Source organism: Periplaneta americana, chromosome 2 (genome assembly GCF_040183065.1).
Source record: "Periplaneta americana isolate PAMFEO1 chromosome 2, P.americana_PAMFEO1_priV1, whole genome shotgun sequence".
Lineage (NCBI taxonomy): Eukaryota > Metazoa > Arthropoda > Insecta > Blattodea > Blattidae > Periplaneta > Periplaneta americana.
Genome location: NC_091118.1, coordinates 41158576 through 41230664, shown reverse-complemented (window position 1 = coordinate 41230664; position 72089 = coordinate 41158576). Strand labels below are relative to the sequence as shown.

The 72089-nt window shown below is 35.4% G+C and overlaps 3 protein-coding genes and 1 long non-coding RNA gene across 11 annotated transcripts in view; 3 read left to right on the top strand and 1 right to left on the bottom strand.

The window, feature by feature from the left end:
- The window catches only part of LOC138692931 (myosin-IIIb-like), a 519118-nt gene extending 483992 nt beyond the window's left edge, over positions 1-35126 (top strand). For 3 of the 7 annotated variants that reach the window (XM_069816353.1, XM_069816320.1, XM_069816326.1), the window contains 10 exons: positions 710-984; positions 3377-3542; positions 6198-6399; positions 7927-8082; positions 12564-12673; positions 14536-14724; positions 17654-17868; positions 19266-19343; positions 21763-22005; positions 26662-35126. In XM_069816353.1, coding sequence (XP_069672454.1) covers positions 710-984; positions 3377-3542; positions 6198-6399; positions 7927-8082; positions 12564-12673; positions 14536-14724; positions 17654-17868; positions 19266-19343; positions 21763-22005; positions 26662-27094 — 2067 coding nt within the window. In that variant the 3' untranslated portion in view covers positions 27095-35126. The remainder of the gene's footprint in view (positions 1-709; positions 985-3376; positions 3543-6197; positions 6400-7926; positions 8083-12563; positions 12674-14535; positions 14725-17653; positions 17869-19265; positions 19344-21762; positions 22006-26661) is intronic. The other 4 variants (XM_069816334.1, XM_069816360.1, XM_069816343.1 and 1 more) reach the window with 3 other exon arrangements.
- A 7416-nt stretch (positions 35127-42542) lies between these two features.
- Positions 42543-51821, top strand: LOC138692927 (coiled-coil domain-containing protein 86). Its single transcript, XM_069816288.1, has 3 exons — positions 42543-42861; positions 47835-48039; positions 51636-51821. The coding sequence occupies exons 1-3, from the start codon at positions 42668-42670 to the stop codon at positions 51720-51722; spliced, it is 486 nt and encodes a 161-aa protein (XP_069672389.1). The 5' UTR covers positions 42543-42667; the 3' UTR covers positions 51723-51821.
- Positions 51822-52239: 418 nt separating this feature from the next.
- On the top strand, positions 52240-70141 carry LOC138692930 (uncharacterized). Of its 2 annotated transcripts, XR_011330164.1 has the most exons (5): positions 52240-52508; positions 56298-56473; positions 57820-57934; positions 66192-66377; positions 69948-70141. It is a non-coding gene; the product is annotated as an uncharacterized lncRNA (long non-coding RNA). The 2 variants fall into 2 exon arrangements; XR_011330163.1 differs by lacking the exons at positions 52240-52508; positions 56298-56473; positions 57820-57934 and adding an exon at positions 60680-60779.
- Positions 55557-60661, bottom strand: LOC138692912 (uncharacterized). The gene is made up of 2 exons (XM_069816264.1): positions 59379-60661; positions 55557-55793 (listed from the first exon to the last, which is right to left on the bottom strand). The coding sequence occupies exon 1, from the start codon at positions 60533-60535 to the stop codon at positions 59615-59617; it is 921 nt and encodes a 306-aa protein (XP_069672365.1). The 5' UTR covers positions 60536-60661; the 3' UTR covers positions 55557-55793; positions 59379-59614.
- Positions 70142-72089: the final 1948 nt, after the last annotated feature.

Genomic DNA, 72089 nt, shown 5'->3' with positions numbered 1-72089 from the left:
AACCCCCAGAATGTGTAGAGGACCACACCTGCTGTTGGTCGACAGGTCTACTAGACCTAGTTGGGAGATCTTGTTGATCACCAGCTTTCTCTCCTTAAACCACTAGAGGACGATTTTAGTGCCATAGCAGGTCAGCACTAGGAACAGGAAAAGTAGAAAGGATAGGAAGGAAAGTGAAATGAACCCCTAGGCCTCGAATGCTCTAATACCAGCGGGGTCGAAGAAAGTAAGAGTTCAGTCAGAGGACTGGATAGGAAAGGATAAAGAGGTAATTAGGTATTGAATAGAGGAAAATTATACCAAATTCGGTCATTAACTCATCAAGCTGACTAATGCTAATTGATGAGTAGCCTCTCCCTTTAGTTCAGTTTTTCGTGAAATATTTTTTTTTTTATCCAATGCCACCAGGTTGACTTTCGACATTTCTGGTCTTCTCTCCTGGCTGTGGCTTAATTGTAACCCATTGAAATATATGCTTGTTTTAAATTTTACGTACTCCCTAAGAATTCTTCACGTATCTCCAGTTGATCTAGTAGTCCTACCAATAGACAACTCAGTAAAGGTCTCATTTGTCTTCATTGTGAAATTTGTTTAGTACTTTGAACTCTCATTTTAAGTAGGCCTTTAGCCAGTTGAGTAATGAGTTGGTTAAATGTGTTAATTGTACAAAACTCAGATAATGTAATGTTGTGTGACATTGCTATTGCAGGAACGTTACAGCAGTCGAGGTCTGGCGTCTCAATCACGTGCCCAGCAGACAGTGGCCACATACTTCCGCTACTCACTGATGGACCTGCTCCAGAAGATGGTCAGTGGCTCCCCCCAGTTTGTGCGCTGCATCAAGCCCAACGATTCCAGAGTTCCTAAGCTCTTCGATTCCAGTAAAGTAGTGAAACAGCTGCGGTATACGGGTGTCATGGAGACGATACGAATACGACAAAATGGCTTCTCTCATAGAATTCCTTTCGGAGAATTTTTGAAGCGGTAAGTATTGCCTTGTGGAAGATTAAGCTCCCTGGATAGTAACCCTTGTGAATGTACATGGACAATGAAAAGGTGTATTGCCGCGAAACCTTTTTTTTTGCAACATCACAGTAGTTCCTCTCTCTATATTTTCTACAATGAGTAAGTAAAAGAGGCATAAGGACTTATGAAATTGTAGCTGGGTCTGCAGAATGGAGAATCATGAGGCTGTAGGTAACTCTGCAGGATAACAATTTATCTTCTTCTTCTATCCCATTATGCCATTAGGAGTTGGGTTTACCTCAGTCCACCCAGACTCTCCAACGACTTCTATCTCTACACATTCTCTTCAATTCAATCATTGTTTTTCCTCTCTTATTTCAGTTCTTTCTATTGCACTTAATCCTAGATCTTCCTGTTCTTATTGTATTGTATTGTATTGTATTGTATTTATTAACATTCCATGGTATTCGTACATTGCTTCACAGCTAGAATATGTAACAAGTCAAAAAACGTAATACTATTATGAAGTCTTAATTTATAATCACAGTCTAGTTGAAATATATACAGACGAGGTTTACAATATAGTCTACTAGTACAACACAAAGTTTTAGTATCAATTTCATGAAGCATTGTTGTATGTCATGAATTCACCTACAGAATAGAAGGCGTGAGAAATTAGGTACTTGTTTAAATTGGCCCTAAATAATCTTATGTTCTGAGTTTCATTTTTTATATCGATAGGGAGGCTATTAAAAATTTTTACTGCCATATAACGCACTCTTTTTTGATAGCACGATAGACTTGCCGATGGAGTATGAAAGTCTTTTTTGACGCGTATTTATGCTATGAACTGTTGAATTAGTTACAAAGTTTTCACGATTACATACGAGGAAGATTATTAATGAAAAAATATACTGACAAGCCATGGGCATTATTTGTAGTTTTTTTTAAATAGTCCTATACGATTACCTGGATTTGGCACCTACTATTATTCTAATTACTCTTTTTTGTAGCAGGAATGTACTGTTACTATCTGTGGAATTTCCCCAGAATGTTATTCCAAAACTCATTACCAGGTGGAAGTATGCAAAGTATATTGTTTTTAAGGTATTGATATTTACTATCTTTTGCATAGATCTAATAGCAGAACAAGCTGAATTTAGTTTGGGGGTAATTTCTTTAATATGATTTTTCCAATTTAACACATTATCGATTTTTAAGCCAAGAAATTTGGTTGTTGTTGTTGTTTCTAATAGGGATCTATTATTAATTATTGCGCTCTATTACTCTCCCTCAGTTCGCATTTCCATTATCTGCTTAGGTTTCCTATCTTCTGACATATAGTAAGTATGCCCAAACCACTTCAGTTGTCGTTCCTCAGTATCTTCAATTAATTACTTCTTTTGATTTACCTCCTCTCTTCTACTCTCATTTCTAATTCGATCTCGTCTGGTCTTCCCAGTAATTCTTCTTAGGTATTTCATTTCTGCTGCTATCAATTTAACTTCGATATTTGTCATGCAATGGCAGTTTTCAGTTTCATATTGAGCTATAGGTAAGATACCGGTAACGATTTTATGAAATTACAAAAACATCTGACGTCAAAGTAGATAATATAAGAGCGAACACAATGAACCAATAGGATGAAGTGTCACCAGAACAGACGCTCATAAAGATAAATATAGAATAATAGTGAGAGATTTCCAACAGTTTCTGGAGATCTAACACCTTTCTTCTTCATATTGCTGTCAGAGTCTTGGGTTGCTTATGCAGTATAGAACACACTAGTCGTTCTGATTATGTCTGGTGATTACCATGTATATCTTTGAACTCAAATATTGCAGGTTCACACTTACTGTAAACAATGACAATGTATTTTAGGAAAAAAGATCCTAAATGCGGCTTCTATTGGATGAGGATATATTTCTGCAAAGATTTCACTGGCCTATCTCCTTGTCTGTGTAATAATGTCCGCCAACACACTTGCTTGAGGGAAAAATTGAAATTAGATAATATAATTTAGGCCAAAACCAATGAGCTACGGACTGGAAGGTCCGGGGTTCGATCCCAGGTGGTGACAGGATTTTTTCTCGTTGCCAAACTTTCAGAACGGCCCCGAGGTTCACTCAGCCTCCTATAAAATTGAGTACCGGGTCTTTCCCGGGGGTAAAAGGCGGTCAGAGCGTGGTGCCGACCACACCACCTCATTCTAGTGCCGAGGTCATGGAAAGCATGGGGCTCTACCTCCATGCCCCCCAAGTGCCTCCATGGCATGTTACGGGGATACCTTTACCTTACCTTTTTTACCAATGAAAATTAGCCAGTCAGTGGTTTACTTGTCAATCCTTAGCAGCCCTGTTGTATCAGAGTTTAGCACATCCATAACCCAAATTGTACATTTGCTGTACAGGTATTGTTTCTTGGCGTTTGGGTGGGATGAACGTGTTGTTGCATCACGGGACAACTGCCGTTTACTTCTAGTAAGACTGAAGATGGATGGATGGGCCCTTGGCAAGACCAAAGTGTTCCTCAAGTACTATCACGTTGAATACCTCTCAAAAATGTATGAAGAACAGGTGAGTCATATTATTGTTATCATCATGATCATGATCATTATTATTATTATTATTATTACTGTATTATTATTATCATTATTATTATTATTATTATTATTATTATTATTATTATTATTATTATTAAAGACGTGTATCTTATCGCAAGCCACCATAATTATTTCTTTTTTTTTCACATTTCTTCTTCTTTTATATTTCTAAATACCGGTAACATTAGCTCCCGACCAAAAAAAAAAAAAAAAATTGACTTGACTTGACTTCGACAATATTGGCTTGGGTAATGGAGGGTCATTCTAGTACCTATTTTTCGGCAATCAAACATGACATTTCAATAAACGAATAAGTTTTGATTTTTATAGATAGATAGATATTTATTAGCCTTAGGAAATACAATGATTTCATGGCATCGTCGGAGTGAATACATAATAAATATAGCTAATTTACTCACTTTTTCCAGTCAAGGAATTCCATAAAGTAAATATTTAGATTGAATTTTAATATTATTGATAATTTAATTTAGTCTTGAATAAAACGCAGTTAATATCAATAATATAACTTATATATAATAACTTTAAAAATCACATAAAAGAGAAACAAAAGACGAATTTATTAATTAAATTCGAGTCTAGTATAACATTGCATGAACTGTTTTCAAGCACGGTATTTTGTGGCTGTTTTCTGTTTTTGATATGGTGTCTTTCCTTCCATTTATTCCATTCAAATCATATTTTTCTTCCTAGGGGCAGGTCTTTCAGTGCAAACTCAGCATTCTCCAATCTTTCCTATTTTCTGCCTTCCTCTTAGTCTCCGCATTTGATCAGTATATCTTAATGTCGTCAATCATCCGATTTCTTCTTCTACCCCGAACTCTTCTCACATTCACCATTCCTTCTAGTGCATTCTTCAGTAGGCAGTTTCTTCTCAGCCAATGACCCAACAAATTCCTGTTTTCCTTTCTGTCATTTTCACCATCATTCTTTCTTCGCTTACTCTTTCTAGCACAGCTTCATTTCTTATTCTGTCTGTCCATTACACACGTTCCATTCTTATCCATATCTACATTTTAAATGCTTCTGGTCATTTCTCTTCACTTCGTCGTAATGTCCATGTTTCTGTACCATACAATTCCACTCTCCACACAAAACACTTCAATAGTCTCTTCTTTAGTTCCTTTTTCCAAAGGATCGGCCTCGATAGTGTAGTCAGTATAACGTTGGCCTTCTATGCTCGAGGTTGCGGGTTCGATCCCGGCCGAGGTCGATGGCATTTAAGTGTGTTTAAATGCGACAGGCTCATGTCAATAGATTTACTGGAATTTAAAAGAATTCCTGCGGGACAAAATTCTGGCACACCAGCGATACTGATATAACCTCTGCAGTTGGGAGCATCATTAAATAAACCATAATTTAAAAAAAGAAAATTCCAAAGATCCGCAGAAGATGCTCCTTTTTCTATTAAAAGCTTCCTTTGCCATTGCTATCTTCATTTTAACTTTCTAGTAGCAGTTTTTCTTCCATAAATAATGGAAATTTTAATGCTTTAATTTTTAACAAATTTTCTTATATTTATATGTAGAAACAGATATTTTCTTACATTGGTCATTATTTTTATTTGTCACTAGCCGTACCCGTGCGCTCCGTTGCACCCATTAGAAATAAATATAAAGTAATTACATAATTAAAATAGGACATTTGATCCAGGGAACATTTGTGTTTGATATAAGGATAAATCGTTTATTATGTTACTTAATTTAAGTTGTATTTGCATAATTAAAATGCGATCATTTTGATCCAGAGACCACTCATTTGGTCATAAAAATTGTTTTAGGAAATACAGGAAACGAATGTACAGAATAGCCTATCAAGTTTTCTGTGCATAAGAAGCTATTTTAATCTTACCTGTCCTCGATTCACTCAGAAGTTACTGTAATAACATTATAGCATTATGTCCATCTAGAGAAACTACACTTTCCAATGGTGAATTAATAATTAATTATACAAATCGGTTAATTTAGCTTAAGATATTACTTCATACAAACACAGAAACATTATCTGTAGGCTATCTTTCATAGCTTTCGATTGTTGCTGTCCAAGGCCCCTTATAGACGAAGTCATTTGTTTTTTAATTCATTACACAGCCTTAGATGGCAGTTATTTTAATTTTAAAACTCATTTATCTCATTAAATATCAGTCCTATCAAAATTTTTCAAGGAATAAAACTTATCGGAAATTATTTTTAAAGAAACTTTTGTTATGTAACATTTTTCACAAAAATCAATAATAAGCGAGATATTTCGATTTATTTAATTCAGGCCCCCTTATAACCCCCCTTTTAAATAATGTATTTTGAATGCCATATAGCCTAAAATCTAAGTTACAACGAACTTAATTTATATTCCAATTTTCATCGAAATCCGTTCAGCCATTATCGCGTGAAAAGGTAACAAACATACAGGCAGACAGACAGATAGACATACAAACAAAAATTTCAAAAAAGCGATTTTCGGTTTCAGGGAGATTAATTATATATGTAAGGACCAATTATTTTTGTCAAATCGAAAATTACCAGAAAAATTTCGGCTACAGATTTATTATTAGTATAGATAATTTGATTTAATTCTAGTGGAATACGTATATTGATTTAATATGGATGTTTAGGTTCGCAAGATCATATTGGTGCAGGCTTGTGTTCGTCGATGGTTGGCACGTGTTAAGTACCAGAGGGCCAAATGGCAAATGGCAAACAGTGCAGTGACTCTCCAACGATTTGTTAGAGGCTGGCTCACTCGAAAGCACTATCAGGAGCAGCGAAGACTGGCAGAACTGAAACGTCAGGAAGAAGAAGCCAAAGCGAAGAAAGGTGTGTATTAGAAACTGAACACTGAAACACATTTCTTAAGTTCATACTACCAAACACAAATACAGTTCAGTTAATAATAAAAAAAATACATTTTATCCTGGAACAGGACGCATTTCAAACCCAAATAAATGAAACTTTGTAATAAATCTCTGACAAATTACATTAGTAAACAAAGAATGTTGCAGACATATTTTTAAGAGATGGAATAGAAGTGTTCTTAAAATTCACGAACTGGAACGCTATTCTGCAGTCCATTTCAAGCCCTGATTCTTCTTCCTTAGATCCTATTATAAACTTATCTAACACTTGAGGTGTTGTTGTAGACAGATAGTTAAAGAACTTGGTAAACAATTTGTTATTGATTAACTTTTCAACTTTTCAAAGCCTAGGTTTTGGACAATGAAGAACATCACTTCGAAATTTGTCAGTCAGGTAGTTTCCTAAAAATTAAGACAGTAAAGAAATAATTGATTAAATGGCGATCTTACTCTCGTTAATTGTGTAAGAATGTGCGGCTTACAGCTGTTTCGGTGCTTCACACCATCCTCAGAGCCTACTAGATCTTGGTGTCATCTCGAACTTCCCTGCCTGTTGTGTGGGTGTGTTCGATTGTTGAAAATTGTTGAAGTGTGGTGTCAAATAGTGTGTGTGTTCTGAAATTGGTCTGTGTGTTGAGAATTTGATCAGGGTTTTTTTTAGTGTGTCTGTATACTTCATATTGTTCTAGTGTGTTGAGTTTTTGGTTTTTGGGTTGTATGTGTAGGATTTCCATGTCTGTATCTAGAACAATATGAAATATGCAGACACACTAAAACACACCCTGATCAAATTCTCAACACACAGATCAATTTCAGAACACACACACTATTTGACATCACACTTCAACACTTTTCAACAATCAAACGCAGCCACACAACAGGCAGTGAAGTTCGAGATGACGCTGAGATCCAGTAGGCTCTGAGGATGGTATGAAGCACCGAAACAGCTGTAAGCCGCACATGCTTACACAATTAACACGAATAAGATCGCCATTTAATCAATTATTTATATTCAAGTGTTAAAAGTAGTGTACGAAAGGTTCAACATGGAAAAGTAAAGAAATTGAAAAGTTAATCAGTGATATATAAGCGTTAAAAGTGTAGGTATATAAAACAATGAAACGATTTGTGTTAAGTAAGGGTCGATGTTATCCAGGCTAAAGGGCCATGGTCTGTTGGAGCTGTTGCTAACCATACATTTCGTCTGCTACTTCAGCAGACATCATCAGTGGTGTGGCACATGGGAGCGCAAAGATCTCCAACTGATGATGTCTGTTGGAGTAGCAGACGAAACGTATGATTAGCAACAGCTCCAACAGACCACGGCCCTTTAGCTCAGATAACATCGATCTCTATGACGCCGGTCATGAAAGCCTACATTCTAAAATTTGTGTTAACTTTAATGTGGTGATATTTCATATTAAAAGTTCACTCTTACCTTCTGGTAACATACCGTTATGAATTGAATTACACTTTTTATTTTTCTTAGCAGCTGCTGCTGCAGCAAACAAGGCAGGGGCAGGAGCGTGGCTGAAGGCTAAATTCCTGCGCCGAATGTCTTCGCAAGATATGGGAGAAGGAAAGGAGAACAACGCTCCCAAGAAGGACCTGGATGAAGAATCAGCTGCTGTCGTTATACAAAGTCGTAAGTTACCATATTGGCTTTGTAAATTGAAGTACAGTCAAACACAGGCCACAAGAATACCTCTTGATTGTGCCATTGTCATTACTTAGCTTTGTTTACCATTCTCGTGGCAATAGTTTATATAAGCTCTGTATGATAAAATAAAGGAAAGTCCAGGATAACAGAGAGGGTTTGGAATTGAACCGGTTACACCAGCTGCTTGTCTGTGTGGATGACGTGAATGTGTTAGGAGAAAATCCACAAACCATTAGGGTACATACAGGAATTTTACTTGAAGCAAGTAAAGAGATAGGTTTGGAAGTAAATCCCGAAAAGACAAAGTATATGATTATGTCTCGTGACGAGAATATTGTACGAAATGGAAATATAAAAATTTGAAATTTATCCTTTGAAGAGGTGGAAAAATTCAAATACCTGGGAGCAACAGTAACAAATATAAATGATACTCAGGAGGAAATTAAACACAGAATAAATATGGGAAATGCCTGTTATTATTCGGTTGAGAAACTTTTATTATCCAGTCTGCTGTCAAAACATCTGAAAGTTAGAATTTATAAAACAGTTGTATTATTATCTGTTGTTCTTTATGGTTGTGAAACTTGGACTCTCACTTTGAGAGAGGAACAGAGGTTAAGGGTGTTTGAGAAAAAGGTGCTTAGGAAAATATTTGGGTCTAAGAGGAATGACGTTGCAGGAGAATGGAGAAAGTTACACAACACAGAACTGCACGCATTGTATTTTTCACCTGACATAATTAGGAACATTAAATCTAGACGTTTGAGATGGGCAGGGCATGTAGCATGTATGGGCGAATCCAGAAATGTATATAGAGTGTTAGTTGGGAGACCGGATGGAAAAGGACCTTTGGGGAGGCCGAGACGTAGATGGGAAGGTAATATTAAAATGAATTTTAGGGAGGTGGGATATGATGATAGAGACTGGATTAATCTTGCTCAGGATAGGGACCGATGGCGGGCTTATGTGAGGGCGGCAATGAACCTCCGGGTTCCTTAAAAGCCAGTAAGTAAGTAAGTATGATAAAATAAAGACTGAAGCACAACATTGGGATTTGTTTCTTCAATTACTGGTATGTAGAAAGAAGCAAGAAGATTCTTTGAAACAAATGTCTGTCTTTACACAAAGGAAAGATGATGTCATTCTGAAAATAAAACTGTTCTTGGCAATAGTTTTTCACGTGTGCGTGGTAGGCAAACTACTCTATATTTGCAGAATAAATTTGTATGTAGAGAATTGGATATGCAACCATCTTTATATTATTGCATGTAAATAACAATGATCAATGTCATCTACTTGATGGGGGATATGGAGTGTCGTCCTTTCTCTGAAAAATAGTAGGCCTGTAGGATAGGCCTACTTTTTGAAAGAAGTTACCATTTAAATAAGTAGATACCGGTACTAAGATAAATGCATGTTCTCAGAATACTTGATTTTAAGTCTACAATTTCATTGTTTTTACTGGACATTTTGATTTTTTTATAAAAGAGGTCTCTCGTGACTTAAATCATGAACAATTACTGACAGTGATGCAATCTAAAATATTTATCCAGTTTTATATACGCTAACCAGAGAATCCCGAAACGTTAATATATCTGAAGAAAGCTTGATATACCCTACTTCTATATATGAATGTGTATATCTGAAATTTTATTTCACAGATTAATGCAATTTTCATTGTTTCCGAAAAAATTATATTATATCAGAACTCCGTTTATCTGAAATAGAGACGGAGCACTTTCACATAACTTGATTTTTTCGTATAATCGATGAGAAATATTTTTGGTAAAAGTGGGAAGGAACAGAGATCGTTAAGCATGTAAATTATAAACAAAAATTCAATGAATTTAATATTGCCACATCTATTTTACATCCAATAATCAATTATCATCTTCTGTCACTTTTTCTCGCATATTTTGCGAACTCCAATATTACGCTACGGCTTGATGGGTAAAATCTCTGCAGGTGTCGCTTCACTGCTCCCTTCAACATATCGCAAGGCCACCTGGAAGAACATAGAAACACAGCCTCGTTTTATTTTTTCGAATTGAGCTTCTTTCATTGTTTTCGAATTCGGTATTTTGCAGGAATGTTGCAAAAGTTTGGATTTACATTTAACCCAATCAGAGACGGCTGATACTCCTATTCCATAATGGGAAGCAACATTTCGCAAGATTGAGCCACTTTCCACACGTCTCACAGCTTCTAACTTATCCTTTCTGGATAGAACAACACGTTTTCTTTTACTCGACATCGCACTCGCATAACTAAAAAATAAGATTGTACCGGTACCAATAACGTAATAACTGCGACACAACTAAAATTAATGAGAAATTGGAAACTTACCTCGAATGCATACACCATAATCGGGTAGGTGGGAGGAGAATAGAATAGAATGTTTTATTTTCGCTGGCAGAGTTAAGGCCATAAGGCCTTCTCTTCCACTCAACCAGCCTTAGTCAATACAATAGTTACATACATATTTAAATTATGAATATTTACAATATACTTAAAAGATTCTCCAGCAATATTCTTCATTTTAAGTTTTAACGACTAGTACATGTTTATTTAAATTGAGATAAAGCCTATAAGAAAAAGTAATAACTTAATTTTTGAGCTAATGTAATTCAATTCAGTCTATATGCAATATGTAAAGAATTGTAATTAAGTTGAGATAACTAGTTGGTTAAAATTATGAGAATTAATTTACTAGAACTATGTTATAGGGAGCAAAATATAAATATAAAATATATTGATGTTGTGAGAATATTAATGTAATGAGATTTTGCCATTAGAGGTTTTGTATTCTATTTAGAGAAATTAATGGTAATAATAAGAATGGACAGATGTTAGTTTCATTATAAGTAACAAATATTAATCAGTAATTAATCTGTTATGCAAGAATTTATATAATTTTGACCTAAATGAAGTTAATGGGAATGGCCACGCTCGGTTACTATACAAAACAAGTAACGTACTGTATTTGAGAGATGGAGGTGGAAAACAGATGTAGCATTGCTGAGAGGACATTGACACTTAAATTTGTAGGTATGCTGTACGGGATGAACAAAATATTGCAGGGATAAACAAAACATTGGCTGTTATTTATTTTTTTTGCGACGTTTCGAATAAGCTGGATTTCGGTTAACCAAAGTTTGGTTAAGAGAGTTTTACTGTATTATCAAAAAAATATTTGGTATCATTTTTCCTCTATATCACTTGGAACCTACAAAGCAGAGTAGAATGGAAAAATTTACTGTTGGAGGCAGAAGTTGTTGCAAGTTGTAGCGTGAGGCAGTTGTGAAAGGAGTATAATTTATCAATAATCATGACATCATCAACCAGTAGTCTTTGTTAGCTTGCTATTACTCACTTCTCAGTGAAGAAGTGCGTTCTTTATAGTCATGATCAGTATTCAAATGTGCTTCGTGGCATAAATATTTGTGGTAAATATATTTTATTTATTATTTTCATGTATATTGTGTACTGTACTGAATAAGAAATCTCGTCTAACCACTGCAGTATAACATTAAAGATAGATGCATTTTGCAATGAGTATTTTCTGAACACATGCTTAAACCATTCAATGAATGATTGAGGTTAAAGGGACGGAAAGTAACCTAAAATGTACACGAGTGCACGTCCTTGTAAGGTTCTTGGGACTCATTTTAACTTTTATGTGAGCTTCTAGGCTAAAGATCATCTGTCTCACTTTGTTCACTCCATACCACGTAAGGGACTTCAGAAAATTTTTCGGGGAAAAAGTTGAAAAGTGGGTGTAACAATGAAGAATGTTAAAGTGTGGGAGAATGGCAGTCAAGCACAATCATCAGCAATGAACACACGACTACTAACGCAATTGCCAACTGAGGGAAGAAGTATAGCTGAAGCCAAGTTTCCATTGCCAGTCACAGGTAAATGAACCCCAGATTATGGAAGTCCGAAACATATAACTTAAATGGAGGGTAAATTAGGTCCGTAGCACATTTTTCTTTTAGAGCCCATCCTGACATTTGTTGTAATGTCTCAGGTAAATCACGCGAAAACCACAAGCAGGATGAGTGATCTCGATTTAGGAGACAGAGACATTTGGCTCATTTATATTAACACTAGTGTTATTGTAAGGGATAAATCAGATATTGTTTATAATCAGACTTAGGAAAGGTATGTGCATTATGGTTGTGAGAGAGATTGAAAGTTATCGTGATTGCTATCCAACAACTGACATCATCATTAGTTTCGAAGTCTACCTACACTCTTCTAAACTATTTACTCGTATTTTGGGTAGTAAATTTATATAACTTGAACATTATATTGTAGATTCTAGCATAAAAACTATTCTGTATCTTGGATATGAATGAGTAAACAAATATTTTATTTGTAAAAATAAGTTTATGTTTTTAACAAAGTGTTAACGTGAACTTTAATCAATGAAGTTTATGTTCATAAAAAATCATGTGTTCCAGATTTCCGAGGTTACACTGTTAGACGGAGATGGGGCCCTGAACTGGAAGCTCGCGTTAGAAGGGTACTACAAACGCATCACAATCCTGATACAGCAAAGAGAGCTCTGGAGGTACCCATTTACTTTTATTGTTAAAATATTACTACCAGTACTTTGGATATCCATATTTCTACAGAAAAGAAAAATAATTTGATACTACTACTGCTACTGCTACTGCTACTGCTGCTGCTGCTGCTGTTACTACTACTACTACTACTACTACTACTACTACTATTACTACCACTACTACTGCTACTACTACTACTACTACTACTACTGCTGCTGCTGCTGTTACTACTACTACTATTACTACCACTACTACTGCTACTACTACTACTACTACTACTACTACTACTACTACTACTGCTGCTGCTGTTACTACTACTACCACCACCACCACTACTACTACTACTACTACTACTGCTGTTACTACTACTACTGCTGCTGCTGTTACTACTACTACTACTGCTGCTGCTGTTACTACTACTACTACTACCACCACTACTACTACTACTGCTACTACTACTACTGCTGTTGCTGCTACTACTACTACTACCACTACTACTGCTGTTGTTACTACTACTACCACCACCACTACTACTGCTACTACTACTGCTGTTGCTACTACTACCACCACCACTACTACTGCTGTTGCTACTACTACTACTACCACCACTACTACTGCTACTACTACTACTGCTGTTGCTACTACTACTACTACTACCACTACTACTACTGCTGTTGCTACTACTACTACTACTACTACTACTACTACTACTACTACCACCACCACCACTACTGCTACTACTACTACTGCTGTTGCTACTACTACTACTACTACTACTACTACTACTACTACCACCACCACTACTACTGCTACTACTACTACTGCTGTTGCTACTACTACTACTACTGCTGCTGCCACTACTACTACTACTACTGCTGTTGCTACTACTACTACTACTACCACCACCACTACTATTGCTACTACTACTACCACCACCACTACTACTGCTACTACTACTGCTGTTGCTACTACTATTACTACTACTACTACCACCACCACCACCACCACCACCACTAATACTACTACCACTATTGCTATTACTACTACTACTACTACTACTACTACTGCTGCTGCTGCTGCTACTGCTACTGCTGCTCTTGCTAACAGTAATAATAATAATAATAATAATAATAATAGATTCAGCTGGGTAACTTTCGGTGTTGGACCCCGGACTCATTTCCCCGGCATTATCACCTTCATATCATTCAAACGCTAAATAACCTAGATGTTGATACAGCGTCGTAAAATAACCCAATAAAATAAAAATAATCGATTCAGCAGACACAAGTGAACAAAATATAAAACAGTCTAGTTCCGATTACCGACAGCAAGAATCCGAACTACTGAGCTCATTGCATGTTTCCTGTTTGTAGTGATAGCAACGACCTCATCTCCAATCAATAATAAGAAGTTGGTGGACCTATATCAGAAGAAATAAGCAATAATACTGGATAAGCAAATTATCTCCCAACTTGAAAGCGTATTTTTTTGCTTTGGTATGCATGTTCCCAAATGATGTTCACAGACAGTGCAATATGAATGATTTGACAAACCACAAATTAGCCATGTAAATATATCACTGGTCTACAGTGATTTTGCTACTGAACAAAAACAAGTGTACCAACCCTGATTTGAGTGTGCTGATTAAAGATCTGAAGTCCGGTTTTTTTCTATCACGTGACAATTTTAAAATACTAACATTTTTAATTTTAATTTTTTCATTTTTATTACATTTAGTTTAATTTTAAATATAATCATTATAATTGTTGAACTGTACTAAACTTATCTTCGATTGTAATGGTTATAGGTAGTTCCGCACTTACATACTTGCTATCGAATATTGAAATTTTTTTTTTTTTCACTTTAGAGTGAAGGTCTAACACCAGAAGATGCTGTACTTGTGATTCAACGCTACTACAGAAGCTGGCGTCATGGAGAAAAGCCACCTTCAAACCAGCAACATCGCAGGAAGTCGAACAGACCAGCTTCCAATCACAACCAACAAGCCAACAAGGCGCCAGACAGACAGGCTGAACTCATATCCTTCTCTCATAATGTAAGTACTGATTTCGATGTAATTTTGCAGACATTACACTAGCAATCATGGTAGACTGTTACCTGAACTACTAGAGCTCAGCTAGAGATCCGGGTTACATTTGAGTTTGTATATGCCTGTGTGGTTGTATTTGTTTGTTTGTGTAACACTTGCAACAATTTCTACATAGGACAAACAGGCAGATCATTTCAAACACGTTACAAAGAACACATCACAGCCATAACAAAATTACAAAACACTTCCACATATGCAGAACACGTCACAAATGCTAACCACACCTACAGAGACATCAACACAGACATGGAAATACTACACGTCCAACCAAAAAATCAGAAACTAAACACACTAGAACAATATGAAATATACGGACACACAAAAACACATCCAAATGAAATTCTCAACACACAACTCAATTTCAGAACACACACACTCTCTGACTCCTCATTACACTACACAAACACACCCCCACAGGAAACAAAACAAAAGGTGCCAAGACCAGCAACAACCAGTTCTGAAGAAGGCCAATAACAAGTCGAAACATGTTAACCAGGTACGATAGAATTTAACATGGGAAAGACATATAATACATATTCCAAAATAAACTTGTCATTGTTCGATTAAAACATTTCATTTGGTGCACTTGAAGAGACATTTAAAAAGTTATCTTTTATTAGTAAAGAAAATGCTGTAATATAATCTAATAATGTTATTTAGAGTTCAGTCTAATTGACATACCATAGTTTAAAATCAACTTACAAATGTAAATGATCATTGCATATTATAAAATTGAAATTCAAACGTTTTCGGCCTTGGGCATCATCAGGCATTTGACTCACAATATCTTATACAGTTTTTACTATATCTCTATTGGGAAATGTGTACCAGATAATTGATATTTACAATCTTGTGTATGTTAATAAGCAACTAATTACATGGTTAACTCTATGATATATAACAATCTGAAATTTAAATAAATACAGATATTAAAATTATATGTAATAAAATTGTAACTAAAATGTTATGTTGCTCTTATATTTCTTAATTATAAAATTGTGATCATTAAAACAACATAATGAAAAACCATATGATTCCTCTTAAACTTCATAATAGGCCAATATACTTCTATTAGTTGAGTGTTTGTGGTGCGAGCATTGATTTCATTGATTTGGCAATCCATTCAATGGTGGAATCCATTATTTAAGTTCTTATATACTGCACTAAGTTATGTACAGTGAAACCTGTTCAAATCGGAACCTGAATAATCCGGAATCCTGTCTATTTCGGAACAATTTATTGGTCCCAGCAAAATTCATATGTATTATGTGTAATTTTTCCTGAATAAAACAGAAACTGTCCAACGTGGAAACGGAAACTGTCTGCTACTGTTCAAAACGGAAATAATATTTTGGACACACTACTTTAATGTGAACTATATTTTGAAACAGTATGTGCTTTGAAGGAATGTACGAAATACTAGTAGGTCACTAAAATAAAAACAAGTTTTCTTTGTAAAATGTTTGAGGGTGCGAGGGTGTGTTGGCCTGATGGTCATAAATTTTATTACCCTATTGACTAGGCAGACGAGTCCCTTCAAAGATGTTCAATGCTTCACTCCTGTATACTGTCGTAGCTGGGTAGAAAGCAAGTGTATTAGCGATTTCGTGATAAAAAAAAGTTGCGTAAAAATGTTGCACTATCATTAATAATTGATGAAGTAAAAGTTATCGAGGAAAATGAGAAACGAAGAGTATGGAAAGTGATGTTGAAATTTATGAATGGAAAACTCTGGTGTAACTTAACACTTTCAAAAATAAAGGCCGTATCATGAGTGAGTGGCTTGGGGTCAATAATGGTGACATAAAAAGAAAGAGAAAAACAACTGGTTACATAGAAATAAATGAACTGTTGTGGGAGTTGATTGTTCTTGCCCTTTCAAAGATCATGCAAATTTCTGGACTTATTCTGCAAAGAAAACCCTTGAACTGGCAAAGAAATTAGATAATCCAGAATTCAAGGCTTCTAGGCTCCTAGTCCAATTAAATAATGTGCTGTAATATACAGTACAGTATTATATATAGTGTTAGATATTAAATTTAGTGTAATTAATAAACTTTACAGTGTTTAATGAGTGAGTTACGCTACAATTTATACAGGAAATGAGATTTTCATCAAGATCATTCACCAATTAAATAAGTGACAGGAAGCTGATTTAATGTCAGTAGTGTTAAAGGGAATATTTTGTAATTCCTACAATTTGCGGCATGCCATTTTGTTTTTCATTTATGCAAATGATAAAATATTCCATTTTAACTTCACACCTGAATAATACGGAAACCTGTCCACAACGGAAAAAAATTAGGACCATGTCATTTCCGTCTTGAACAGGTTTCACTGTATTAACCTTTTGTATTTATGTTAAAAACAATTTAAGAGGAATCATATGGTTTTTCATTATGTTGTTTTAATGATCACAATTTTATAATTAAGAAATATAAGAACAACATAACATTTTAGTTACAATTTTATTACATATAAGTTTAATATCTGTATTTATTTAAATTTCAGATTGTTATATATCATAGAGTTAACCATGTAATTAGTTGTTTATTAATATACACAAGATTGTAAATATCAATTATCTGGTACACATTTCACAACAAAGACATAGTAAAAATTGTATAAGATATTGTGAGTCAAATGCCTGATGATGCCCAAGGCCGAAAACGTTTGAATTTCAATTTTATAATATGCAATGATCATTTACATTTGTAAGTGTTATTGATTTTAAACTATTATATGTCAATTAGACTGAACTTTAAATAAAATTATTAGATTATGTTACATTATATTGACTATCGGAATATCTCTATCATTCATGCTTTCTAAGATAAAGAAAATACTATTTTAAAATGTGAAATTTGAATTACAGGTGCACATGTCGAACCAAGAGGCCCACAAGTATCTGCGTCGTAACAAGCCAGGAGTCCGCATGTCTGAAATCGGTGACCCTCCACGAGACTACGTGAGACCACAAGGCTTCCAAGTAGTGCCAGGCCTTATAGGCAGGGGTGGCAAGAAGCAGCCTGCAGCAAGGCCCAACCAAGCAGCCTCATACTACGAGGCCCTGCAGGAAGAAATGAGCAGGTGGGCACAAATGTTGCGTTGCTTGGGTTTATGTTAATGCTTCATACAGCATAGCTTCAAGCTGTGAGCTGTTGCTTTTAGACTGCGGAATGGGTAAATTTTAACTTAAAGTTCTTAACAAGCAAATAATTGTGCATAAAACCTTCATTTGTCTGTCATTTTATTGTCAATTAATATTAGAGGAGAAAAATTCGCTCTGGCGCCGGGAATCTAACCCGGGTCCTTGGTTCTACATACCAAGCGCTCTCACCATTGAGCTACGCCAAAGTTCATTACAGATGTATTCTGTAGGACCAAAAAATAATAATCTTTACGTAGATTCGTCAAGTAACAGTGCATATTACTGTACAGATTACTGTGCATATTACTGTGGAATCCCGGCCACCAAGTCACTCAACTGAGTGCGCTCCTTGTATAATGGCAGTTGACTTTATATAAAATGTCAACATACATGCCCAACTTGGAGTCAGGCCACAAAGGGAAAACACTGGAGGAGAGAGGTTCGATCCAGTGCTGTGGATTGAACTTTGGCGTAGCTCAATGGTGAGAACTCTTGGTACTAGAACCAAGGACCCGAGTTCAATCCCCGGTGCTGGAGCGAATTTTTCTCCTCTAATATTAATCAAAAGTCTTCGTTTCCTTCATTTTCTTTTCCTCCCTTTTGCTTTTAATTTTCCATGATTTAACATTCTTATAAATTCTAATAGAAATGCGTAAGAATACTTTCTCAAATATGCACTTTCATTGTTTGCCATCATTTTGCTATAGAGAACAGCTTAAAACAAAACAGACCACATGCTCGCAGCTTCGTTTGTTTGTATGTTCACTTTTTCTCCGGCTTAATTTTGAGAGCGCTATAGTCGGACAAATTTAAGGAATGTCTGAACTCTGGACACTTACTTCCAGGTCGAAAGCCGTAATAGTTTTCGCGAGAAGATTTGCCTGTGGATTTAGGTTTGTACTGGTACAGACTTACTTCCAAGTACATAAGTCTTTGCATGTATGGAGTTCTTAACATTCGTTTACTAACAATTACTATGATAACAGGAAACTATTTGTAATTTTTAGATAGGTAAATAATATTAAACAAGATAGAACTCTTTTTGACGTTCTACCAATGTTTAATTGTAACAAAATTTTATTATAATGAATTCATTTTAATTGCACACTTCTTTATTCTCGCATTTTACTTCATTTACTGAGCATTAATTTTGCATTGTAGGTGTATGTCGCAATAGATAATCTGTTGTTTTTCATAGAAACGAGATTAAACGGAGTACATTTTGTTTAGAAATGATTTGTGTGTCCTGGGTGTTAGTTTTTGATGCACTTCTTGCATGCTGATGCTGTCTTTTTGTGCTGCTTTCTTGTTAATGCATGTGATGGTGTGGGAGCAGTCCATCTCCAGAATTTGGAGATGATAATACATGGGATCATCCTCTAGTAAAGATTGAGAATAAGTTACGTCCAGTCAGGTATGTTAACTTTTTTTGTGACATCTTGAATTATTAATATTGCGTATATTATGAAATCAAGGATTTGTTTTTCGCATTATCATCAAGATTGTCACTGATATCTTGTACAAAAGAAGGTGAATTCATTCTTCGGAATATGTAGTTTGCTGCTTTCGCATGTTAAATATTAGGTACAGTAACTTGTTGACTAGTTTCAGCCTGTTATGGGCTATCCTCAGAACTGGTTGGTCCTCGTCTGGTCAACTAGTCAACAAGATATGTACCTAATATTTAACACGCGAAAGCAACAAACTATTCCGAAGTGATACAGTATTGAAAGTTTAACAAGCGTTGAGTGACTTCATTTCCTATTGTGGATATGCATCTTCAGTCATCTTGCATGTCGTACCAACATGACTTAGAGACATTACGAACGTTTCACGCTAGTTTGCAATGTTCCAGTGGGATAGAAATTCGGCCATTTCCATACCTCAGGGAAGTGTATAGAGGTAAGAAAATGGAGTGTTATAACAGGTTAGATTAGTTTAAACTTTTATTATGTCTTACGTACTTATCTGCGACAGGTTAGGTTACAGTAGTTTAGGGTTTTGTTATGCTTTGTATAGGCAAATCTGTGACAAGTAGGTTAGGTTAGGTTAGTTTAGGATTTTAGTGACAAGTAGGTTAGGTTAGTTTAGGCTTTTATTATGCTTTGCATATACGAAACTGTGACAGGTTAGGTTAGGATGGTTTAGGCTTTTGTTATGCCTTGTATAGGCGAATATGCGACAAGTTAGGTTAGGTTAGTTTAGGATTTTAGTGTTAGGTTAGGTTAGTTTAGGTTTTTATTATCCTCGTCAAGATGAAGTGAAAGCGATTTGAGTGTGGTGAACAGGTAGTGATTTTTTTTACTATGTTGGCAGTTCAAGTGCGTCGGTGTCTATTCTAAAATCGGCGGAAGTCACTCAACACTCGTTTCTCCTTGTGTAATAAAGATTTATAAAATTCATTCTATTGTATTTGTGTAACAATCTTTCTGTATTAGCTGGCATTTCTCTTTTTTTTATTCCTTTCTTTTTGTATCCTACTTTACTTTCTCGCCTTATTTCATATCTTCTCTCCTTTCTCTTCCCTTCCATTTTCTTTCCCTAGTTGTAGTTTATCTTCGCATTTCTTGATATCCTTCCTTTCTCTTCCTTTAGTTGTCCGCTTGTGTGTTCCTTAAATATTTATTTTTTTGTTTCCTTCATATTCTTACTCTTTTCTCCAGTTTCTTTTTCTTTATTTCATTCCCTTCTGTTTATCCTTTTTCTCGTACTTCGTTCCTTCTTTCTCATATTTCTTTCATTCTCCCATATTCTTTTAGTTTTCTATATTTATATCCTTTTTCATTTTAGTTTATATTTTTTGTTTCTTTTCTCTTCAGTTATTCCTCGTATTTAATTTTTTCTTCCTTTTTTTCTTTTCTTTCTTCCTTCATTTTTAGTTCCTTTATTTGTTCATTTATTTTTCCTTTCTTCACTTTTTCTTGTTTTCATCATTATTCATAAATTTTTATTCTTCCTTTCTCATGTTTCATTTCCTTTCTATTTTTCCTTCCTTCCTTCCTTCCTTCCTTCCTTTCTTTCCCCCTTTTTTCTCGTCTTCCTTATTTTTTATGTTTTTTTTTTGTATTTTATCCCTTTGTTTTCCCTTCGTTTTGTTCAATTTCTTAGTTTTTCTTTCTTCCTCATTTTTCTATTTTCGTTCTTACTTTATAACATTATGTATCTTCGCTCACTTTTTCTTTCTTTTCCTACCTCTCTTTCTTGTCTTTCTTTTCATTTCCACTTTTCTGCCTCTTCCTTTTACGCTCCTCCCTTTTTCTTTCTCTTTTGCGTCTCTTCCTTCGTACTTCTCTCCTCTTTTCCCTCTTTTTTCCCTCTTTCTTTCTTTTATTCTTCCCTTCTCCTTTCTTTCATTCTTAGTCCCTTTTTCTTTCTTTCTTTCTTTCTTTCTTCCCTACTTCTATTTCCTTCCCTTCCTTTTTGTTTCTTTCCTTCTTTCTTTTCTCCTTTCCTATTTATTTCCTGTTTTCCTTCTTTCGAACTTTTCTTTTTCTTATTGCTACTTCTTCTTTTCTGCTTCTTCTCTTTCTCTTCCCTTCCTTTTCCTTCCCTTTTATTCTTTTCTTACTTTTCATTCTTTTTGTACCTTTCTTTATTCTTTCTTTTTTCTTTTTTCTATCCTGTCTTCTGAATTTGTCTTGTATCACAAAATGGGTCTTTTCATCATGATCGAGGGAGGTCATGAAGGGAAGAAATATACAGACATTGCAAGTACACATTTTTGCACATTATTACTATGTCCGTAGAGAATATACTGTGAATAGAACTTGTATTACATTATCATCATTCCCATTTCGAATACTTGATTGATTGCAGTGTTTATACTGTTACAGGAACCGAATGGAGACCCTTGACATGGATGCCCAACGCCGCGAACTTCTTTCCTCACAGGCTCGTGAGAATGTCCTGAGAGAGCGGCACTTACTGAGTTCCTGGCACCATGCCGCATTGCAGGCCAACCGACAGCAGTCGAACAACAACAATAACAATAATAAGAATATGCTACCTCGGTACGGAAAGATTGGTAGCAAGCAAGAAAGCGCAGCGGATCAGCATTTTAGAGGCGTAAAGGACAGGTAAAATCCTTTATTATAACTAAGGATGAGAATTTTGTATATAAACATACATTTTCGTGTGAGAGTACATACATTGCTGATTTTTAGTATGATGGTATTTCAGCACAAATGCTTTCAGAATATAAAATTTCAGGGAGAATATAGATGCATATTTCAGGGTTTGAGGAATAAGTTATTTGATGTGGTAGAGAATGTAAGTGCATATTTTAAAGTGTGAGTGCGTGCGCGTGTCTTTTTTAAGTTATTAATTATTTACTTGCTAATTCTTGTTCGGTTGTTATTTCTGTAGTGGAATTAATGTTCACATGACACACATGTAATGTTACATTCAAACGTATTGTGCGATTTTATGCTTCTGGTAAAGAATTGTCGTTATTTGACTGTAAGTTTAATGAATGCACATGGAAGGAAATGGAAAACAGTGCAATCTAAATTTAACCAGGTATTTTCTGGAAATAGAGGTTAACCGACCTCAAAAAGGTATTACAAGTTGAAGTTAGGTTAGCAACAAAATAGGCTTACATCCCATTTTACAAAAAGTGTACATTGTATGTGAGAGGATTTTCTCAGCCTTTAAATTCCGCTGAAGAGAATATGGAGAAGATAATTGTATCACAATGTTATTTCAAGTAACTGTTGTAGAAAAAATTGAAAGAGAATGAATTATGAAAACTAATACCAATACCATAGGTACGAATGTTATTTCATATATTACATTAATCAATGTAATCTTTAAGAGAATACTTTTTTTGTTTTTGAAGAGAATATTTGGGTAATTTTAAGACTATTTAGAAGAATATTTGATATGTTTTTAGGACATAAAATTCGTCCTTAATATTACAATAATCCTATTCGAGTCAACTGTTTGCAACTGATGTTTCTTAACTAGACATATAAATTTTATTTGAATGCAGTAAAGTTACCGGTATTTTATGTTATGCTCCGTTCAAAGCACTGCATTTAACATATTACCCTATATTAATTTTACGACTTTTTTTTGGTCAAATTTTTACAAAATAATAGGTACATCATTATTACTTTATTGCCACCGTCACACAGGCTTGCCAGGTACCAGTATCCCAATTTAGGTGAGATTCTCCCGATTTCCCTGTTGGAATCTCGAATCCTGATTAAAGCCAGTCAGGATTGGTAAAAATCCAGATTTTACAGATACCAGTATTAGAGCATATAATCCTTCAGTATTTTTATTTATACATTGACACAAATGGTAACATTGTAAAAGAGGTACCAGTGTCTCAGTTTATGGTCATATCATAAGGCAACGCTGACTGTACTTCCCTGAGTTCTATCGCAGTGTTGATTAATCCGTTTCAGTACCTATTTGCTGCTCTCACAGTTAGTAAAAAGTGTGTGTTTTAAAACAGCGTTTTTGACATTGTATTTTACATTAATTACAGACTTAATATTATTGTGCTCGATGTAGGTTCGAATCCTGCTTAGACTAAGCCATAGAGGCTTAGAGATACAAGGTTCTAATGTGGAGTTGGTCATAACCAGGGACCAGATTTGTAGGTTTTTACCTTTTTTTTTTTTTTTTTTCTCGCTTCTGAACTCCTAATTTCTTCAATACTTTTCCCAATCATGATCGTAGGAGTCGCATATGTGAATTCTGTTGAACCTAAAAAAACCTAAATTGAACCTTAGAGAATCCTTCCCAGCATGGCTAACCAGGATCGCCTTAATCAGCTGCCTTCCTAGGAAGAGGCCCACGCCCCGAGGGGACATTATGGGCTGAACTTGAACTTAAAAAACCCTAAATCATTGTTGATAAGTGTTATTCTATATTTACTACGTTATATATTGATTTTTTTAGAGAGAAATATCAATACATTTCGAGAGAGAGAACACTCTCTCGACGTGGAGAAGGCTGCCTCAATCCCTAAGGCAAAATCTGTACTTAGCAGTGACAACATCTATGGCTCCCTTGCTTTCCTCAAGGCACATTTCAGTGATCTTCCAAAATATATTGAGTACTTGGGATCTTTGACGCTGCAACTGAAAGATGCAATTGGTGTCATTGACTCGCTTCTACAGGAACAAGTACTGTACCAGGACCCGTGGGTGAAGCCGTCATACAAAACTTAAGAAAGTATTGCAGAGGAGTCCAGGGTTTGAAAAAATAAAAAATGTGTGGAGCAGGAGAAAGCTTCAATTGTCAGTTACCTTGGATACCTGCTGCAGTGGTACCGGTAGCAATGACATTTACACCTATGACGTCATGTGCTGTCAAAAGAACCATTTCATCCTTCAAATGTATTTTGAGAGACAATAGAAAAAACTTCAGTCGAGAATCTTGAAAAGTATTTGGTCATGTATTGCAACCAGGTACAGTACCAGTAAAATGTTGTTTTGTTTGTTTGCTTGTTGCTTTTTAAAATAATTCTTGATCAAGTTTGAACAAATCTAATTCAAAAGTTGTGTACTATACCTTTTACCTATTGAAAATTGAAATTTATGTAGAGGACCGTTTTTGCAAAACTTGCTAACTGAAAAAACTAAATTTTACAGGAGAGACAAAACACTGTAGTAAGCAAATTTTGCTCCTATCTCTCACTTAGGAGAAAGCAAGTTTTGAAAAAACGACCACACTTTGACACACTACAATAAGAGAAATAATCCAATTTTACCAAGACAGCTTTAACATCATGTAGAGGCCTGCCTTATGTTAACGAATTCATCAAAATCTCAATTTTGCAAATTTTGCACTTAGCAAGTTTTGCAAAAACGGTCCTCAATTGTTACAATATTTAATTCAAACTACAAGTAATGTTAAAGGGGAAGGAACAAAATTTTCGAACCTTATAAATTTTGATAAATAGTTTGGTTCTTGAAAAGGTCAGTTTCGTGGTCCATGTTGCCTTAATAAATATGTTGTTGTTGTTTTCTAATGCCAGGTGTTTGACAATAGAGTCATTTGACCTCTTGCACTCCAATATTTTTCAAAGATATTATCATGGCTAGCCACTGAAGCACAGATTTTGAGGTGTTCCGAATCCATTTCTTGGTTTGAGTTGCACAATGGACAGTTAGGGGACTGATATATTCCAATTCTATGCAAGTGTTTGGCCAAACAATCATGGCCTGTTGCCAATCTATAAAATGCAGCTACAGACGATTTTCGTGGTAAATCGGGAATTAACTGTGGATTTTGATGCAGAGAGTTCCATTTTTTCCCTTGGAATTGTATTGTCAAATTTTGTTTGTTGAAGTCTAATGACCAGTTTGTCCAAGTAATGTTTAATTTTGCTTAACGAATGTTAAATTAGCAGTCTGTTTATTTTTAACGCTTTGTTAATGTATTTCCCATTTTTTCAATACAATTTTGTTTAAGATAACCAACACTTAACTATAACGTCTGTTAGCACTATTTTAACTACTCAACAGCAGTTGGTAATGATTCTACACATGTAAGACAATTTTTGATTGGCTAAAATTAATCTTTAACTTCTATATTATAGAGTGAGTCATGAAACTTGCATAAAATGACAACCTGTTATAGTAGGCCACGCTCCATAAACAAACAGTTGACAAATGAAAGTTGTAGGTGACGTGCTAATAATAATTACAAAGTAAGGTTATATTTCCTCATTGCTATTATGGATACGAAATACGAAAGAAATAAAATAACACTGATGTATTTAAACAATCCAAAGTAATTTTTAAATGTTATATTACCAGTCATATGCTAAACGTTCCCAACAGAGAGACACAAAATATTAATTTAGCAACTTTTGTTCGAACAGCTGTGGAGACATCGGCCATATTTTACTAACTGTTAAACGAGTTAACTGCCCGAAATCCTACATTTAAAATTAACAAACTGTTAACAATCTGTTAAACCAAACTGGTGTTGAAAACATAGTTTTATTAATTAACAAACTGTTTAGAGTTTAACAGTCGTTAAATTTTCTAACAATACTTGGAAAAACCGGCCATAAGTATGTAGATTTAATAAATCTCTTCACAGAGTAATACGTAGATTTAGTAACAGGTCTGTAAGTAGCAGTGCTGCCCTTCTTTGCTAAAGCATCCGCATTCTCGTTTCCCAGGATTCCACAATGGGATGGTATCCATTGGAATACAATTCTTTTATTGAGTGATATTAATTGAGAGAGCATTTTAGTTATTTCTGCTGTTTGAGATGAAAGTGTGTGTTTAGAGACTATTGATAGAATAAATATATACCTATCTATTTTTTAAGAATAACTGGTAATAGGATACATTTTTAATGATCTGACCTAGTTTTTGCGACCTCTTTCACAGGTTGGACATAAAACCCAAAAAAAGCCTATTTCACTTATTCCAGAAACGTAAAATGGTATTTTTAAAAACCTAAAAATCCAGTCCCTAGTCATAACACATAATCCTTGCCTAGGAGTCCAACATAAATGCAACCATGGGTCCCAAACCCCACTTGTTAACCTGGAGCTGTGTTGGTGGTTGTGGCAGCAGGATTGTCAGGTTTTTTCGAGCAAAATGGCATATCAGAAGCTAACTTAAGAAATGATCAAGATTTTATCATTTATCATTTCCGTTGTCTTTTTAATTTTAAGTTTCTAAAATGTACCATCTCCATCTGTACGTGATGTAATATCAAAACTTTTATTCTAAATTAAATATATTGTTTCCTTTCAGCAGTGGACTTCAGAATGAACATCCATGGGGACCAAGCCGACTACCACGAATCCAGTCTAACAGCAATAACAATAACAATAATAATAACAATAATAATGGTAGTGGACCATTCAGTCCAGCCTCGGACCTCCGTCGCCTCCTTCGTTCAACTTCTCAGTCTCCTGAGACACCCACGAGGGGGCATCCGGACAAGCACACAGGGGGCGGTGATCAAGCAGATACGGACCTCAATGGTCCTTACAACTTCAGGCAGCTGCTGCGACCGACACAGCATCCTCCCACAGAGTCTCTCCGCAAGAGGAAAGGCATCTTGGTGGGAGGAGTTGAAGGGGGAAGACCGAACATATCTAACACAAGCATAACTCCACCAAACCAACTGGGTGACAGCCCCAGTAAACGCAGAGCAAAACCTGTTCATCCCAGGAAAATATAAATTATAAATATTATTAAATTTCTTGTTATCTGGTCTTGCCTGGCCAAATGGTGCCATCTTATGATGCCCTAGCCTGGGGTGGACGTTTATTTCAGTGAACTTTAAACACTCATCTGCCGGAAATGTTCAATATTCCAATATGCTAAAATGTACCGTAAGTTAGAATGAATGCATTCCATTCGTTGGTTTTCAAGTTTTGAAACACCAGCCACGAATGAATGATATTTGTTTAGTAAGGTGAGTGGTCAAGTGTACGTTTCTTGCATGAATAACAGTGATACCCAAAAGTCCCCTGATCTAAATTTCTTTCTTAGTTGTTGGTTTCGATTTTAAGGTACTGGTACTGAACCAAATTTGCATATCATTCCTTCTGTTCACAACTTATAAATCTTCTCCTTTGTATAGCCTAAAATTGTTCTGAATAGTTTTAGCAATTCTATAGGAACTCTCTCTTTGAAGACTTCCCCCCACCACCAGTTTAATTTGTAATGTTATACATAAAAGGGGTTTTTTTAGTTTAATTTAAGAAAATGGTGGGTCCTTCAGAAATTCCTGCACAGAAAATGAAATAAAATCTTAACTAGGCTTATACTAGCCGTTAAAAATTATACATATATTCCGATTGTTGATTTTCAATTATTGCTATTGTCATGTCTAATATGTTCAGTGCCTTTATTTAAATTTTCCCTTTGCTGTTTAAATATGAAAAAATTGCACATTTAACATAACAACAAAGAAAACTAAAAAATACTGTTAATAAGAAAAGACCATATACTGGTACCGGCACCTATATTATAAACAAACAGAAGAAGAAATTCGCATTATCAGAACTAAATTATGCCGTAATCTTTATTATTTATTAATTTTTTCTTATGTATGTGTAGGCCCTACAACATGCATGAAATAAAACTGTAAGACAGGAATAAAAAATTGATACCATTGTAGAAACTTCACAAAAGTTCTTACCATAAGATTGGGTACCCTAGTTTTGGAATATTAATGTCGAAGTTTAATCCTCGATAAATTAGTCAAATTGTATAAATTATAAAATTGATTGTCCATCCCTATCTTATTCGACGAGACGCATGTTTATATCTGAAAGAAATGTTTAACTGTATGTTGAACTGTCTAGTATGTATTTAGTCCTATAAGCAGAAGTTTGTGTGTTGAAGAGCAGTTAATGTTTGTGTCTGTTTATAAGCACGTGAAGGATTCTAATAATCGTTATTAATAGAGACACATTAACTTATAAAAAGAAAGAAAGCCCTGTGTAAGATAAGTATATTTTATATGAATGAGAAAGATTCACATACTCACTTGAAGAAATACTCATTTAAATTAGTAATATTAAAAATGTCGAAATGAAATAACATAACCATGTAGAAGCGAATGAAAAAATACTAGAAATCATTTATATAAATGCAGCATGCAAGACTTGACATTTGAATCATTAGGTACATTGCTAAAAACAAAATTTTGAGTAAATAATATGTTATCCTTTGGAATTTAAAAACAATATTTCCATTTTAGCATTGAAGAAAATTTTGTCTGCGTGTTAGAATAGAAAACCCATTCAGAAAAGATATTCTTGTTTCATTTCTCTCAGAAAAACGGAAATTAATTTTAGTAGCAGTTAAATAATTGTAATGAAATTTATATCCTTGAATATCACTTGAAAATTGAGATGCGTTCATGTAAATTTTAGAATTACAAAATCAGTGTTTAGAGTTTGTAACATAATTGAGCACCGTGTTTTCAAAACGTGAAAATTTCAGTCGTTGATGAAACTGTACAGTTTTATACGAATCACAATTTTCATACTCATTATTTGTTCATTTCTGTTCACATAGGAAAGAAAATCATCGTGGAATTTATAAAGGTCTTGTTATATGGATATTCTGTGCGTTAAGAGCCATGTATTAAAATTTGCCAAAATTATAATTTTGCGGTTTTAAGGTATCATACTGTAAGCCTAGGGTATCAAATAAATATGTGAAAATATCTGCCTATTTGCAGGATAGTACATATTTGATGAATATAATGTAATTTTCTCTTCTCCCTTTAATACAGATCAACTCTGGGTGTATTATCCAACCTTCTTGTGGATTTTTATACAGGATGATTCATAAATAACGTAATAACTTAGGAGGTGAACTCTCATATTGGCTGAAGAAAAAAACATTCTAGCTTATAGACGTAGTTCTGGCTACAAATAATTGGAATAGGCTCGGACACTCAATGGGCTGTAGCGCCAGTTATGAATGAATAGACGTAGTCCTACATAAAAAAAACATTGACATCTGTGGTAATTGCTACTGATATGCCTATTCCACAAAAGCAGCAGTAGCATTTCCATCACAAAATCCATACCTTACATACAAATTACATGCTCATAAAATCAGCATTAGAAAATCTAATATGTGGTTACCTAACGAAACATTAGAGCTAGCAAGAATTTATCTGTTTTTTGTTTACCAATCGAGAGTTGAAGCACATTTACAGAAGTATGATTTTCAGAAATAAAAAGTTCTGATAGTAACTCTACAGTCATTGAAAGTCGAACCCATGGAACATAGGAATTATTCCGACTGCAGTAACATGCAAGTTAATCATGAATGACCCTGTATATTATATTAATTTTGGGTATGATATAACAAAAATGTATTTGTCATGGACATTGAAATAAAACTATAATCTATAAAACATGTGTTAAGCCCATTCTTACTTATGCTACTGAAACGAGAGCTGAAACGAAAAAGACTGAACAAATGTTGACAACTATAGAAATGAGAACTTTAAGAAGTGTCACAGGATACAGCTTACAAGATAGGAAAACAAATGAGGAAATTAGAAATATATGTGATGTACAGGACATAGTAAAATGGGTCAAAGCAAGAAGAAAAGGATGGAAAACCATGTATTGAGGATGTTAGATGATCATTTACCAAAACTCGCAATGACAGCAATACTAAACACCCCTATACCTCAGGGACGAACATTGAAACGTTGGCAGGAAAGCTGGTCACCTGCCTCCTAACACAATAGCACCGATTGAAATATAACAGGATTGAATCCTAATTTAAAAGGAAGAAAAAGTATTTATCGTCATCTATAAACGGCCTAATTTAGTCGAAGAGTTCTAGCCCTCTTACTCTTGTACAGCTGCTTGCAAAGTCACACAGTAGTCTATTGCTTTAAATTCTTTGCATTACCTGTGTTTCATAAGTTATGATTTTAAACAAACACATATTACCACAGTCTAGTATATACAGTCGCGAAGCTCAATATGTAGTAAATATGCAAACATTAGATAGTTGCTCACACTAAGATCGCTAATATCGCCTCATTACAGGCAATGCAAAATAGTACCGTCACAGTTTATTGTTTCTAGCACCCTCAAAACTCAAGCTTCGTGACTGTGTATAGTAGACTGTGATATTACTTAATACAAGAAACTGTCTGAAGATGTTACACTATTTCATACATATGTTACCTTATAATTGCAGCATGTAAACTCTTTATGCTATGTATTTATATGTACCAATTTAATTTATTCGACCTTAGTACTTGTATTTAACATAGTGTCTTATTTATTAAATGCTTCATATATTATTTATTGGCATAAATAGTTAACATGCATAGGATGTACAAAACGATGCAGACCTGCTCTATTTTTCAAATACCGATACCTCTGACCTATTTTTAATTTTTCTCTTCGAAGTTTGTGTCTGTGATACATCTTTCTCATTTGTATAATTAAATTATCACATATTTCATATAAAATATAATAATTACAAACTGTATGGTATTATTGTCATACAATGACATAGCTACAGAAAGTCTATTTATCACTCAGTGATTTACTTTAATATTAAAGTAAACTTACCAGATCGGCAAAATTTACAGTTTTTCTTTAGCCTTATTTTATGATGTATACAAGCCTTGTGAAATGGTTAATGTTATACTGTTAGATGTGTTAATATGTATACTCTTAACTTCTGAAACAATTGGTAAAATGTTTAATCCTCTGTCATCATAGCAATATTGTTGATCATATACATACTATATTTCTTAACTCAATACTTCAAACTGTTCTAAATTACTTCATACCAAATTGAGAGATGTTTAACTCAAATTTTGAAATTTTGTAGCCTATAGTGGAAGAATTTTAAAATGTGTACTGTATTATACCATTGCCTACTACATGTTCAAACCATGCACATAGGACCTCTGACTTTCAATAACCAATTAGCAGTGCTGTCCTGATGGCTATACGGCATATGGGAACCTACACATTTTTAATGAATCTTGTGGAGAAAAGAGAATTTTTCCCATGCTGAACCATAAAACATCTGGGTACCTAAGTTCTGCACACGAAGATCTGTACTGAACTTAAATCATCTCTTGCTGTTCCCAATTATATCTTCTTTGATCTTCATAAACTTAAATGGTCCACCTCAACAGTGCTGAACTCCAGAACCATATCAGTATGTAAAAGAATTGTTGAATAAAACCCTTGTACTGCAAATAAACACTCCAGGATTTATAAAAACGGGTTTGCATCTACTGTGAATTTCATAGGATTTTCTTTAAATAAACCGTATTTTACAATTAAAAGGTAAAGCGAAACAATTTCTTTACTTCTTCTTTGACATGAACACATCTTTAAATTTATATTTAATATTAGAGGAGAAAAATTTGCTCAAGCACCGGGGATCGAACCCAGGTCCTTGGTTCTACGTACCAAGTGCTCTCACCATTGAGCTACGCCGAAGTCCAATCTACAGCACCAGATCGAACTCCAAGTTGGGCATGTATGTTGACATTTTATTAAGTCATCTGAACACATCTACTATATTAAGTGACGTTCAGAGAAGAGCGGAAAGTAAAATATATTTCAAGGGAGAAAAATAAAGCGTGGAGCATAAGGTCAAGAAAAAAATTACCATGATAGCACTGCTAATTATTAGTGAATAAAGAAATGTACATTAATCAATCTAGGAAAAATTATTACATGCGAAATCTATTTTATAATACTGTAAACCACGAGTAGAACACATGTCAGAAAAAGAATGCAAAATAGCTACAGTGAAGCAGAAAGTGGCAAAGTACGAGTAAGATGACTTTGTTGTAAATGAGTAGCATATTTCGTTAGAAAAACCAACTTTGGCACGCATACACCATGACGATTGAAAATTTCTATTTTGTCTTCTTTCATCCGCTATTGTAAAATATGGTGTCGACCTCCTATCTTTGTAAGCACATTTTGTTTCATACATCTAACTTGAAAACTGTTTCTCTTTTAATTCTACAAATAATGACCTCAATGTTTTCTCTCAGTATGAGCAATTTTACACAAAATTAATATGTACCACACATACACGCATGCACTTTTGATTAAACTGAACTCAGCAATGCAGCGCCTTCAAACAACACCAATATAGCACGATGTAATATTGTAATGGAAGGCTAGCCTCGTCCTGTATGGAGATGTAGCGAATCGATACCCCCTCCCCGGTTCCCCCTCAAGCTTGCGAGTCAAGGTCGTAGCCATGCCTTTAGAGGCTTTTTGCCTTAAGCCTCGCTGCTTGCTCCATACTGGAATGACTGCCAACAGTGAACTTAATATATGGAAGGATCGGAGTGCAACCAAGTGTTACGATATATCGTTATTACAAACTTATAGGCCTACTGTTACTAGGAATAATAACTCAAATTTTTTGGGTAGGCTAAGCCTCAAAACCCTTTTAAGAACGTTGCCACTGATAACTTACCACATGCAAATATTTCAGGTTTAACTGTACATTAGACCGAAAGTGTGATGTCTAGTGGTAAATTATTGAAAATTTACATTCACTAAAACGAAAACTGTTGCCCTGGCTTCGTATATGTAAAGACGTGGACAGATTATTAGCAAAATTGAAGATTTTTATGACATATTTTTACAAAATTTTACTCTTCAATTTGGACTGCAGTTGACATTTCTGTCTACTTAATGATAGAAATATGCAAAAATGTCAACTGTAGTATAAATTGGAAAGTCAAATTTTGTAAAAATATATAATAAAAATCGTCAATTGTCCACGTCTGTAGTAGACAATTGTCATACAAAATACATATTTTTTTATGGAAGACCATGAATATATCTACAATTTTTTTAAGTTGCAGAAATCAATTTGTCACATATAGCATCAGTACTTAAAAAAGGCAAAATACAAATACTGAACTAATTGTTTGAAATACGAAATTTAATAGATATTTAACTTTTTCATTTCTAATTAACATCAGAAATTAATATTTTACCAGTGTTTCTGAAACGTAACAAACTTAATTACAATGACCAGTATATTACCATCTTTCTTAACGTTGCAGTAATAAAAGTAGCAGTCATTTCAAAAGGATCATACTCTTCTTAAAAGTAAGATCATTTTTTGACAAATGTTACATTTAAAAAGTAAATTTATTTTCACTCAATATGAAGTTCCTAGTTTCATTATGTACTGTATATACACACAATTTATAATCAAATTTTAAAAGATTTTTTTTATTTACATTTTAGAGAACTCTTACAAAGTTTTATATATTGCAGTATGCTCCGAAGAACTTTAATACAATACGATATGGCGTATTTATATTTTCATATTAACCACTTTACACTGATATCAGGATAAACAATGCTTCTAAGTACCGTATGAATGTCAAAACTTAATTAGCAGTGAACTCTCAAGTTACGCTCTAGTTAAGTTACATTCAACAATATATTCATCTGAACATGAATGATATAAATATTATAATACATCATTAGATGTACCATAATACATTTATCTACGGAAAAAGATATTTGTATATTCGTTTATAATAAGTACACAAAATATTGATTAGTACCGGTAATTAAAAGTTTAGAAACAATTAGACCAGGTACTGATAAATACATTCTGAAATTAAATATGGATTGAAGTTACGAATTGAATTCCAAATTGAAGACCGAACAACTTAAAACAAACTGGTATTATTATTTTATCTCAAGAGAGCATAATATTTAATCAACCATAGCATTAAATCGGGAGTGTAGATATAGAGCTGTATTTATTCTTCTGAGTTATGTAGTAAAAGTAATGATCGAAATGATGATGTATCAAATTTGTAATACAGTGGAACCTGAGGGAGCAAAGTTAAATAACATAATTACAATAATTACACAGTCTACTATTGATTGTAATTATACCAGTGTACTTTGTTATGTTTTTAATTTACCCAACAATGCCAAATCTTCATCTGTTTCATAATTAGTGGATGGATATGTAATGTGAATGGACGCAAAATGGCATGTTTTTATTAACAACGTACAGTTTCTAACTTGAAAAACTGTCACGTGATTAAATTCATCCATTTTCAGCATAGATGTTATGTACATAGTACGGTACTTACTTATCAGGTACTTAATTTTTTTCTTTTTTTTTTTCTCACCCCCCCGTTCCCCCCCAATCGTATGTAAGTTACCGTACTTCTTGCTACATTGATTCTGAAAATGCATAATCGATTCTGAAAATTGCAGAAGGAATTTGAAGTAACGAAGAAATATTTGATTCAGACAATAAATGTATTCTAACATTTTACCAGAAGAATGTTACAGTTACTGTAAATTTTGCTGATCTTTCCGATCTGATGAAACTGAATTTGTGCGTGTGAAAGATTGCATGTGGTATATAGCGACAGTTTGGAGATGGTCACTGTTTTCCCTGTAGAAATATTATGTACTTAATAGCGTAATAGTAAATTAAAAATGCTAAAAGTGAATTGAAGATGACAGGTCAGTGCTATATTAATTGGCGCAAACCTCTTATCTCATTTCACTTCTGGCTTATTGTCTTGTTGTGTTTTAGTTTTGCCAAAATTTTTGTGATAGAATTTGCATTTTATATGTAACTTCATATTCCCTGTAAAACATGTTCATATCATTTATCAGATAAATATTGTATACTGTTAAATACTGTAATGATAATTATTTTATGAAATGGAAAATCCATATTTATTCATGGTATTGTTTTTATTATATGGGAAAATCATCCTTAATTGCGGTGATTATTGAAAACTACAATCTTAAAATAAATCACTGAAGCCTACTATAAACATGGAAAGGGGGGGGGGGGGGAATTACTTACTTACTTACTGGCTTTTAAGGAACGTGGAGGTTCATTGCCGCCCTAAGCCCGCCATTGGTCCCTATCCTGAGGAGATTATTCCTTTGCTGTGGTCGTGCCGGAGAATCAGTCCCATTCCGAGGCTTATTGTTAGGTTTCGTAACAAGCTGTTTTTTACGGTGATGGGTTGTTAGCCCTTCGCCCAACCCCCAAGCTGGAGGACCACCCCTTATCGGCTGTCCACGACTGCTTATTCAATATATTCGCAGCTACCCTCCATATCTGGAGACCGTCTCCTCTATCCGCAACCTGAGGACGTGCCATGCCGTGGTGATAGGGACCCACAATACATGGAAAGGAGGGGGATTAGTCTTAAATATTATCTTCTTTCATGGCATTACAGCCGGTGGTGGATCTTCACCTTCTCTATGGCTCTTCTTCATTTATCCCTATTCTCTGATGGCTGCTTCAATCTTCAAATTCCAAATCTTCCCAGATCCAGTCAAACGCAGTTCCATAATTTACTGAATAACTTTAAAAGAGTGTATCAAACAATGAATAATAATCCATAATTTATTCAGTTTAGTCTGCCTCGGTAGCGCAGTTGGTATAGCATTGGCCTTCTATGCTCGAGGTTGCGGGTTCGATCCTGGCCCAGGTCGATGGCATTTAAGAATGCTTAAATGCGACAGGTTCATGTCAGTAGATTTACTGGAATGTAAAAGAACTCCTGCAGGACAAAATTCCGGCACACCGGTGACGCTGATATAACCTCAGCAGTTGCAAACCTCGTTAAGTAAACCATAATTTAATTTTTATTCAATTTATTGTTACAATTTATGCTGAAACTGATCAGGAAGAGGAAAAGGAATTGGCTGGGTCACTGGTTGAGAAGAAACTACCTTCTGAAGGATGCACTGGAAGGAATGGCGAATGGGACAAGAGTCCGGGGCAGAAGAAGATATCAGATGATAGACGACATTAAGATATATGAGTCATATGAAGAGACAAAGAGGAAGGCAGAAAATAGGAAAGACTGGAGAATGCTGGGTTTGCAGTGAAAGACCTGCCCTTGAGCAGAATGCTATGAATGAATGAATGAATGAATGAATTTATTCATGGTCCTGTTCCTTAATCTGTGCCCTTTCGGATTCTACTAGTCATAATCATTCTATTTACGCGCCTCAATCATGTTAGTCTCGAGAGTATAGATGTTACTAAATCCAAATCCTTAAGCAATTGTACAATTTCATGGTTCTATCTGTACGTCCATCTATTCCCAATTCCAAGAATTTTCCTTTCGAGAACGACGATTTTTGTGCATAGATTCTTATTAAGGGCTAATATTACCGCGCCATTCATTACTATTGATCCTATTAATGTTTTATAGATTTTCTCCTTGATGTTCCTTGAGATAATTTTATTCTTCATCATTAAGAGTGTCAGGTATGCTGTGTTGACTAAATTATTATTCTTTGAATTTTGTTCTTTGTATTATTATTAGCTGTGGGAACTGTACCCAAATAGATGGATTAACTCTGTTGAATGCTTATTGTCCCTGAATTAACCATAGCATATTATTTTTTGAAAAATTTGCTCTCCTTGACACTACCATAAATTTAGTTTTCTTATCATTAATTTTTAAGCCCGAATTTTAAGTTTATCTAAAGCACTGAAAGCTTTATTAACGTAATAATAATAATAATAATAATAATAATAATAATAATAATAATAATAATAATAATAATGATAATGATAATGATAATGATGATGATGATTATAATAATAATAAATTAACTAGGGAAATAAAATGGAAAGTAAGAGGAAGGAAAGAAAATATTAACTGAAGCGAGAAAGTAAAGTGAAAAAAAAAAAAGGTCGTCGAATACAGAAAAAAATGTACACAAATGCAATTGAATGAATTTAGCTGGATTTTTTTTTTTTTTTTGTACAAGATAGAAGTGATAATCTTGATGATAGTACAAAAACAAACCCTCGATTTCATTATATATAGCCTATCTATACCTACACAAAGTTAACAATTTAAGATGGCACAAAAAAAAAGTAAGTCAGCATACCTGACTGGACGCAACTTATTCTCAGTCTTTACTAGAGGATGATCCCATGCAGTATCATCTCCAAACTCTGGACATGTACTGCTCCAACACCGCCGAATGCATTAACAAGAAAGCAGCACAAAGAACACAGCATCAGCATGGCAAGAAATGCATCAAAAGCTGACACCCAAGAGACAACAAATCTTTTCTAAGCAAAAGGCATTCCATTTAATCTCGTTTCTATGTAAACTACAGATTATATGTTGAGACATACGTCCTGAAAGAACGAGAAATAGCATCTTTGAGAAATGCTAATTTATTTGGGAAAACATCGCGTCATTTCTCAAAGAAAAATGTAGGAAATGATTTGTAATTTTCTTACACAAGTGCTACAAATGTATGGATTAAAAATGAGACAATTTCAGTATTTGCTTACTTAATTTTTGTCAACAAATGACACTTTGCGTGTTTATAGTTTGTATTGAAAGTTTGAGGATTCTTATGCAAAGGGTAACACAGTCACTCTATTAGTACATAATGTAGTGTGTTACATAGCAATCAATTTGCCACTTTATGGTAAGGAAATAATATAGGCTTACCAACTTTGTAGTTCAGAGCATATGGAAGATTTTTTTTTTTATTATCAGTATAGCTGAAGCTTTTTCAAATGGACTTGTTGGTTGCAGTAGTAAATCTATACTAATAATAAATCTGTAGCCGAAATTTTTCTGGTAATTTTCGATTTTCCAAAAATAATTGGTCCTAACATATATAATTAACCATCCTGAAACCGAAAATCGCATTTTTGAAATTTTTGTTTGTATGTCTGTCTGTATGTTTGTTACGTTTTCACACGATAATGGCTGAACCGATTTATATGAAAATTGGAATATAAATTAAGTTCGTTGTAACTTAGATTTTAGGCTATATGGAATTCAAAATACTTTATTTAAAAGGGGGGTTATAAGGGGGGCCTGAATTAAATAAATCGAAATATCTCGCCTATTATTGATTTTTGTGAAAAATGTTACATACCGGTAACAAAAGTTTCTTTACAAATGATTTCTGATAAGTTTTATTCTTTACAAAATTTTGATAGGACGATATTTAATGAGATAAATGAGTTTTAAAATTAAAATAACGCCATCTAAGACGGTGCAATGAATTAAGAACAAATGACTTCGTCTATAAGAGGCCTTGGACAACAACAATCGAAACAGGGGCCTTGGACATCAACAATCGAAAGCTATTAAACATAGCCTACAGAGAATGTTTCTGTGTTTGTATGAAGTAATATCAGAAGCTAAATTAACCGATTTGTATAATTAATTATTATTTCACCATTGGAAAGTGTAGTTTCTCTAGATGGACATAATGCTATAATGTTATTACAATAACGTCTGAGTAAATCGAGGACAGGTAAGATTAAAATAGCTTCTTATGCACAAAAAATTTGATAGGCTATTTTGTACATTCGTTTTCTGTATTTCTTAAAATAATATTTATGTACACTCATTTTAATCTCAAAGAATTAACGAACAACGAGAGTGTATTGATTTAGTATGCAGTAATAGTACGTTAGCTTAGCAATCCATTATTTTATAATTCAAATTTCAACTATGCTCAATTGAATCGTGTTAAAATACATAAAATATATATGCAATAAATGCAATTTAAAAAAATTGGGTGCAGGCACGCGCAAAGGATAAACCCTTAGCCGAGTTGCCAATTCTTGAAGTCATTGTGATTTGCGAACGTTTTTCAAACTGTGTTCCGTGAAACCGCGATTTTCAGCGAGACTATATTATCTTTGTAAATATACCTTAATTTGTAATTACTAAAACAAAATTGGTGTAAAAATAAAAATGAACAAACTTACTTTAAAAACACTTTATATTTATATTTTCACTAACATGTTTTGTTAAATAAACAAAAAAAATACAGACTTCTATAATAAGTGTTAAATTCTCATGTTATTGAAGTTCCAGAATTTTATACTTAATTAAGAATGTTGCGCCGGTAAAATTTTCTGAAACTGTGATCATTGAATAGTTATAGAATTTATAGTACAAAAGAGTAAAGTTAGATTTTATCAGCTTCGCCTTGGGTGATAATTTGCACGAACGCATAAAATCTGTTTACTCTAGTGTGCTATACAATATTTTATTCATTACTGGTATGTAAATTTAATTTTAAATTGTAGGGCTTTTCTTTGCAATGTGTTGTTGGCGAAGAAGTTCATATATATTCATTTTACTATTGCTAATATGTTGGTTGTCATGTAGAGTGATTTAAAAACATTTAATTCACTGCTGTAAGTTAGAAAGCTTTTAAGCACTGCTGTGAATAATGGCATTATTTAGGTTGCTAAGGACGGTGTTGCTGTTGGTGATATCTCTTTCGCGTACTGTTTACATACTGTCCGGCGAAGTAAATCACGTATAAAATCGTCTATCTTACCGAATTCTGTTTTAATTTGTTTATTTTCTCTTTAGTTGGTGAACCGTAATTCTTAATTTCTATGCCCATATATCCAACTCCGCCGGTTGCGTCCGATGTTAAGTGATTAAGATTTATACTTATTAAACTGCCTGAACTTTCGATTACTTTATGGATAGAATTTCTAACGTTAGACACAATTTTAACACTTTGTTTTCTTAGCTACGCTCCTCTACAAATAAGATATTCTGTTTTCTTCGACGGTGTTATTTGTTCTTGTGATGGTCCTGGATCTTCAGGTGAATCAGGAGGCCTGGCTGCGGATCATCTGCTCAACACTCATTAATCATGGCCGGAATAAATTAGACATATTGAAGCGCACAACGGTATAAAACAACACGTCGACAAAGACACTGAGAATGGGTGAAACCCAACAGGTAGAGGCAACGACTACTAGATTTGGCAATGCTGGGATCCATTGTATTTCTGCCACGCGACTAGGGGTTGAGTAGAGGATGAGGGTTTATGAGAGATTACCAATTCCAAGAAGAGAGGCCGTCATGTTTCCGAGCCAAGTATAATTGATACTTTGTCAAAATACTGCTTTGAGCGACTTCTCTCTCAGATAAAATTCGCGTAAGATTCATCTTCGTCTTTTTCTTTCTTGATAATGCATAAGGGGAAACAACAGTGTATGAATGAAAGATTTATCTACTGTATATCTCTAAAAAATGTATTTATTTATTCAAATGGCATGGCATTTGTTGAAGTAGGAAAGCACATTAGATGGTTTCTTTTCATATCATCTGTTGACCACTCAGCCGACATACTGGGCTAGATATTATACTGATGCAATGCCAATGAGGAGGCAGAATATTCTGCAACTGCTACCGGTACACATCTTGCTGAATCCGGGATACATTTTATGGTTTTACTCCATTCTTTGCCTGAAGTTCTTAGTAATAGTTTAATTTGAGAAAAACTAATGCTGGTCTTACCGAATTAGTTTCTGTACTGTGTGAAATGATGCTCGTTCATGTCTCGGCTGCATGATTTGAGAGTCTTTCTTGATCTTGTTTCCTTCCATGCCGCAATGTCCAGGAATTCACTGGAAAACAATGCACTTCTTCTTGGATAGTAACAGTTTGTAATAATAAATAAATAATAGTAAACTGCCCCCCATTGAGGGTAGCCCTTACGGACACAGTATATTCTCAAAAAAAATTATTATACATATGTAAACATAGATATTAAATTTTAAAGTAGGGAAACGAAGAAAAGGGTGTGAAAAATTACAATTGCTATTAATGTGACACCATGTGATTAATTAGGATTTGGCAGGATTTTTTTAACACAATTATCACAATGTCATCCCTCAGAGATGTTGGCAGAGTAAACTGCCGTTGAAATTCTTCGAAAAAAGCTGGTATAGTCCCTCGAGCACCTATGAGCAAGCCGAATACCTCAACGTGAATTAAGGCATATTTCAGCTTGAAATAGTTGACTGTAGGCTCATATATCGACTTCTTCTCAAGGTGGACCTCGGCTGACTGATGACATTCTACTTCAAAACGTATCGTGGGGTCCACAATGATGCCCTGTATATATTTTTCTATTTCAGAAGCTATGGGCAATTTTATATTAGATACTGGTACCGTATTGTTTCAATAGCGGATTTGTAGTCTATAAATAGAAGTGTTTTTTTCAAATTTACCTTCGAAACAACTATGAAAGCCTACTTTATTACTATCAAGATTGCTTCGACTTCTCCATCGAAGGCAGATATGTTTTGACCGGCTGCTGCATAAAAGGAGTAAAGTTCACAAAAGATACTAGCTCCACGCTTCAACATTCATATTTAGATCACATAAATATGATCCGTCAGTAAGTAACTTTTCTTCTTTTGGATATTTTATGTAATGTTTCGAGTGCTGAAAGTGTCACTTAAATTGGATTTGATTCTTTCTCATATATATTATTAATAAAATCATATTAATAAAAATACTGAGTGACCAAAAAAAAAATTCTGTCCATAGAAATGGATGGTTTAAGACGAAGTGCAAGGATATCCAGGTTCCAGAGAATAAGGAACTAAGACATCAGAAAGCGAATGGAGGCAGAAGAGACTGCGATGAAGAGAACTGAAAGAACACTGCAGTGGTATGTTATGGGCATGTGAGACGAATGAATGAAGGAAGAGAGATGGCGAAAGAGGATGATGGAATGGCCACCACCTGGACGGAGGAAACGTGGAAGTCCTAAAATATCCTGGAAAAATAGCATAATAATGATGATGATAAACCGTAATTTGGAGCAAGAAGACTAGAAGGCTCGGAAAACATGGAGAATGGGAATAAAGGGCAACCACTGAAGAAGTGGAGAAATAAGTATTGTAAAGTACCGTAGGTAATAAAAACTAAAATCTTGTTGACAGTGTTAACTACTAGCGCTTTACGGCCAATCTTATAATCACTAGAGGGTGGAGGTTGGTGTTCCTGAACAGTACTCACTATTTCTTTTCTGTACACTACGTTGGCATTCATGAATGTTGAACAGCAAGCAGGAATCGTGTGTGCAGTGTTGCCAATTCAGCGGTTATTCCGCTAGATCTAACGTTTTTCGGCTTAGTTTAGCGGATAAAATTTATGGAATTTGTATTGCTAATATAGGGATTTAGCGGGTATTTTTAGCACTCAGAGCGGCAAAATATAATTTTACATTGATAATATAGTAATTTAGCGGTTTCTACACGGCTTCACAGCGGATTTTTAAGAATCGAGTTGGCAACACTGCATGTGTGATCTGTGGGAGAATACGCATTCTAACCATTTTAGCGAGCAGTAACACGTGTTGATGTTTTGTGGTGTGGGGTTATGTTAACATTAGACGATAATTATTTTAACTATATTATTGTATAATATAGAAGTACATGAACTATGAAAATTATCAAACTAGAAGATATTCTTGCCCAGACAAAAACACCTGAAGATGATAAAAATGAACAGAAAGTGGAAGACGACAGCGATGACAGCAGTGAGGAATCTGATTTGGATATAAAAAATAAGAAAGCCACTTCAGTGCCTTGTGGGCGACCAAAATCGGGAAGAGTATGGAAAGAAAAAAGGAAAAGGTACGTGTGTCATTCGTATTTCCAGGCATTTAAAGTCGTATAGTTATTTACATAGATTTTCATAGCTGTACAGCCTCTTCCAATATTATTTTTATTACATAATTTCTATACACCGTGTTGACACTAAGGAGGTGTCAGCGATCGATATTTTCACACAGTTAATACTTCACGTTGAATTTCTCTTTGAAAGAAATCATACTTCTTTGCTCATGTTATATGTATGATACAGTTGTCAGTCTCTCCTCTATTCTTGTAGGTTGTAGGTCTAAATGTAGTTTTCTTTATACTGCAATTAACATAATTCTCGATTAAACATTGAAGAAGAGTATGTTGAACTTCTGTCTTTATTTAGTCAATCTTAGATTATCTTCCAACACCACACACAGGACTGACGCCTGAACTGAGTTTCGTTATGGGGTTATGGGTTAGATGGGTTAAATGAGGGGATAGATAAGCGGTATGAGGCCGAGGAATGTGAAAATTTTCAAGTACCGGTACGTTTTCTCTCCGGTGTGCAGTGTGGGGAGATATCGAAGTTTCGTTTATTTAAGTAAATAATTTGTTATGAAACATAAATGAACTTACTGTATTTATTAACAAAAAGAACATCTACAGTGGGTAATTTAACATACGTTTATTTATGCCTGTTTCCACTCGAAGTTGCACATGGATTTCACGTAAAAATGGAGCTTTCATTTTTACATTCCTTCTCTCTTTTGTCCCCGCCTCTCACTTCCATCATCATCTTAACCTACCTATTTTTCCCCACATTTCCAGCTGCTTTTGGACGTGAGTTCGATTCCCGCTTGGGCTGATACCTAGTTGGGTTTCTGCGAGATTTTCCCCAACATGTAAGGAGAATGTTAGGTAATATCATAGCAAATTATCAGTCTTATCTCGCCAAATACCATCTCGCTATAATCGCTAAATAACCTAATAGGCTAGTTGGTAAGGCTTCAGTCTAACCAGCTGAAAAACTTACCTTACTGTATTATTATAACTCAGTTTCACCCTAGAGATCATATTTTCCCAGTGTACAGTAAGCTGCCTCAATTTGGAAAGAAATACACAAAATATGGCTAATAACGTGTATTGTCCTTGTAGCTAAATGTCTCTCTTACTTACTTGCCTACAATTACTATGGTTGGAATCAAAGAGCAGTGTTGCAAAAGTCTCTGGTAACAATGATGACTGTTGTGTAAAGCTTACAAAGTCAATTTTATTTCTGATCTGTGGATAAGCTTCGGGGCTTCTACCGCATTGTCTTGGTGTTGGTGGCTGACGTTTCGACCGCTGTGTTGTGGTCATCTTCAGAGCGATATATACGAGCTCACAGACTATTTCCTTATCCAACTGCTCTGAAGATGACCACAACACAGCAGTCGAAACATCAGCCACCAATACCAAGACAATGCTGTAGAAGCCCTGAAGCTTATCCACAGACCATGTACACCAGCCGCGGAAGCCTACGCGAACAATTTTATTTCTGTTTTAATAAAATAATCATAATAGAGATATTTCTCTTACAATGTAGGCCTACAGTTTATCTTAGTGACAAATACAGGGTGTCTCAGGAGGACTGTGAAATACTTCAGGGTAATATAGTTTGGGTTAACCTACATTGATTTAACCTTATATAGCCTACCTATTTCCAAAGTGTAACGGTTGGGAAGAAATACTGGAACGTCTTGTGGTTTTGTGTATTATACTTGACATGTTATGCCAGATCTTTTTCACATGGCAACATGTGAGCGTTGCAACGCAGAACTGAATACACAGTCATTCACTTGTCATTTAATTCTTGTATTCACATAGTGAATATGCAGACATGCTTTTTGTTCATGGATTTTGTGATGGCAATATATTGGTTGCTGTAGAGAAATACACACAGCATTTTCCCAATTGAAGGATTCTATCTAGGTTGTTATTTCTTGTGTTTATCGGAAGTTTTCTGAAACTGGCAAGATACCAAGTGTTTCATTGAGATCAGAAAGAGAACCGGTACCAGTACCTGAAATGAATTTACAATTCATTGAATCCATAAGTAATTTGTCTTGTGTAATTACTTAATTTTCTCACTGAGTTTGTTCTTAATTATGAAATAAACTTATTAGAACAACACAAGATGTAAAATTTTCAATAATGTATCATATAACTATGTTTTAGGACGTAGAAATAAGTTTATAATGCCTCTCTCCATTTAAAAGTTCGCCCATCAATAACTTCCCAACCATTACACTTCGGACATAAGGCATATCAGGTTAAATTGATGTAGATTAACCCAAACTACATTATTCTGAAGTTTTTCCATTCCTCCTGAGACTTTCTGTATATAAAACTACATTGCTGTACTTACAGCCTGGACTGTTTTTATAACATAGGCATTTACTTCCACTCTAAAAAGATACTGTGAACAGATTATGAATTATACTAGAGTCCACGGCAATTCGGAAGGCGGGTTGTCTGCTAGCGTTTGCGTTGAGAGAGACAGATAGAGAGAGCAAGGCAGCGTACAACATTGCCACATCGTACTTCACGCACGTGCAATACAAATAGCGCAGGAGAGAATTTAAATTATCAAAAGACAATAATGACCTTAGCCGTTGATTACTGTAAGCATGACACCAAACAAACCTTCTTTCCTTCACTAACAATATTCTTTGCACGTTTCTCAATCCCACACCACATGCTTCTGCAACGTTGCTGCCAGCATCAAGATGGTCGGCAGCGTTCTGCTCGTTAACGTTTTTATAATAATTATACACCTTAAACACTATTTTCCGCGCCTGCTTGTATAATACTTGTATTTTTACAGTCTCTTCTTCCATTTATTTACCTTACATACACATAGTAAATGTTAGTTTTACTTATTCAATGTATTGAAACACTCGCACATGAACAAACGAACTCAGGAAGTGCTTGTTATAGACTGATTCTGATTGGTTCTCCTGTTCAAGCTTGTGACGTCACATGCCGTACAGGCTACGGCGCATCTAGTGGCCACCCGCCTTCCGAATTGCCGTCTAGTCTAGTGACCACTAAATCAGGCAGGTCAGAGAAATTTCGGTGTTGCTAAGGTTATCTAAGTATAAATGTTCGATTGAACAAACCACTTCAGAGAGCAAGGCAGTTTGTTCTCTCCCGAGCTCCTAATATTATCTCCAACATTGTTGCAAAACAAATTGTACCATTAGCTTCAGGAAAGACTGCTGATTTTAAAAGTATAATTATTTTCTAGATAAACCACTTTAAATAATTATAAAATCTTCTGAATATGTATATAGTAAGACTTTCCTGTGTTAAATTTCAACGTACCCCATTTACATGTTTCGACCTATTTATGGGTCATCTTCAGAACTGGTCGTTGTTGGTCTTGGCGCCACTTGTTCTGTTTCCTGTGAGGGTGTGTTCCTGTGGTATAGTGTAGAGTCAAAGAGTGTGTGTGTTTTGAAGTTGAGTTGTGTGTTGAGAATTTCGTTGGGGTGTGTTTTTGTGTGTCTGTATATTTCATATTGTTCTAGTGTGTTTAATTTCTGGCTTTTTGGTTGGATGTGTAGTATTTCCATGTCTGTGTTGATGTCTCTGTGGGTGTGGTTAGCATTTATGATGTGTTCTGCATATGTGGAGGTAGGTGTTTTGTAATTTTGTTATGGCTGTGATGTGTTCTTTGTAACGTGTTTATAAAATATAAAAACCTAAAGAAATAAATTTAAATCCGAAAAGTCATGTATTGAAATTTTCAGTAAATGAAGGCTTTTCTGTTTTTTGGACCAATAAAATTTTTTTGCGGGAAAAATGTACCTAAAATTCCTTGAATTAAATTTTTTGTGTGAAACATTTTTTCATGGGACTTTTAGTGTTCCCAAAAAGTGTAAATGTTGTAAGGATATATGTGGTTGGGTGGACTAGCTGCGAGGAGTTGTGATTCTGCTAGACAGCACTTCACGTTCAGCATTGTCAATCCATGTGGAGAGGTAATAGGCAACTTTCAAGAATCTGTTGCTTCGCTGTTTCCATATCTGATGACAGCATAATTTTCTCATCTGCCTGATTTAGTGGCTGCTACTTTAGAAGTATTGTATATTGCTCTGTGAAAATGTACAAACCATAATAATAATAATAATTTATTTATTTAATCTGGCAGAGCTAAGGCCAGTAGGCCTTCTCTTCCGCCCAGCCAGACTCTAATTTTAATTGAATACAATTGCTTACATAGTTATTACATTAATATCTAGACCATAAAACAACATGAAAGTAAATAATGAAAGTTGGATAAGTAATGTTAGTGTGACAATAATAAACATTGGTAAGAAATAGTTATAATAATAATAATAATAATAATAATAATAATAATAATAATAATGAGATAATTTAGATATTTATCTGTGATATATATAACCATTAAACATTGAGAAACCTGAAACAGCTATTATTGCTAACAAGAATTGTTAGAAAAATATTTTGTTAGCCTATTCTTAAATTGGTTTGATGTCTGACAGTCCCTGACATTACTCGGTAGGGAATTCCAAAGCTGAGGAACAGCCACAGTGAAAGAAGATGAATATGAGGATGTTCGGTGGGAGGCAATGGATAATAATAAATAATGTGGAAAGATTTTTAAGTCATCTTCAGTCTCACAGAACCATTCACGTGTATATTTATGGTTTGTAGAATGAGAATAGTAGAATGCTGAAATGTAAGATATGGGGAAGGTCCTTTCCAGATAGTAGACAAAACTCCAAAAGTTTTAGGAGCTAGCACATTTTACTCAAACATGTAATGAGAAAACCATTCGATGTAAGATAAAGCTATAATTATACTTACTGAAATATATTTTAAATAATTTCTGTGTATCTGTGCATGCAAACACATGCTCATCGGCAATGGGAGAGATTCTCTCCAAACCATCTCGAATAATTATCTATTGCTTTCTCATTTAAAACTTATTAAAAATCTGTTTACAATTTTAACAGGTTCTCATCAATTGTCAAAACACCAGGATTAAGGTTATCTAAAGAGAAGAAGGATCTACTAAGACAGGAATTGAAGAATGTTAAAGAACATGCGAGAGCTTTGATGGAAGAGAGAAAAAAGGAGAAGGAAGAAAGACGTCTTCGTAGGCAGGAAAACTTGAAACGACAAGAAGAAAATAAAAGGAAATCAGAAATAGTTCAAGTGGTAGGTATTTTATCTTTTCTTATTAGCATTCGGACTAAAAGTGAGAAATATTCATGCAAATATATCCATAAAAGTAGTTAAAATATATGACACAGGAATGACTACATATGACCAAAAATATGGATGTAATGTATAGGCTATACTAAAAATAAATTTTTCAGTGAATTTAATTTCTTTTGTTTAATGACAGAAATTGATAAAATTTTTTAAATTAAATGATTTATTAAAAATTTTACAAGTATTTGAACGGTGAAGATATATGAAAGGCTATATAATTATATACAGCTCACTCACTTTAGTATTGTTGAAATTATTATGGGATTTTGTTGAAGTTGCTTGTTTCTATAAAAGAATGACGTAGCTAATCACATCAATTTTAAATTAAAGTAGCCTAATTGTGCATAAATACCGGTAATTATTTCATTATAGTTGAATTTCCAAATACAATAGACTGTATACTTTTATGAAACTTCCAACTGTTTTATTTAGCTTAGTGTACTTCTATCATACGATAAGCCGTTTGTTTTTTACTCCTGCCTGTATTAAAATCTTCATTTCTTAATATTTCTTGTTTATATGCCATTATTTCCATTATTGCTGATTTCTGTTTATATTTATGGTATGATATAATTTATTATAAATGCTTATTTTTATGTTTATATTTCTGTGGAACAATTCTGATAGCAGAAATTATTAATGGAATTATACGAGGGTCATTTCATAAGTCATGGCATGTTATAGCTTCTGAATAACCGAAAATGTGGTTAGTGCAGTATATACGTTTGAAAATCTGTTGTACACAGTACGGGATGCCACTGCCAGATTGCGTCTGTGTGCATTGGTGGCTAGTTGACAGCACACGCAAAAGTTAGTATGCTAGAGGCTGTGCTCCTAGATGAATGTAAGTGAAGTTGAACAGTGGTTATGTGTGAAAATTGCAGTTCTTCGAAATGCTCGTCAGTGTTACTCTGACCTACGAGAAGCAATTGAAGAAGCCACTATGTGGGAAGCAGTTTGCAAACAGGGAGGACATCTTAACAGGGTTTCGACGAGAAATGGTACACATAGACGAATCATACACAGCCGATGGTATTGAATGCTTGCATCATCATTGGCAGAGATGTGTGGAAGCCTTGGGGGATTATTTCGTAGGGTGTTAGCTGTGAGTAATGTTGTTTGTTTTCTTTTGTTCATAATAAAACAATGATTTATATTTACGAAACTTTCAGTTTCTCTTACCCATTGCCTCCTGTACCCGGACCCAATTTGGTACTAGCATTGCGAAGCACATTCCATTAACCTTAAATCACAGATAGTGAATTTTTCTATTCCTGCATTTTTATTGGCTGATATAATATGGTTGAGCAGAGCATAGGTTATTATGAAACTAAGAAAAAGAAACCGTGGTTTGATGAAGATTGTTGCATGGTAGTAGAAAGAAGGAAACAGGCAAAATTGAAATTCTTACAGGATCCAGTTGAGGAGAAGAGAGATAATTATTTCAATGAAAGACGGGAAGCAAGTCGTACACTTAGGAATAAAAAGAGAGGTTACTTGAAGGAAAAACTGAATGAGGTAGAAACAAATAGTAAGAATAAAAACATTCGAGATTTATATAAGGGTATAAAGGAATTTAAGAATGGATATCAGCCAAGGGTAAACGTGATCAAGGATGAGAATGGTGACTTGCTTGCAGACTCTCCATCAATCCTAAACAGATGGAAAAACTATTTTGCGCAACTACTAAATGTACATAGGCCAAATAGAAATGATCGGGACGAAATTGAAATACAAACTGCTGAGCCATTTATACCCGAACCCACGCTTTCAGAAGTCGAAATTGCGATAGAAAATCTGAAAAAGTACAAGTCTCCAGGTATCGATCAAATTCCAGCAGAATTAATACAAGAGGGTGGAAGTGCATTATATAGCGAAATTTATAAACTTGTACTTGCTATTTGGGAAAAGGAAATTGTACCAGAACAATGGAAGGAGTCCATAATTGTACCTATTTTTAAAAAGGGGGACAAAACCAACTGTGGTAACTTTCGAGGAATATCACTTTTGTTGACGTCGTACAAAATTTTGTCCAATATTCTTTTGAGGAGATTAACTCCGTACTTAGATGAAATTATTGGGGATCATCAGTGCGGTTTTCGGCGTAATAGATCGACTATTGATCAGATTTTTTGTATTCGGCAGATAATGGAGAAAAAATGGGAGTATAAGGGTACAGTACATCAGTTATTCATAGATTTCAAAAAGGCTTATGACTCGGTTAAGAGGGAAGTATTATATGATATTCTTATTGAATTTGGTATTCCCAAGAAACTAGTTCGATTAATTAAAATGTGTCTCAGTGAAACATACAGCAGAGTCCGTATAGGTCAGTTTCTATCTGATGCTTTTCCAATTCACTGCGGGCTAAAGCAGGGAGATGCACTATCACCTTTACTTTTTAACTTCGCTTTAGAATATGCCATTAGGAAAGTTCAGGATAACAGGCAGAGTTTGGAATGGAACGGGCTACATCAGCTTCTTGTCTATGCAGATGACGTGAATATGTTAGGAGAAAATACACAAACGGTTAGGGAAAACACGGAAATTTTACTTGAAGCAAGTAAAGCGATCGGTTTGGAAGTAAATCCCGAAAAGACAAAGTATATGATTATGTCTCGTGACGGGAATATTGTACGAAATGGAAATATAAATATTGGAGATTTATCCTTCGAAGAGGTGGAAAAATTCAAATATCTTGGAGCAACAGTAACAAATATAAATGACACTCGGGAGGAAATTAAACGCAGAATAAATATGGGAAATGCGTGTTATTATTCGGTTGAGAAGCTCTTATCATCCAGTCTGCTGTCCAAAAATCTGAAAGTTAGAATTTATAAAACAGTTATATTACCGGTTCTTCTATACGGCTGTGAAACTTGGACTCTCACTCTGAGAGAGGAACATAGGTTAAGGGTTTTTGAGAATAAGGTGCTTAGGAAAATATTTGGGGCTAAGCGGGATGAAGTTACAGGAGACTGGAGAAAGTTACACAACACAGAACTGCACGCATTGTATTCTTCACCTGACATAATTAGGAACTTGAAATCCAGACGTTTGAGATGGGCAGGGCATGTAGCACGTATGGGCGAATCCAGAAATGCATATAGAGAGTTAGTTGGGAGACCGGAGGGAAAAAGACCTTTAGGGAGGCCGAGACGTAGATGGGAGGATAATATTAAAATGGATTTGAGGGAGGTGGGGTATGATGATAGAGACTGGCTTAATCTTGCACAGGATAGGGACCGATGGCGGGCTTATGTGAGGGCGGCAATGAACCTTCGGGTTCCTTAAAAGCCATTTGTAAGTAAGTAAGTAAGATATAATATGGTTACCATGACTTATGAAATTACCCTCATATGTACATCTTTTTTCTAAATTTTTTGTCTCTTGATTTTAATGTTTCACATTTTGATACTTCTTTCTTTAGATTGTTAGTGTTGGGAGTTCCTGTTTCAGTGATATGTTATCTTCGTCCTTCTTCTAACTTAGACTATGTGTGGGTAACTAGGTATGATTGGATGTACATTCCTTTTCAGATTAAGAATACAGCCAAAATAAAGAGAATGAAGAAGAAGCATCTACGACAAATTGAGAAGAGAGATACAACGGTAGTAAGAAAGTAACAAGGAAACTAGTTACTGGTACTTTCTACTTCTAAAGTTTAAAAAAGGGATATGAATTATAAAACATTTCTTGTAAATAAAGATGATTATTTTGTATTATGATAGTTGTTGCTTTATTTAGAAAGCCAATAGAGTAAGGAGGGAGACCAAGTTCTTACAGGAATAATTGAGGACCATTTTTGCAAAACTTCCTAACTGAAAAAATTGAATTTTACAGGAGAGACAAACACTATAGTAAGCAAGTTTTGCTGTATCTCTCACTTATAGGAGAAAGCAAGTTTTGAAAAAACGATCACACTGTGACACACTACAATGAAGAGAAATAACCCAATTTTACTAAGACGCTTTGAACATCATGTACCTTGTGTTAACGAATCCATAAGAATCTCAATTTTGCAAATTTTGCAGTTAGCAAGTTTTGCAAAAACGGTCCTCAATTTAAATATATGCTGTGCAGTGAGGACATGGCTGAAGGAGGATTTTGGAAATAAATTGAAACTTTTCTTTTATTTCCACGAATTTAATACTATTACTTAATTTGTAATATAGGCTGAGAAGTGGGCGTACTCCTCTTTATTTCGCAAAGATTTGTGTTGGTGTGTTGATAACCTTGGTAACCATCGGAGTGGGAGTAGTAACCAGTATCGCACAATGGAAGAGTTACAAGCAGTTGTGGAAGATGCCTGGATTATCTCCACAAAACATTACCAGAGCATGGCGCAGAATTCAGCTGTGCTACAACAATGACTGTCTTCACACCAATGTTCTGGACCCTTAAACCATCAGGTAAGTGTCCACATCAAGCATTCAATCAAAACTATCAGTGTAGAAAATAAAAGGAGGGTACATCTGCTTCTTGGCCAGTCCACATAATCAACTCTTATCTTTCAGCAAGTTATTTATTTTGGCATAATCAGGACGACCAGAAAAAAGATTGTTGCCAGTAATGTTTCTGTTTTGCGACCATGTGTCCATTGGTAGCATTTCAAAATTTAAGATGAATAAAGAACTTTCTTTCGAAGCTGTTAATTAATTTTGTAATTCATTATGAATAGCTTTTGTGCAGCTGTGTTCTAAGTTATACTTGTTTTTTTGAAAGATGGGACATGACAGGAGCGTTGCAATCGGAAAAACAACTGAATGTCACATAGGGTGGTAGGCCTGTTGCTATGGTAACAACGATTGAGTTGCCAAACTTATCATTCCCCTTGGCGAGTGCTTAATAGCCGTCTTGGCGACATTTATTGTGCACACAATGTTAGCATTGGTGCGTTTCGTTTTTGGTTCTATGTCGATTTTTGTATTGTTTTCTTACCTTCGCGTCAATAGTCAATGAATGTTTTAACGTCAGCCATCTTAACGACAATTGCTAGCTTCCATCAGCTGGCAGCATGGTAGTCCATATTGGCAACATAGCACTGTAGTTCCAAGCTCGGCCGCTTAACTGTCATGTCCCATCTTTAAAAAAAACAAGTACATCCCTCAAATGTCAGGAGATTTGGACCGCACTGTAGTTCTAAAGATGGCTACAACTAAGCTGAAACTAGTGAACTAGGTATTTACAAACTTTGTTTACATTTAACACGTGAAAGTGATTATCATAAATATATTTCAAATTATTATTTGTTAAAACAAAGCCATAAAATGAAAACATTTGAGAAGGGAACAAAAATAACACAGGTCATCTCTGGTGAGTTCATTTTCTTTGTTATAAACAGCTAAAAAATAAGTGTTTCTTTTATCCTCTTTGCTGTCTTTTCGAAACTCATAAGAGAAAATTATAGATTCACATTTAATAAGAATAAATTTCTATAATGTTTACTGTATCTGTTATTTACAACACATTAATATTTCAAGAGAGTTTCGCAACGAGTTCCAACAACAAACCAAATACAGTGAATTCCCAATCTTTGTTTGGCTAGCTGTACATTTGAAGCGTTTCTCTAATGCACACTATAAGCATTATGCAACATACAACACTGATGTGGACTATGTCAACTCCTCATCTGCTCTATTGGGTATAATGGACACACTCACTACTTCCCACTGTAGGAAAACACTAAGGCAGAGTTTGGAAAGCCCACATGAAATATATAAATAGATGATCAACTCAGATGTTAAAACTTACCATACTTACCAATTTTATGAAAGGAGTGCTGAAATTGTTCGTCTTTATTGTTCATAAATCTTTGATCTTTTTAAGAAACTGCCCATTACTTGCTGCAATTGTCATTGAGAAATGGTGGTAATTCCCTGCTGGATATTAATTTTCAGTTTTTTCAGTGTGTATGGGTTTGCATTGTATACATCTTTAATTTACAACAGAGTCCAGAGATAAAAATCGTAGGGGGACCACAAATTCCTACTATAATCCGTGCACTTTTTTTAAAGCGAAACATGAAGCACTGCAGGAACTTCAAACACGCTTTACGAGTTTGCTGGGTGATCCATCATGGCAGAATGGGTGTTTTGGTTTTTTGCAACATTTGTTATTGTTAAACTCGTCTAGTAATAATTATTTCATATCATTATCATGTAAGTCGAAAATATTTAACATGTTCGGTTCTTTTGAAGTTAAATTTATTACCGCAGTAATAGAAGCCAATATTAATTGAAGTGTCAACTGGAACAACGTTATAAGTTACATTTGGTAAAATTTACAGAAGCTAAAAAATGTGTACACGTACGTTGTTCCAGGGTAGCAAATGTTTGGGTGGACAAATCTCACATATAGCATTGATGCAAGCCAAGGAGTATAGCAAGGTAACATGACATACTCACAGAAACATGCCGAATGAAAATTTTGTAACTTACATTGTTCCAGCCAACGTTTCAATTGTCCAAAACACTGCAGTCAGCTGGCCGAATTGCGTTTTTTTTTTTCGACCTTAATTTTGCTGCAGCAAAGACATGAAGTGCGGAATCTTTTCGGTGTTAGAATAATCCTACACTAAACAACAGCAGATGACTGAAATGAGGCTCAATTGGCCACAACGTCGTGCCACTGATATCCTCAATACATGATCCTGCCCACTGTTGTACACTCTGCATCATGTTAAGCATTTCCCATTACTCATCAGAGTAGACCTAACCTCACTAATATGCATTCGTTTGCTTAGAAAACAGTTACTTTAGAATTAAATTATTTTAAACTTTCGTGTAATGTGAAATGCTGTCTCAGACAAAAATGTTATTTCTCTCTGATGTTTATTGCTGAAATTTAACGCAACTTTGTAAAATACATTCATTATTGAAAACCGCATTTTAATTTATTTTAGAAATATGAAATATCGTAATTTTCTCAATCAGTTTCGTTACACACAAAAGAACTATTTGGACATGGAGCAGTTTTTTACTATTGGCAGTGAAGTGTCATAAGTTGCTAAAGATGTCAGTTTTAATGTTATTTCAATCAAACTTTTACAGGTGATACATCTGTGTGTCACAATACCCATACTTCATTGCTCTATATAGCCAGATTTATAGCACTGTATCAGGATAGCCCACACAGAAGGCCAGTTATGTTCAGTTTTATCCATTATCACAAATAAAAAATAAATTTAACACCAAATCCTTCATATATATCTAAAGTAGCACTACTTAATTTTTTTATAATATCGTAGCCCTACTTTACCCTACGTCAAATTAATAAAATTGATCTCAAATCCATTTGAAATTTTCTTAAATTTAACAATTCAAGCTACAAAAACACATTAATCATGATTTATTTACAGATTTTCAATCTACAGTTTTTAATCTTAGTTAAAATTAGTTTGATTTTGTATGCAACAGATTTTTAGATATAGGAAATGATTGATAAAATAAAACACATAGTAATCTTGCAATATTATTTATTACTGGTTCGATACTAATTACATTAAAGGACATTCTGTATAATTTTGTTATCAGCAGTGTCCGCTTATTATAAAAATTAGACTAATGAATGAATCATACAACTCTTTCAAAGATTCAACTTGCGAGATTTTGCAGTGAAGATTTTGATTGACTGTTTCTGTGGTCTTCTGGTCAGCATGCTGGCTTCGAGATCTGGAGGTTCCAGGTTCGGCAAACCTGAACAAAAGTTTCAGAGTCATATTGTTGACCAAGTAATCCCATCTATGAGTCTGAGCCCAACCAGAAAACACTAAGAGCTTCTAGAGAATTAAGGCTATTATTATAGATCAAACTATACGCATGGAGAGAGATCTAAAACAAGCTCAGCAGGTTGATCATGAAAAGAGGGCCATTTATGAACCTTGTATTCCCTACCTTAGTGCCAAGTATAACATCCCTCTCTTATTTACATGTAATTTTTTAAAACAATTATCAATATCATCTTTTGAAATTCTTAAAGATTCCCTGCAGATTATACAATTTCATTTATACCACTCAGAAGGCCATAATTAAGGATATGCTAATTTTAAATAAAATCTTTTATTTATAAGTATAATTTTAAAGTCATCTGCTAAGATTTTATTTTGTAAATGTAATCAGTGGTGCTTAATTATTACATTTTATTTTTATAACAATACTCATATTTAATTAATTATATTTTTATTTGCGGGAAAATTTTAGAACACGGACTGCACCTGCCATCCCCACCCCAAGTCACATATATAGACCGCAATACAGCGCTGAGATGGGGGTAGTAATTGGCAGTTCCTCCGGTTAAGTGAGGGGGATACAAAACCAATTACACAAGGGCAGACTGGAAGTTCTTTGAGCAACTTGGAAAAGAAAGTACAACCAAGGTAAGTACGTCAAGGGCCAGTGGGTGTTTGGGGGCATCGACCGCGAAACCAAGGAATGCTTTCTTGCCACAGTGGAGGACAGGACTCGAGACACTCTGTTGGGACTGTTGAAGGAAAATGTCCTTCCAGGAACAACAATTTATTCCGATTGTTGGAAGACATACGAATCTTTGAGTGACGAAGGTTACATTCACATGACTGTAAACCTCGGAAAATTTCAAAGATCCAGTAACAGGTGCCCACACAAACACTGTAGAGTCGATGTGGACACGTGTTAAGGGTATATGTACGTGAACGACCACAAATATTACCAGAAAATGCAGGCTCTAAATTTCTAAAATTTTATAAGGAAATGAACTCACAATTGGACAAAAATTACAAGGTACCACAACAAGATTTATTAGAACTTAAATATCTGATAAAAGTATAAAAAGGTTACTAATAATATTTTTTAGAATTCACGTTATACTTTAAATTAAATTTTCCAAAATCTGAAAATTTTAACACATATTACTCATAACTCTACAACCATTGGAGATAGAATTCTGAAATTTCGTACACTGATTTAACATGTATTTATGAAAACGGTAGACTCCAATTAATGCCCATTTTTTTTAAAATAGAAAAATTAGGTCACGAAACAGTATGTAAATTTTAATACATTTTATATAGGTAAAAAAGGTAAAAGGTAAAGGTATCCCCGTAACATGCCATGAAGGCACTTGGGGGGCATGGAGGTATATAGGAGAAATAAAAAATTAATTGTATTAAAATAAACAAATCTACATGTCTGAGAGTAGTCTACTTTTCAGAAATAAGTGTTTATTACATGCAGGAAAAATATTAAATATGTCAGAGAGAACATAACTGTGCTTTGGTTACCAAATGATGTAAGTGCAAATTTTGTTTTTTTTTTTTTTTTTTTTTCTTACTGTGATAAAGCTGGTTTGAAAAATATTATTAGTAACTTTTTTTATACTTTTATCAGATATTTAAGTTCTAATAAGTCTTGTTGTGGTACCTTGTAATTTTTGTCCAATTGTGAGTTCATTTTCTTATAACATTTTAGAAATTTAGAGCCTGCATTTTCTGATGATAATAATTGTGGTCGTTCACGTACATATACCCTTAAGGGAAGTATGCCTAGGAGCAATGGGAATAAAAAGATGATGGGTTCGTACCTAGTCGAGTAGGTGTATAGAAAGTGGAAGTTCCACAATAAGTCGACTGAAGAGTGTTTCCATGCATATCTCAGCACTACACATTGGGTCATCATCGGGGCTTGCAACCCCGACACCTCGCTTGTTTTCATCAGGTGTTATATGTCGGGACCGCGATGTTCACAGAGATCGCCAGTGGCCGCCATGATGTTTCGAGGTGGCGCGTGTCTCGAATGGAGCGAGATGAAGCATGAGAACGCAGGAGAGGAAGGAGTCTGCAAGGAAAGTAGCAAGTTGCAAGGTAGGTGCGGTGAGGGTAGAGGAGAAGGGTGGAGTCCATGTTCTGGAGTTTATCCCAGTGCTCTCTACGTTCAACTGAAATACTTAAATTTTAAAGTCAATCTTGCCCATGTTGCTTCTTAAGTAATTTTTAAGAATTTTCAGTTTTTATATGCTTGCTGCCATGGAATTATTCTATATATTATGTTAAAGGCTTGAGTGAGCCCCAGGGCCATAATGCAGCCATAAAGTTCACATCGGGAACAGAACTCATGACATTCTGGCTTGCAGCACAGTGTCTTAAACAGAAAAATGCTAGGGCATGTTCCCAACACTTCGTAATTTATACTCACTTTAAGTTAACAGAATTAAACTTTCATTTCCTTGGTGAACTCTAAGCTACTTTAAACTACGTACAGTATCTAAAATTTGACTATGAATTGCCTTCAAACAAGAGTAATCTATCTTCCGTGCAGTGCTTCCGTAACTCAGTGGTTTCAAAGAAACTGTTCATATTTTTCAGTCCCCTACTATGGACAGTTACAAAACCCGTATTTCATTTCATCACGACCAATTTTAGAGAAATATTGATTGATATTGATATTTATTTGTCAGTCAACTTTACAATTCACAGTTATGGTGGACCTTCACATTTCTGTTTTTCGATCCACCATCCCTTTAATACATATAACTCTTTTCCATTAATGTAGTCTTTTGCCGACAATTTCTTGATTTTTTCTAACGTTCTGTTATGACTGAATTGCTATATGTCCTTCCCCCTCTATCCTCTCCCTCTTACCTAGGCTGTCTCCCTTCCATTTCTCGCTCACCTATTAAATATTGCATATTCCTTCCTTCATAATTTGCGTTATTTATTTATTTTCATCTCTACCCTCAAATCCTACCTACTCTTAATCATTGTTTTCCCGCTATTTTCTCCTACATTATTAGCTGACTTTTCCGTTTACTCTTATTTACATATTTATCACTTTCTTTTCGCTTCACTCCTAATTTTCCTATTTTATTACCTCTTTCAATGTATTTATTTCTATAACACTCCTACAGTTGAAGTATCCCTGATACTACTCCCAACCCATAACACTGAAAAATTGAAATATCTAATTCACTTATTTACATTTAGAGAAATATAGCTACTGCAAGTTTTTTCGAAATTCCTGAAAATGTCTGTTTATTGAAATCATGGGAAAATTTCAGTATACGGATTCCCCACTGGCAATTATATCTTAAAATACTAAAAAAGAGCAGATTCGTCTGCGTTTGTCATGCTTACGAAAAGGCACTTTTCAGTGCCAATAACTTATTTTGTGAGCACGAAATTGGAAGTTTGAAGTAAGAGGGATAGGAAGGAGTCCATATTCTGAAATTTATATATAAAAAAAAAAGCTCCTGGTAATACTGTCACTCATTTGGTAGCATGCGCATTGACATCTCGTCAAATAACTCACCTGGCAAAAGAACAGTCACTCATCAGTAGTATGAGCACTCGACACCTGTTAAAATAATGTACATGGTCACCAGAGCCTCGTTTGCTTGAATCAGGACCCGCCACGTGACGGTGAGGTTGGTTTGGGAATGAGAGGTTATATTAGTTCTCGCAGAACGTCACATCAATTCCCCTTAGGTCCCTGCGGGCCCTGAAAAGGACCCATTAGACCAGGAGCACCAGTAGAAAATCCTGAAACTAGTCGCTGACATTAGGTTTGTATACCTTGGCTATGTCTTGGAGGAAGCTGTGAAATGTATGATTCGGGCCCCTCCACTGCCGGTACATAAAGGCAGACAAGTAGGAATCGAACATAGCACCCTTTTCCATATTGGTAGTAGTTATACTCCGCTTGGCATGCGCCCATACACCCTTGATTCGGTTCGTATGGGCGCGTGTCTCGGGATTCTTGAATGTAATGGAGTGATCCAAAGCGAGTTGCTTGAATTCTTCATCATTCAAAGTATTGTATGACTTCCAACAATCTGAATAGATCGTGGTTCCTGGCACAATTCGGTCCTTAATGATCTGGAGGAGAACATCTTTGGACCGATCATGCACCGGCAAGAGTAAGCATTCACGGGTTTCTCGATCGACGGCAGCAAGCACCCACCGTCCCTCGACAAGTTTACCCTTGTGATACTTCATCTTACCGAATTTGAACTCGTCGATCTCTACTGTATGTCCGGTTCCTCCTAATTTGCCTTTAAACGCTTCCACAATCACTCCACAAGCTTCTCTACAGTACAGGTACCACTGCAGCACCGTGTTTTTCTCCACCTGAGCACATTCCTTGGCATTCTGCTGGGGAACTTTCGTAAACCAGCAGTATGTCAATAGAAGTAGCTTGGACATTGTAAGTTTGGAAGTACTGAACCAAGTTCCAGTCCTTACAGATCGACTCACACGGTGCGCATAGTCACTGCCCTTTCCAGTACAGTGCCATTGTACACCATCACTAAGTTCAGTATTATCTCTTAATTTCATGGATTTTCCACAGGTTGGACAATTGTAATGGCTAGCAAGTAGTCCATGCTCCTGACAGTACTTAACCGTATCCTTTGATAAGTTCTCCCTGCTCAACTTCAAAAAGAAATACAGGTCCTCAACTCCACTCATGATTACGGTACTTGAAGTCTGGACTGCACCGTACACCCACGCTCAACGCTGGTCACGGAAAGAATGAAGGACGCTGTGATCTGACGCGCGTATTCCTACTTCCGTTTCCTCTAGCGGATATCCACCCCAGTGATATTTCGCGTTTTAGCGTTGCGCGCGCTGATTATTGGGGTGGGGTTTTTTAAAGCGCTGCAGTAAAGCGCTTCATGCCTTTGCTGCAGCAAAATGAGGGTCGAAAAAACACGTAAGTAGGTCAACTGACTGCAAAATGGTGGACAATTAATATTGGCTTCTATTTCTGCCTAAAAAATTTAACCCTAAAAGAACCGAACATGATAAATAGTTTCGACTTCCATGATAGTGACATGGAAATATTATTACTATACGATTTTAACAATAATAAACGTTGCAAAAGACCAAAACACGCATTCCGCCATGATGGATCGTGCAGCAAACTCGCGAAGTTTTGATTTGCTGCACGCTTGCTACAGCGTTGCTGCAGCGACGATGAAGCAAATGTAATAAAAGAACGGTCTTGCTGCAGCGCTTTAAGGCCAATTCACACGGGGATAGTTTACAGGAGTCAAGTGCTTGGAGCAAGTCGACTTTCCTTTAACTTTCCCCGTGTGATATGGTCGAGACAGTCAAGTTGTGACTTGGCTGTCAAGCAGAATTTGAGTTGACGACCCGTCAACTTTTGTGTCCACCTTCCCGTCACGTGACCAACTTGACTCCACCACTTCCCGCGTGTGAATGCGAACTTGTAGCAACTTGGCTAGTAGAAAGTTTGTATTTTAGGCCTTTTGTCGAAGTAAATTAATAATGAGCGCCCCTAAGTGGAATTCTAACGTTATCGTACAGTTTTTTGAAAGTGTATGAGAAGTATGAACTTGTATGGAATATACGTGACAAAGAATACCTCAATAAAAACAAGCGGGAATTAGGCCCGGTTGCAGAAACACCGATCAAAATATGATTGGCAATCAAGGAGGGTTTGATTGGCCATCAGTTATATTTCTGTTGCAGAAAGAACAATCAGTGTTTGATCGGAGATCAGTCTTCCATCAGATTTGATCAACAGATTTTTGCTGGTTAAGTCACTGATCATCGATCAAGCAGGCTATTTATGTTGATCTGTTTATAATGCAGTATTATATAGTAAATAGTTACAGCGTAACAATATTGTTTTCGACATAATGGATTCCTCTGATGAAGAAATTTTAAATGAAAAAAATATTATTAAGAAGAAGGCGTTTCCGTGATAGACATGAATTGTTTTTATGTACAATGACAGAGAATTTGAGCAAAGATTTAGGTTAAGTAAGGATTCCTGTGTTTTGTTACTTTCAAAAATTGAAACAAATATATGCAGACAGATAAATCGAAACCTTCCACTTTCTCCTATGAACCAAGTCCTAATAATGCTGAGATTTTATGCTGTTGGAATTTTTCAGGCGGTCTTGGGTTGTCTTGTTAGGGTTCACAAATCAACTATTTGCCGAGTAGTTAGGAATGTTATGTATGAAACTGCTTTGTTATGGCAGGGTCTCATAAATCCTCAAACTTCAAACAAGGAACGATTTGAAATCCAGAGAGAATTTTCAGCCATGTCAGGATTTCCAAGAGTAGCCTAATATTGGTTGTATAGGCTGCTCACATCCCCATCCAATCACCTGGTTGAAATGATGCCGAACTTTATCGAAATAGAAAAGGTTTCTTTTCTGTGAATATACAGGCAATATGTAGTCTACACCATCATTGAAATTCTGGAATGTTGTAGCCCGTTGGCAGGGTTCTACACATGACAACACAATATTTTTAAAGAGTAGGTTACGAGCTCCATTTGTAAACAGAGAGATGGGAAATGGAATTATTTTGGGTTATGGAGGCTATGCATATTCCAATTTCTTGTCGACTCCCCTAGCAAATCCCACAACAGAAGCCCCCTCACGTTTATTTTTGTTTCACTATATTGTAGTCTATATACAAATAGAATCCGCCTGTTTCTTTTCTACAAAAAGCAACAAAACAGCAAAACATTCACTTGAGCATTCACTTGTTTTCCTAGTCACCGCCCACTTGATGCATTCGTTTTGCGACTTTTAAAGAGCATCAAATTGGCTATGGTTGCTAAATAGCGCTGTTGTCAAATGTATTTCTTTCTCAAATCAGCAATTAGTAAATTGAGACAAGTTGATTGGAGATTCACGTTTGTGCAACGCAATGAACAATCAAATAAATCAGACATCAACTGATTGGCGATCAGGGACTGATTTGATTTGCATTTCTGCAACCGGGCCTTATTATTCCAGAAACTAGTCAGTGAACTCATGAAACAAGGTTTCGAAAACATAGACGTAGAAGTGGTTCAAAAAAAGTTAAAAACCCTTAAAACAGGACTCATTCTGAAATGCTTCCTGTATTCTGCAGGACCTTCTTCAGCTAATTCTTTCAACAAGGTATTAGATGCACCGTGCAGAATTCTTCTACGAATTCATTTCTTAACCCATGTTCTCTTTTCCTTTTTTTTTTTTTTTTTTTTTTTTCAAGAATATTTTGTAATTCATACAATAACAAGGCGCCAATTAACTGCACACATGCTTGAATATGTGCTGGTGGCATCTTCAGTTTCACCAAACTAAAAATGCCAGTTCACTATTGATTTTTATTAACTATAACAGAATACAAGAATTCAAACACCACTACGAATACAACATTCAGCGCGCGCTTTTTTTTCAAGCATGCTTTCAAGTTTAATGTCTCCATGTGATCACAAATATAGCATCCAGTTTAGAGGCTTCGAGCACTTGACTCCTGTAAACTATCCCCGTGTGACTCGGGTTTTACGACTTACTTAAACAAAAAAACGCATGGTTACTAAAAGACTAGTCTTTTCAATGTCGCCAACAGTTACGAGATATCACCAAAGCAAGTAAAGTAACGGTGCACCAAAATGACAAAGATGTTCACTGAAGCAATAATAATGAAAATAATATTATCAATAAATATAATTATGAATATAATTAATGGCAATCTTTAAGAAACCGATGTTTAATAATGGCGGACGTGCGCAAGGTACTACGAGTATGTCACACAAATTAACCATATATGCAAGTAGCGATGAGAGAAAGGCTGCTATCGTGTATTTGCGGCATGCTGGTAGAAGGATTAGTTTCCACGTATTCTGGCTTTCATATATTATAAGTTTCTTCGGATAAGAAGACCTTTTAACAATTAAACTCAATTTTATCCATTTGCTTTGACAATCCTGCAGCGATTCGTATATGCAAGACATAATAAAAGCCTTGGCAATGGTAGACTTTAGCGGTTCCCGCTTAAGTCATTGTTGCACCCTAGTTGCACACATTAAAAGTACAACGAGATTCAAAAGCACTGCCATAATAAAAGGAGGCTGACGATTTTATGTATGCAATTGACGGCGTAGTTTATGAAGCCGACTCGATTCCTTATCAAATTTTACTGTCAATCTGATTCCGGCTAAACTCCAGAACATGGATTGCACCCTTCCCCTCTACCCCCACCGCACCTACCATGCAACTAGCTACTTTCCTCCTGATTCCTTGAATACTAATAAGCAACATATAGTAAAACGTCTTTTTTTAAGTTTTGCATTTAAACTTTTTCTCACAAGTGTTTTCATAATATCCAGAAAAATTCCTATACTTTTCATGTCGCTTTATTCTGGATATGGGTTTCCACACTCATACAACCGTATTTTAAACCCCAAGAGATACGGAACGTCATTTATACGTACTAAAACAATTTTGATCGAAATTAGGTCTGCCGTGTGAAAATGCCAGAACACGAACACATATGTTCATCGTTAAGATACAGCCGACTTTGAAATTCGAAGCTGAACTAACCTAACCTATCACACATTCTATATGCAAGATCTAAAAAAGCCTTCACTAACCTAACCTATTACACATTCGTATATGCAAGCTAGCGAGAAACTTTCGTAATGTCACCAAAGTTATGTTGATATTACAGAGGAAACAGCTGAAGTAGTGGGAAGGTAACAACCTCTTCAAATGTTTAAGCCAATCTCTATTGCAACTGGCTAACTGTATGCACCCATTCTATTCTTTTGCATCTAAACAACACTGTCCACACATTTTCCATTTACTTCCACTACGCATCCTTAAGACAGTCTCAAAAGAATCTTTAGAACAGTCACTTATCTGTTGAGAGTTATATTAGATTTGACAACATTATATAATAATATACAGTAGAACTTCATTTATACCTTTTATGGGAGTCCGGAAAAAAAAAAAACATAACTGAGAGAAACGAATAACTGAAATGACATTCAATAGTAGCATTTGAAGACTGTGTGGAGAACATGTTAAGTCAGTTTAGTAAAATTTTGACGAGAGAAATTTATAACTTCACAGTTAAGTCACCAACCTGAAAGTTAGAATTTATAAAACAGTTATATTACCTGTTGTTCTCAATGGTTGTGAAACTTGGACTCTCATTGAGAGAGAGGAAAAGAGGCTAAGGGTGTTTGAGAATAAGGGGCTAGGAAAATATTTGAGGCTAAGAGGGATGAAGGTACAGGAGAATGGAGAAAGTTACAAAATGCAGAACTACACTCACTGTATTCATCAACTAATATAATTAGGAACATTAAATCGATATGCTTGAGATGTGCAGGGCATGTAGCATGTTTGGGCGAAACCAAAAATGCATATAAAGTGTTAGTTGGGAAACTTGAGGAAAAAGACCTTTGGGAAGACGGAGACATAGATGAGAGGATAGTATTAAAATGTATTTGAGAGAGATTGGATTTGATGCTAGGTACTGGATTAATCTTGCTTAGGACAGGGACTGATGGCAGTCTTATGTAAGGGCAGCCATGAACCTTCAGATTGTCTAAAAGCCGTTTGTAAATAAGTTAAGTCACCTTTGAGTCTATAGTACACTACTCAAATTTCTAACACATATTCTTGGAGAATGTAGGATTATTTGTAGCAATTCGTAGCTACTTAGAGCGAAAGCTTGCTGATATGTCACATTTCAAGCTCCAATGCATAAAGTTTTACGAAAATTACATACCTTGTTCTTTCAGTGTAACTTTATTTAATAACATGTGCTTATTTTACAAAAAGTCAGTTCTTTCCGAGTGTCTGTTCCTAAGGAATAAACCGTGCTTTAGACTGTGATATCAGTTGCATAATTTGTTCATTTACATCATGGTGTGTTACAAAATGTTTCATTGTTCCTAAAGCAGTCACAGCGTCTTTAAAGGGTATGAGATTGTTGTGGCAAGTATTGGCAGCTTCGAATTTTAAAGTGGGCTGCATCTTAGCGGTGAACATATGTGTTCATGTTCTGGCATTTTCACGTAGCAAACCTAATTTCGATCAAAATTGTTTTAGTACGTATAAATGACGTTCCGTATCTCTTGGGGTTTAAAATACGATTGTAAGAGTGTGTAAACCCATATCCAGAATAAAGTGACATGAAAAATATAGAAATTTTTCTGGAAGTTGAGAAAAAACTTGTGAGAAAATGTATAAATGGAAAACTTAAAAAAAGAAGTTTTACTGTATGTTTCTTATTGGTATTCAAGGCATCAGATTGACAGTAAAATTTGAAAAGGAATCTAAACTGTATTTTCTTCATTTTGCAGGTAACCTTTTCTTCATTCTTGGGTTCAACAAGCAGAAAAAATGATGTACAACCTGGGTGTGAGACTGCTGCATGTCAGTGCAACATACAAGCATTTGACTCTGTGACCAACGCTGTGTAGGAGCATGAAGAGGACCCACAGCTATGGTTGGGACTCTCAGAATGCTGCATCACAGTGCACAAGTCTGTGAGTATCTCACCAGAATGATATGGTCGGCTTTTGTTCGTTTCTTGGCTTTTGTAGATTTGTCATGTTATGTTTTTTTGGTCGCCTTTTGTTTGTTGGTCGGGTTATGTTTTTTCATTGCCTTTTGTTGTTTGGTCGGCTGATGTTTTTGGTCGCCTTTTGTTGGTGTGTTGGCTTAGGTGTTTTGGTCACCTTTTTTTTTTGTTCATTGGCTTTCGTTTGTTGGTCGCCTTTTGTTGGTTAGTCGGCTTCTGTTTTTTGGTCACCTTTTGTTGGTCGGCTTATTTTATTTGGTCACCTTTTGTTGGTGGGTTGGTTTTTCATTTTTGGTCACCTTTTGTAAGCTGGTCGGCTTATATTTTTTAGTCACCTTTTGTTGGTTGGGCGGATTTGTTGGTTCGACGGCTTATGTGTTTTGGTTGCTTTTTGTTGTTTGGTCGGATTATGTTTTTTTGGTCGCCTTTTGTTACTTCGTTGGGTTATGTTTTTTGGAAGCCTATTCTTGGTCGGCTTATTTTTTTTGGTCGCCTTTTGTTGGTTCGTCGGCTTGCGTTTTTTGGTCACCTTTTGTTGGTCGGTTTTTGATTCTTGGTCACCTATTTTTTGTTGGTCGGGTTATATCTTTTTGTCACTTTTTGTTGGTTTGTCGGCTTATGTGTTGTGGTCTCTTTTGGTTGGTTGGTCAGCTTATATTCTTTGGTCGCCTTTTGTTGGTTGGTCATCTTATATTCTTTGGTCGCCGTATGTTGGTTGGTGGGTTTTTGTTTTTTGGTCACCTTTTGTTAGTTGGTCGGCTTATATTTTTTGATCACCTTTTGTCGATTTGACGGGGTAAGAGTGCCAGGTATGCTCAGTTGGCTAAATTATTATTCTTTGAATTTTGTTTTTTGTATTATTATTATTAGCTATGGGAACTCTACCCAAATAGATGAATTGATTAACTCTGTTGAATGCATATCTCCCTGAATTAACCATAACATATTGTTAGAAAATTTGCTCTCCTTGACACTGCAATAAATTTAATTTTCTTAGCGTTAATTTTTAGGCCCGATTTTTAAGTTTATCTAAAGCATTGACAGCTTTATTAACGTAATAATAATAATAATAATAATAATAATAATAATAATAATAATAAAAATAATAATAATAAATAAACTAACTAGGGAAATAAAATGGAAGGTAAGAGGAAGGAAAAAAATATTAACTGAAGCGAGAAAGTAAAGTGGAAAAAAAAAAGAAAATGGCCGTCTAATTCAGAAACAAATGTCAAAGTCATTCTGAACTACAAGAAGCAATTGAAGAAGCCGCTGCGTGAGAAGAGGTTTTCAGATGGGGGGGGGGGGGAACATCTTAACAGGGTTTCGACAAGAGGTGGTACACATAGACGAATCGCATGGAGCGGATGGTATTCAACACCTGCTTCATCATTGGCAGAGATGTGTGGAAGCCCTGGGGGATTATTTTGTAGGGTGTTAGCTGTGAGTAATGTTGTTTTTCTTTTGTACATAATAAAATAATGATTTATACTTACGAACTTCCAGTCTCTCCTACTCTTTGCCTTCTGTACCCGGACCCAATTTGGTACTAGCATTGCGAAGCACATTCCAGTGACCTTCAATCACATTTAGCGAATTTTCTATTCCTGCATGGTTATTGGCTGATATAATATAGTTACCATGACTTATGAAATTACACTCATATGTACACTTAGTGGCAAAAAGAATGGGCCAACTCTTGGTCGATAGAAATGCTAAGTTCTATCACGCGGTTCACTCGTGTAAACGTAACCCACTGCAAGGCATTGCTGTAGTGTCTCTTCATTGAAAGTCGTCCGTCTATAATGCAGTAAACCTTACGAGCAGTGTGTGGCCCAGTGGTAAGAAGTCTGACATCCGTGCCAGAGGTTGTGAGTTCGCCTCCTGGTATGGTAAAATTATTATTATTATTTTTTTTTTTAACTTTTACTTAATTTATTAGTTTAAATGTGAAATGGCATTTGTTAACAAACTTCGTTATGCCTGCCTTGTAAAAATATTATTGCCCATCACCTGTGGGCTATTAATAGGTGAGACCTGGTCTGTATAAACAAAAATACTTGTTTTACATCCTAAAAAAACGGACGCATATCAAACACAAATAAATAATTAAATTAACAAAAACAAACAATTTGTTAATATATTAACAAAACAAGGCTGTGGTGGGGACTAGCATCTCGTCCACAAACCACCTGCATCAACATCTGCCCTCATTCTGCGCGGCATGGAATCCACAAGATTATGGAACAGGTATAAATTCTTGGCCATCTTCTCCCTTGCATCTAGAACTCTGTCCCACAATTCCTCAGGTGTCCGAACGGGAGGTTGTTCTGCCCAATTAGAGCGTAGGATCCTTTTGACTGCAGCCCACAAATTTTGAATCGGATTCATATCTGGTGAATTTGGAGGCCAGTCGACTGGGTCGACATCACGCCTCCTCGTAAACCATCTTTGAATCCGGTTGGCGGTGTGTATCGGATGATTATCCTGCTGGAAGAAAAGTGTTCCTTCTGGATATCGTTTTCGGGCGGAAGGGATCATTACATTTGCCAAAATGTGTTCGTAGACTTCTGCTGTAAACAGACCGTGGATGCGTTCCAGAAGTCCTGCCCCATCGTATGACATCCACCCCCAACACGCGACCCTCACGCGAAGCGTATTGGTGGTCATTCATACAATAAACTAGGGCAGTACTATCATTGCTATTGGAGACAATTACCTCGTCAGAGAAAATGACATTTCTCCAATCGAAGTCCTGTCAGAGAGTAGCATACGCAGAATAACCTATGCAAACTGGGGCAATGAGTTATTGTTTCTGTGCCATCTTCAAGCGTAATGACGAGACAGAACGTTATATTAACAGATAGCAGTATTGCTTGAAAGAGAGAGGGAGGTTTTTTTTTATTATTATTAGAGTTTGGGCATATTCTAAGATATATAATTATAGCTTTGCGAGACACATATGATGGCAAATTTGTAATAAAAAAAAAAGAAGATTGGGGGAGATTCGAACCTTGAGCTACTACTACTAACTTGTTCAATATACCAATGCCGTAACAACTTATGCTACTGGAACTGTTTATATCAGTTCGACATAATACATGGTTTTCCTGTTCATATTTGTATTTATCAATTTTATTATTATTTCATTCTTCAAGGGCCCTGATGTATCTAGAATCAACCCGCCATTCGATTTTATTACATATTTTAGCCTCTTAAACAAAATACAGCGAATTTAAATGGTTTAATTATGTGTTATCTAGTGAACTACGGCGTTGACGAGACGAGCATGCGCAATGTATGCCTCTGGAACTTAGAAATTGTCGGCCGGCCCATTCTTTTTGCCGCTAAGTGTACATCTTTTTTCTAAATTTTGTGTCTATTGCTTTTAATGTTTCACATTTTGATACTTCTTTCTTTAGACTGTTAGTGTTGGGAGTTCCTGTTTCAGTCATAATTATGTTATCTTGGTCCTTCTTCTAACTTAGACTATGTCTGGGTAACTAGGTATGATTGGATGCACATTCCTTTTCAGATTAAGAATACAGCCAAAATAAACTGAATGAAAAAAAAGCATCTACGACAAATTGAGAAGAGAGATACAACATTAGTAACAAAGTAACAAGGAAACTAGTTACTGGTACTTTCTACTTCTAAAGTTTAAAAAATGTATTAAGGGATATGAATTATAAAACATTTCTTGTAAATAAAGATGATTATTTTGTATTATGATAGTTGTTGCATTATTTAGAAAGCCAATAGAGTAAGGAGGGAGACCAACTTCTTACAGGAATAATTAAAATATATGCTGTGCAGTGGGGACATGGCTGAAGGAGGGTTTTGGAAATAAATTGAAACTTTTCTTTTATTTCCACGAATTTAATTCCATTACTTAATTTGTAATATAGGCTGAGAAGTGGGCGTACTCCTCTTTATTTCGCAAAGATTTGTGTTGGTGTGTTGATAACCTTGGTAACCATCGGAGTGGGAGTAGTAACCAGTATCGCACAATGGAAGAGTTACAAGCAGTTGTGGAAGATACCTGGATTATCTCCACAAAACATTACCAGAGCATGGCGCAGAATTCAGCTGTGCTACAACAATAACTCTCTTCACACCAATCTTCTGGGCCCTTAAACCATCAGGTAAGTATCCATATTAAGCATTCAATCAAAACTATCAGTGTAGAAAATAATAGGAGGTTACATCTGCTTTTTGGCCAGTCTGCATAATCAACGCTTATCTTTTAGCAAGTTATTTGTTTTGGCATAATCAGGATGACCAGAAAAAAGATTGTTGCCAGTAATGTTTCTGTTTTGTGACCATGTGTCCATTGGTAGCATTTCAAAATTTAAGATGAGTAAAGAACTTTCTTTCGAAGCTTTAATTAATTTTGTAATTATGAATAGTTTATTGTGCAGCTGTGTTGTAGAGTTAGACAGGGGCGGCTTTCGAAGGGGGGCTGTGGAGCTGCAGCACCCCCAAACATCTGTGGCTCTTGTCTCGTTTTATGTTGTGAAATACATTTATTATACAGTCTCTATTTAGCGGTTCGAATTTTTTTTTTAATTTCGCTCTCATTGACATGCACGCAATCGTTAGTGAAGTCACTTCCTCCCCTGGTGCTGCCAGAGCGAAACGAGATTCAAGGACGGATTGGTGAAGCCACTTCCTCCCCTGGAGTTGCCAGTCTCGTCTCGGATGCTTTGCGCGTTAGTTTTACCCCTCCCCCTGCTCCCCTTTGCCGAGAATCTAGAGTTACCAGGCGCTGCAAAATTTGCAGCAGTTTGTCAGTAGCGCGCAGTTTTAAATACAGTTTCTTTAATGTCGTGAGTATAACAAGTGCAACAATGTTTAATTCTGTACAATATTTACAGTCTATTCAGTTCAGTACCCTAACAATTCAGGAGAAATGTGAAATCAAGTGCCGATCAGTTGAATCTCATAATGGAAAGAGCCGCTAAACAAAATAGCCTATAAAGCTCGCATATTTCTTACTAATTTATCCAGTATCCCTGCTTTCTTCTCTCAATCTCCACACACTCTGTATTAGATTAATGTGTTTCAAAGACAATTCCATCAGCTGGGGCAACAAGATGGAGTTTTAAAATAAGAACAGTAAATGTTGTTCATGAGAAGAAGGAGCCATTGCTAGAATGTTTTCAAACCATAATGAGATCTGAAACATCTAACAACATCACAATAAATGAGACAAGCGCACTGATGCGTACTCTGATGATCCTGAATTCAATTTCTGGCTTTTTTTCATTTATTGATGTATCATGTATATATATTATACAACCAACTACAACATCGCCAGTTAGATATTGCTAAGGTTCAAATCTGCATAAAAAATTAAATTATGGTTTATTTCACGACACTCGCAACTGCAGGGGTTATATCAGCGTCGCCGGTGTGCCAGAATTTTGTCCTGCAGGATTCTTTTAAATGCCAGTAAATCTACTGACATGAGCCTGTCTCATTTAAACAGATTTAAATGCCATCAACCTGGGCCGGGATCGAACCCGCAACCGACTATGCTACCGAGGCTGACTCTGCATATCAAGCTTTGTTAATGCCATACAGACAATACGGAACAGTGCACAGTTGGGCAGCGAGATCTGTGAAAATGAAAACCCTAAAAAGTGTCGTAACGTCGAAGGGATCAGACAAGGGT

Excerpts from the sequence above, each read along its gene's own strand:
- LOC138692912 (XM_069816264.1), bottom strand. The coding sequence starts at position 60,535 with ATGAGTGGAGTTGAGGACCTGTATTTCTTTTTGAAGTTGAGCAGGGAG.
- LOC138692927 (XM_069816288.1), top strand. The coding sequence starts at position 42,668 with ATGAAAATTATCAAACTAGAAGATATTCTTGCCCAGACAAAAACACCT. Across the intron at positions 42,862-47,834 it reads TGGAAAGAAAAAAGGAAAAG|GTTCTCATCAATTGTCAAAA; the intron begins GTACGTGTGTCA and ends CAATTTTAACAG. Across the intron at positions 48,040-51,635 it reads AATCAGAAATAGTTCAAGTG|ATTAAGAATACAGCCAAAAT; the intron begins GTAGGTATTTTA and ends ATTCCTTTTCAG.